This window comes from Felis catus, chromosome B3 (assembly GCF_018350175.1).
Source record: "Felis catus isolate Fca126 chromosome B3, F.catus_Fca126_mat1.0, whole genome shotgun sequence".
In the NCBI taxonomy this organism is placed as follows: Eukaryota; Metazoa; Chordata; class Mammalia; order Carnivora; family Felidae; genus Felis; species Felis catus.
The window spans coordinates 137,476,742-137,547,227 of record NC_058373.1 but is presented as its reverse complement, the minus strand read 5'-3'; the positions used below and the strand labels follow the sequence as shown (position 1 = coordinate 137,547,227).

The 70,486-nt window shown below is 52.5% G+C and overlaps 2 long non-coding RNA genes across 4 annotated transcripts; one reads left to right on the top strand and one right to left on the bottom strand.

Moving 5' to 3' along the window:
* Nucleotides 1–26,063: 26,063 nt before the first annotated feature.
* LOC123386193 lies at nt 26,064–27,807 on the bottom strand. Its single transcript, XR_006599957.1, has 2 exons — nt 27,678–27,807; nt 26,064–27,396 (listed from the first exon to the last, which is right to left on the bottom strand). It is a non-coding gene; the product is annotated as an uncharacterized LOC123386193 (long non-coding RNA).
* Nucleotides 27,808–27,998: 191 nt separating this feature from the next.
* LOC109501204 lies at nt 27,999–37,729 on the top strand. Of its 3 annotated transcripts, none has more exons than XR_006599955.1 (4): nt 27,999–28,157; nt 28,865–28,967; nt 29,424–29,705; nt 36,063–37,729. It is a non-coding gene; the product is annotated as an uncharacterized LOC109501204 (long non-coding RNA). The 3 variants fall into 3 exon arrangements; XR_002159163.3 differs by lacking the exon at nt 36,063–37,729 and adding an exon at nt 30,023–30,304; XR_006599956.1 differs by lacking the exon at nt 36,063–37,729 and adding an exon at nt 30,023–30,304 and having other exon boundaries at nt 27,999–28,303.
* The last annotated feature ends 32,757 nt before the right edge of the window (nt 37,730–70,486 follow it).

Below are 70,486 nucleotides of genomic sequence, written 5' to 3'. Positions count from 1 at the left end.
GGCTTAGATCAGAGCGCGGGCCTTCGTTTTGTTAACAGGAGGAAAAAGCAGAGTGTGTGGATAGAAGCCGACTGGTGGGTTTCACGGAGGGCCGTGTCAAAATCCTCTTCTGAGCGCTTCAGATTCGTTTCAGTGAAAGAAGGTAAACGCAGGGCCATCTGTTGGCAGTTTGAGGAGAGGGAAGGCCTAGCACGGTCTTCTAGGGGAGGGACGGGTAGGAGAAATTGAAAAGGATTCCTGGGTGGACCCCGGAGACCACCAGAGGGGTAGGTCACGAGCTTAATGGGAAGCCTGTCTGTGTGCCTTTCACCAGCCCCCGGTGTGGAGTGGCAGGCGTATCTCATGAGATTTTAGTACGCATTTGTCTCATCAATCCTCGTGACAGACCTGAGAAGCCACTTCATAGCCACTTTGCAGCCCGGCAGGTGGATAGGTGAGCAGGGAGGAGGACTTACCCAAGGTCACATTCAGAAGGGGCACAGCCAGGACTGGAAGCCAGGACTGGCTCCAAAGCTGACACTCTTAACTCCTGTGGTCTGCTCACAGAGCGGCCCCCATGTAATTCCTGAGGGAGCTCTGAGTGATTTTTGACTCTTTCATCAGCCGGAACCTGCCCTATGCAGGGTCCAAGGCGGACTGTCGAGGTCTAGATTCGATTCTGCTGCAAATTCAATGGTAGTTCCAGCCACATGGGCTCCCCTCTGTGGGCTTGATGGTCCTTTCTAAAATGGGGAGGGGGTTGATCTAGGGGCCACCTCTGTTACCTTTCTGCTGTTTATTTATTTATTTTTAAGTGATTTATTTTGAGGGGTGGAGGGGCAGAGGGAGAGAGAATCCCAAACAGGCTCTGCACGGTCAGCACGGAGCCCGACGCGGGGCTCGAACTCACACCCTGTGAGATCCCGGGCCTGAGCCACCCAGGGACCCCTTGAGGTCCTCCCGTTTGATGCGAACGCATCTGGGCACTCTGTCTTTTCCGACCGCAATCTCCACAACCCGGAGCCTCTTGAAAGCAAAGATCGTCTGGAGTGGAAATCAAGCCACGCGGGACAGGGCCGCGGGTCAGGGCACCGCCGCGGGTCTCAGGGCGGCGTTTGCAAGGCCCCGTCAGGTGGGGGCACTTGCCCCAGTCACCGTGCTGCCCCTATAATTGCAATAGGCTCTTTTGTTATTAAGCAGACCCAGCCCAAACAAAAGGGATACTGTTTCTTTTATGAGTAATGTGCTAACTCACCCCTGGAAAAGAAAAAAAAAAAAAAAAGAAAAGAAAAAAAAAAGGAAAGAAAGAAAAAGTTCAAGTCCAGCGTAGGGACTGAGACAGCCTAAGATTTATTACGAAGGTTACAGAAATTATTCCTTCTTCGCAGCACTTAAATTGTCTAATTATTCACAGCTGTTTCCAATTTGCCTCAGGTTGTTAATTAAGGGGCGTGGGTCCTCGCCTCCTTCCCGGGGCGGCCAGCGGAGGCCTCGGGAGGCACCACGCGGACGAGCTGGGGCAAGAGAGGGTCCGGGGACTTGCCGGGCGGGTTCCCCGGCACAGTGGCCGGTTTGCATTGTCCGTTAGCCTCTCGCCGAGACGGAAATAAAGCTTGGGAGGCGCTTGTTTCCCTCCTGCAAGCGAGGGCTGCTGATTTAGGGGGTCGCCTACGGAGGGAGACACCTGAGTTCTTGACCTCCTCTGGAGTCCAGGGGTCCCGGATCACCTCGGGCACCCTCGGGAGCCACGGGAAGAGCGTCCTTGTGGAAGCGGACGGAGGAGTGCGTGGCCCCAGTGCTGGCTAAGCCCAACGCACAGAAATGGTCAAGGTGGACCTTCCACCCGCCTGCCCGCATCCCATCTGCCTACCCCTCCCTCTGAGCCCTTATTCCCTTCTGGACCCCACCTCTGTCCCCCTCCCACGTACACCGCTTGTGTCTCCTTGCTTCAGGTCGCCTTTTCCGCTTTGATTTTGAGCTGGGTGATTACAGTCAACCGATGGGCACCGGTAGCGGTAGGAGGAGAGCACTGGGGTTCTAGAAAGGAATAAGATGTGTCTGATTCCCTTGGGGATCGGAAGCTCTAAGGGACACCTTTCATTTCTTCCTCGTGCCCGCAGGGGGGCTGGTAGACAGCAGGTGCTCAATAAATACATGCTTAATAAATTAACGAATCACAGAATATCCCAGCTGGAAGGGACTTTGGTGATAAATAAGACCATCGCTTTGATTTTTAAAATATTTTATGGGCGCCTGGGTGGCTCAGTCAGTTAAGCATCTGACTTTGGCTCAGCTCACGATCTCACGGCTCGTGAGTTCAAGCCCCACGTCAGGCTCCGTGCTGACCGCTTAGAGCCTGGAGCCCGTTTCAGATTCTGCATCTCCGTCTCTCTGTCCCTCCCCCACTCACTCTCTGTCTCTCTCTCTCAACAATAAAAAGCATTAAAACAATTTATTAAAAAAATTAATATTTTCGGAGCTCCTGGCTGGCTTAGTCAGTCGTACCTGCGACTCTTGATCTGGGGGTCATGAATTCAAGCCCTGTGTTGGCCATAAAGTTTACATTAAAAAATAATAAAAATTAAAATGAAAAATATTTTAAAATCTCTTTTTCTCTGAAACACTCATTTTAGAAAATAGAGACAAGGCTAGAAGTCGCCTACCATCCAATCTCTTAACCATAACAATTGTTACCAGTCTTCCTAAGTACCTTTCCCGTCTCCTTTCAAAGGATGTCATGCATATTTGTAAGTAAAACTGAGATCCCATCATTATAGTTAACTAGAATTTGTTCTATCGTTATAATTTCATTACGGTAATAATACATTAGGGACATCTCCTATGTCATTAACTTCAACCACATCATGCTTAACAAACACACTATGTTTGATTATCTGCTTTTATGATAGTTTCTTTCACCAGCTGTCAGACTGCTTAAAGTTGCTTGCATTTTTTGTTTCCTTTTGCGATCGCACAGGATGCTCCATCGAACACCCACCACTTTTCAGAAGCAAACACCGAGACCAGAGAGGCCATTGATTTACCCGAGGTGGCCGTGCCAGCCATTAGGTCCTTGTCGCACGGCTCAGACCCATCCTTCTAGGTTCTTCTGTGTGGTGCCAGGATGGGGACTCTGGAAACCGTCGTTCTGCTTTTCCATCAGAGAATGAAGAAAAGGACACACAAGGAAATGAAAACGGGGAGTTTCTGAAATGGTTGCTAAGGAATAACTGCGAGTGGGCTAGTTGATGGCTGAGGACGAAGCGAGCCTAGAAACATCTGTTTGTGACTTTGAAATATGAGGGGAGGCTTCAGCTCTCCGCCCTGTCAGTTGTGAATGTCACTTTTTTCTTTTTTTGAAACGGAGCACAATATGAAAGGCAGCTATGTAAAGAGAGCGCTGGAGAGTGAGTAAAAGCAGGCAGAATCTCTAAGGGAATAGACACTTGGAAGGAGGGAACGGCCTGGGGTGAATTTCTTGCTTATAAAGACTTTTAGCCTGAAGGCAAGCCACCGTGGACACCACATGAGGCAGCTAAAGTGCTCATTTCTAAACTACTGGGGCTACGTCAAAATAAGAAGTTTCTGCACCGCAAAGGGAGCAGTCAACAAAAACTAAGAGGCAACCCGCGGAATAGGAGGAGACATTTGCCAACGGCATATCCAATAAAGCGTTCGTATCCAAATATATCCAAATATATAGAGAACTGATAGAATCCAACCCTCCAAAAACAAATACTCCAATTTAAAAATGGGCAGGAGACACGAACAGACATTTCTCCGAAGAAGACATCCAGATGGCCAACAGACACGTGAAAAGATGTCCGACGTCATTCACCTTCAGGGGAATGCAAATCAAAACCACAGTGAGATATCACCTGGCACCTGGCAGAATGGCTAAAATCAAAAACACAGGAAACGACAAGTGTTGGCGAGGATGCGGAGAAAAGGCAACGCTCGTGCACTGTTGGCGGGAATGCACACTGGTGCAGCCACCGTGGAAAACAGTATGGACGTGCCTCAGAATATTAAAAGGAGAGCTACTCTACGATCCAGGGCTCACACTACTAATTCAAAGTACAAAAACACTAATTCAAGGGGATACATGCACCCCTGTGTTTATAGCAGCACTATTTACAATAACCAAATTATGGCAACAGCCCACGTGTCTGTCGATAGATGAATGGATAAAGAAGATATTATGCAACCATGAAAAAGAATGCAATCTTGCCATTTGTAACGATGTGGATGGATCTGGAGAGGATAATGCTAAGCGCACTACATCGGCCAGAGAAAGACAAATCCCACAAGATCTCACTCATGTGTGGAAGTTCAGAAGCAAAACAAACAAGCAAAGCAAAAAGAGAGAGAGAGAGAGAAACCAAGGAACAGATTCTTAACTATAGAGAACAAATTAATGGTTACCAGAGGGGAGGCAGGTGGGGAGATGGGGGAAATAGGGGTGGGGATTAAAAAGGACACATATCATGATGGAAAAAAAATAAAGATGATAAAAAAAATAAAATATAACATATCGAACCAAGAAAAATAAAGTGTTGACTTTTATGGAAATGATAATATCAACATATATTTTCTCACCTGATAACCAAGAGAGCCTTTGAAATAAGTTTATGGCTTCTATTTTGCAGGTAAGATCACTGCGGTTTCCAGAGGGGGGGGAAGGGAATAGCTCCCGTCTCCTGCCAATATCCTGCATGGCAATTACTGAACTTCACTTAGCTTCTTGGTCATCTTGACAATAACCTTATCAAGCAGGTGCGCTTACGGCTGGAGAAACTGAGGCCCAGAGGGCTCCAGGAACTTGCACAAGGTGGCCGTGCCCAGGAAGGCCTGCGGTCAAGCACAGCACTCACATCCACACCAAGCTGTGGGGAAATGCTGTGCACTTCGGGGTTTGGTCTGCATTTACCGCTAAGTAGCTCTGCCATTGGGTGTTCCTTCGGAAGAGGCTGTGCGTGTGTGCGTGTGTGTGTGTGCGTGTGTGTGTGTGTGTGTGAGAGAGAGAGAGAGAGAGAGAGCACGGGCTTGAGAGTGAGCCTGGGCTCAGATCCAGCTACGTGAACTTGGGCCTCGTTTGCCTCAGTTACAAAACTGGAACAGCAGTGAAGACCCACGTCCTAGATTTGTTGTGAGTCAGGACTTCATAGGAAAAAAAGAAAAACATGTCAAAGGCTCAGGATATTGCGTGGAAAACAGTAAGGGCTCAGTAAAAGGAAGCTATTGTCCATGCAGGGAGTAAAAGGAGACAATGTCACTGCCCTGCCCTTATCCCCACCTCCTTACAGCATACACCTGCCCAGCTCCCCACTGTCAGCACCCACTGCTTTGCCCCAGAACTTTCTCTTTGCGCCTGGAATCTGCTCCGCAGGCGAGGGAGATGTGTTGCAAGTGCTGACGAATCACCAACCTACGACCGGCGTCTAAGGGAAGTTGGTACGTCGATCCCCCAGCTCTCTCACCCCTGAGAGGGGAGAATCAGGCACGCATTCTGCGTCATTTCCCGAAACTCCCTAGTGGAGCTGAGCTCTGGTTGTGCAGAGATAATCCACCCTTCCCTGGCTGCCTCCCTTCGCCCGCTCGCTTCTCGGTGGCTCCCGGAATCACCTCCCTAAAATCACTTGTGCTTGAATTCTTGTCTCAGGGTCCGCTTCTGTGGGAACGCCGATGGCGACGAGGGGCCATCATTTAAAATTTTTTTTTTAATTTTTTTTTTTTTAATTTTTAAGGGGCCATCATTTTAAAGCTCCGTCGGTGTGCCGTGAACGGTGCTAGGCACCTGAAACACAGTCTTCCATTTTCCTCTTTTAACGTAATTGTGTTGGGGTGCCTGGGTGGCTCAGTCAGTTAAGCGTCCGACTTCAGCTCAGGTCACGATCTCGCGGTCCGTGAGTTCGAGCCCCGCGTTGGGCTCTGTGCTGACAGCTCGGAGCCTGGAGCCTGTTTCGGATTCTGTGTCTCCCTCTCTCTCTGCCCCTCCCTTGTTCATTCTCTGTCTCTCTCTGTCTCAAAAATAAATAAACATTAAAAAAATTTTTTTAAAAAACATAATTGTGGGGGCCATGATTACTCATTACATTCAGAAGAGAAACTGAGTCAGAGCGGCTGGAGGATGTGCCCCGTCAGCAGGGGGAGGGGACAGATCCCAGCGCAGGTGTCTCTGCGCTTCCCAAACCCGTTTCTCCCACGCCCGCGGTGGAACACGAGAAGTGTCTTAGGAAGAGTGTCCCGTGGGGGTGAGTACGTGTCAGGACAGGGGTTCTCACAGAGAAGCTGCCCACAGTATCTTTCGGAAGCGGGTGGAATGTCTGCCTGAGGTTGTAGGAGCCACGCGAGGGCAAGGTGTCAGTGACAGTTCCTTCCTGTTCCTGCTGCCTCGTCCCATCCTGCCTACTCCGTCCTGTTCGGTCCGGTGTCTCTGCGTTTCTTGACCTTCTCCCAGGCGTGGTCTATGGAGACGAAGGGAAATCCGGCCCTTGAGACCAGGAGGAGGAACCCAGATTCAGGGTGGCCAAGAGGAAGACAGGACCGGGTGTGGGTGGGGGTGTGGGTGGGGTTTGCGGAGACCCAGGATGTCGTCCGGACTTTGGTTCCCATGAAGCTGTAAGACCTTGAACAGACCCCGTCCCGTCTCCGGGTTTCGGGTTTTTTTTTTTTTTTTCAAATGGGAAATGGCCGATTTGGTCAAATTACACACACAAACGACCTGAAGGCTGGTCGTGAACGGGTGAGTTGGCCAAGTGTGAGCCAGCAGTGGGGGTGGAGGATTGTGGCACAGTGGCCTAAAATACAAAGAAAGAAAGAAAGGAAGAAAGAGGGAAAGAAAGAAAGAGGAAAAGGAAAAGGAAAAGAAAGCTGAACATGTTAGACAAAGCATATTTGCCATGAGAGATGGCCTTGGACTTCTTCTTTGACTCGTTTGGACTAAATGTCCTTTATGCCTTGATTTTTTGAGTTCTTTGTGAAATGTGGTAGATGCCAGTCGTTAGATGGAATTGTGCCTCTGTGGATCACGTATTTCCTTTCGATAAAAAATCAACGCTCTGGGCCGCAGCGTGAGGAATGACTTCTAGAAACAGCGCCCTGAGAATCCTTGGTCCATATCACTCCTCTGCTTGAAAATCCTGCCTTTATTCCGTAATTTACTGAGACCCTCCTGTGGGCAGGCACTGTGCTGGGCGCTAGGGACACATCAGTGACCAGGCCAAAGCGGGGCCCGCCTGGCAGAGGAGAGGGATAAGACACAAACCAAACTCACCATATAATGTCAGGTAGTGACGAGCGCCCGGAAGAACACAGGCGCGGGGTGAGGCACAGCGCACGGGGTGGGTTTTTAGGTTCAGGTCCCACGGAGGAGGCAGGAGGGGAGGCGTGAGCTGAGGGGCTCTCCGCGGAAAGAGCGAGAGGACCTGATAACGTCGTGGCCGGTTCCGCCTTTCGGACAAGGCCCGGATTCCTTAACGACGTTCCACGTTGTCGCTCTTCCAATTGGCTCCTCATCCGTGATTCCACCTTCATTTTCTGACGATGCCCAGCTCCACAGCGAGCATCGGCCACGCCAGACTGTGTGAAGCCTGCCCCCAGACGCTCTGTTCTTTCCTCTTCCTTCCATGTTGGCTCCACTCATGCTTTGGGGGGGGGGCAGTGAGCCCACCAAAGGGCGGAAGGGACCGGGACAGGTGAATGGACAGTGGAGACCCTGGCCTACAGAAGTTCAGGGCAGCGTGGCCGCACAAAAAGCCCGGGGGGGTGAGGGAGGGGACACACAACTGAAAGACTGTAGAAGTGTCAAACTCCTGGGGATCTAGAATGTCACCCTGAGGATGTGGTGGCCTGGGGCAGTGGGGGGGGGGGTGTCTCATCTTCACCACGTGTGCTATTTCACCAGCTCAGGGTTTTTAAATCACTTGGAGAAAAGCTGCATCCTGTATGCCCCTATGGAGCATGTTGGCACAATAAATGCTCTGAGAAGTCCTGTAGTAAAGAAATGAGTGGAACTTTCTTGCTTTCTTTCTTCTTTCTTTCTTTCTTCTTTCTTTCTTTCTTCTTTCTTTCTTTCCTTCTTTCTTTCTTTCTTGCTTTCTTTCTTCTTTCTTTCTTCTTTCTTTCTTCTTTCTTTCTTTCCTTCCTTCCTTCCTTCTTTCTTCTTTCTTTCTTTCTTTCTTTCTTTCTTTCTTTCCTTCTTTCTTCTTTCTTTCTTTCTTTCTTTCTTTCTTTCTTTCTTTCTTTCTAAGTTTATTTATTTTGAGAGAGAGAAAGCACATGTCAGGGAGGGGCGGAGAGAAAGAGAAAATCCCAAGCAGGATCCGCACGGTCAGCACAGAGCCCCATGCGAGGCTCGAACCCATGAACTGTGAGATCATGACCTGAGTCGAGGTTGGATGCTTAAACAACTGGGTCACCCCGGTGCCCCCCTCCCCACCCGAGCTTTTTCGAACTAGCATTTTCCAAACCTGTTTCACAGTAGAAGTCTTCCCCCAGGGGCCATCTAGTCCATACCCTCAGGAGTATGTGACGCAGGGCACCAAGCTCACTTACAGGGCTGCCCAGGGCAAGTGTCGATGGTGGTCATTAACATTTGAGCGGGGGTCTGATTGTTGGAACCCGTATATTTGCATTACTTAAAATTTGACCCATGTTAGAATGGCCACCAAAAAAGCCTCTCACGTATCACGTGGTAAACATTTATGCTTAATTAGGATCTATGACCGTATATGGAAAGAAGGCATGAATGATTTGAGACTGTATTCCCCTTTAAAATTTTTCTTGCCTTCTGCCATGGTCACTGCGAAAGGCAGTATGCCAGCCTCGGGGCTAGGGATGACCAATTCGTAACCTCTTCCCTATGGAGTTCACAGGTTAACTCCTTCCGCTTTTCGTGTGACGTGTCCCCTCTAGCCCTGGATTCTTCAACTCTAAGGTCCTATAATTTTATCGTTCTAAAACTCTGTTATTCTAAGATTCCACGATTCCATGACTCTCCTCGTGAGCCCTGGACATCTGCCTTTATTTTGAATCCTCTGTTGGACTAGTTATCTAAACACAGATCTTCTCAGTTCATTTATTTGTGAATGTATATCAAGCGTCGATGAAGAGGTCACCTCTAAGAAATTTGTAGATTCAGTTCAAGGTCAATTGAAGCTAACTGTATTAAAACAAGATCTTATCTCTCGCCGTGAAATATTAGCCGTGCTTTTTGTAAAAAGGAGAATTAGGCCAAAATAGTTCACGTTGAGGGGGGAAGAAAAGGACTTCATTGCTGCATATATTTACGCATATGCTCATTTGGTGGTTTCTTCCCTTAATTACGAACAGAAGGCAGAGATCTAGGGTCACGCAGAGGGTACGTTGCGGATGGACGTCGCCGCCGGCAAAGTTCGCAGAGGGCAGCACCTAAGAGCTGGAAACAGGCAAGGAGGGCACTGAGACGGCTGCCCACTCGCCTGGGGTCCCACAGGAGGCCGAGGGCCGAGAACCGTCCCAAGCTGGCTTCTGCCTCCTGGTCCAGCACTCTCCCTGCATTCTGAGGCTGGACAGGCAGGTGGATGAGAACCAGGGATGGAATTAGGACATCAAAGGCACAGGCTCTCTATCTCCGTGGGCCTTGTCTAACGCTGAGAAGAGAGCCCGTCTCCGCTTGGGGGTGACAGTTGACGCGGTAGAAAGACGCTGGGCTAGAACTCCATCGGGTTTCATGCAAATTCCCCACCTCCTGTGGGCTGGGGCCAGTCACTTGCCTTGTCTGAGCTTGGTTCCTTTAGCTGTGAATGAAGGATGTTAAAGTCAAATGATCTCAAAATTAAATTGCTCTGTATCCCCACTTATAGTCATAGTGGTTATGATGCAAATATTATAATTATACGAATAATACATTGATACATTACATATGACACGACAGATCTAGAAACGTGAATACATTATCGGCAAAGTTGAAGTCCATTTTGGCCCCCGCTCCCAATCCAATCCTGGTCCTTGTTCCACTTTCCAGAAGAAACCGTAATCGGCTTGGTGTGTATCCACGCATTTTTACACCACACGGATGCTGTATGATCTCATCTCCTGTGTGTGTGCGCGCGTGCGTGGGCGCGGGCCTGCCTACGTGGTTTTTGTTGTTGTTTGTGTCTTTGCTTGCACCAGTCCATGCTTAGCTTTTCACGCAACGTGTCTTTGAGCTCTTCCTGCATCGTTATTTTTTTAATCATCTGCCGTATCTTGGCCATTCCCACGTTGGCGGTTGTTGGGGTTGTTTATTTTCTATTTCCCTAAACGATACTGGAATGACCAAGACTGTGCTTGCTCTCGTCCTGGTCTCCTACGATAAGCGAGCACGTACCCCGCGGGTGGAAGGTGATCACCAAGAAACGGTGCTGGGTTTTTACTCCAGCGCTACCCTGAGCAGGTTGAGTGGACCAGGAGTGATCCATTTCCGGCGGCTGGGTTGCTGTTTCCTCCTCCTCCTGCCTCTCTGTCCAGTACTCCTCCTCCTGGATCTCTCTTCTCTGGAGTTCTGCATCAGTCAGGACTCCTGGGGACGCGTGTCAGGAGGCCGACTCACGCTGGCTTCAGCAGAGGGCATTTAGGCGTCTGTGCCTGGATCCCAGAACTGAGGGATGGGTCGCCAGCACTAGAGGCTTACCAGGACCCTGTTTCTGTCTTTATTTTCCTCTTCCCTTCTCTGCCCAGCTTAAAAGATACCTGGCAGCAGCCCCAACATCCCATTCTTCTGGCTCCTGGACTCAAACGGCAAGGCTAGGTCTCTAGCTCAAACTCAGAAATCCTAGGGCAGGACTCTGATTGGTTGCACTTGAGTCACATGCTCTCCCTTGAACCACTCCTTAATCCAGAGGAAGGAGGTACTGTGATTGGCCAGGCCTAGGTCACATGCTCACCCTGCAGTGCCCGTTGTCAGGCAGATGGGAGAGCTCACGGGGCTGACCAAAGCGTTAGCTCCTGGTTGTGTCCAGAACATGGCTCCGGGGGTGCCTGGGTGGCGCAGTTGATTAAGCGTCTGACTTCAGCCAGGTCTCGATCTCACGATCTCGCGGTCCGTGAGTTCGAGCCCCGCGTCAGGCTCTGGGCTGATGGCTCAAGCCCCGCGTCAGGCTCCGGGCTGATGGCTCAGAGCCTGGAGCCAGTTTCCGATTCTGTGTCTCCCTCTCTCTCTGCCCCTCCCCTGTTCATGCTCTGTCTCTCTCTGTCCCAAAAATAAATAAACGTTGAAAAAAAAATTTAAAAAAACAGAACGTGGCTCGGGGTCCTGATAACCTTAGAAGGCTTGGAAAAGCAGCAGTCTTTGTTTCTATTGACCGAATCTTCCTACGAACACAAGGAGGGAGTGATACTAACATTTTCCGAGTAGCTATGCTGCCTGCACTGGGCTAGGTATTTTGTTTTAATTTAATTGTCTCAAATAACGCACGAGCCCGCCATGATGCCTGTTTTACAGGTGAGGAAACTGAGGCTTGGAGGGGTTTATTGGCCGGTCTGAGGTTGCTGGTTAGTAAGTGGTGGACCTGGGATTTGCACGAATGTCTGTTAGAGCGTGGGTCCGGAGCTGAGTTCAGGCTTCCTCTGTTCTGGGTTCCAGATGCACCTGCATAGCGTCGCTCTTTTCCCATCGTGAGCAGACCAAAGTAAACTTGGTATCTCCGTTTGCTTGTGTCCAAATGCGGCCGCCTGCCCTTCCCCCCACCCCTCCAGCTAACGCGGCTCCTCGCATCAAGACCCTCCCCTGGCTCATGCCTCTCTCCTTGCTCCTAGAATCCGCCCCGGACTGCTTTGACCAATAGAACGTGGAGGAGGTGACAGTGTGCCAGGTGTGGGTGTAGCCCTGAACGTCTGCCATGTTCCGGGTGGGGGAGGGGGGTAGCTAAGGAGCCCAAGCTAATTGACTGAATGAGGACAGGCCACCCCATTACGCATGCACACACACACACACACACACACAGAGCACATAGAAGAGCATCCAGGGGCCAGACACATCAGTGACGTCTAGACCGCCTCCTGCCACAGCCAGCCGGCCCAGCGGTCCCTGCCGATGCCCCGTGGAACAGAAGAGCCGCCCGCCTGAGCCCTGCCCGAGTTCCTGACCCACAGAATTATGAGAGATAATAAACCGATATTGTTTTGAGTGCCGTGTTTTGGGGTGGTTGGTTATACAGCAATAGAAAATCAAAACAGGAGTGTTGCTCATGTTGCAGGGGTTTTTTTTTTTTTTCCTGTTACGTGTTTTTTTTTTTAACTTTATTGAGGAACAACTGGGCCTCACTGACGCGTGTGAGTGTATACATTGAGAGTGTACAATGCGCCGACTGGATGGGCACCTCCATTGTGAGATGATGAACAAGGTCAAGATACTGAGCATCACCGCCTCACAGTTACCTTTTCTTTTGGGGGGTGAGAACCGGCTTATTTGAACTGTAGTCACCGTGCGGTGCCTCAGACCTGCCACGTTTCCTCTTTTTCTCCCTGAAAATGCGTTGCCCTTTGACCAACATCTCCCCGGGGCCCCTCCTTTTAAGGTCTTCCCATTCAGTGCCTGTCGAACTGGCCCTTCTGAAGCCTGACTCCCTGGCACTCTTTACAGGGGAACTTTCTCTTACAAAGTAAAGTGTGACTGCCTCTGAGTTATCCTTTGACATTCATAATGCATCAAAGGAAAGATCGGACTTTCTACGGAGGTGAGGAAAGATAGTGCAAAGGGCCCAAGGGGTTCACTTTACGCTTGCTTCTTTGATGCTATTGAACGTTTAAATAGCATTTCTGGATATGAAAGCAATACATACTCCCTGTAGACCATTTGGAAAATGCAGAAAAATATAAATGGGAAAATCGGTAGACAGACAGACAGAGATCGCTTCTTAGTCTACGGTTCTGCTATAAGGAATGTTACCATTGCGGTATTTCCCCTCACCGTGCAACACACACGTGCATGCCCCCGCACGCACGTGCACACGCACTTTTTACACAGTTGAAATCATCAAGGCACAGTGTGTGTGTCCTTTATTCTTTGCATTCTGTCGTAAGTGTTTTTCCTGTCTCATTAAAAATTCTTTACGAATATCAATTTTACTTTATTTTATTATTTTTTTAAACGTTTATTCATTTTGGAGAGAGAGAGAGAGAACTTGAGCAGGGGAGGGGCAGAAAGAGGGAGACACAGAATCCGAAGCAGGCTCCAGGCTCCGCGCTGTCAGCACAGAGCCCGACGCGGGGCTCGAACCCACGGACCGCGAGATCATGACCTGAGCCGACACCGGACGCTTAACCAACTAAGCCCCCCAGGTGCCCCTACAAATATCAATTTTAATAGCTGCCTTGTATTCTCCCCTCCGTGTTACTATGCTTTACCCAACCAATCCCCCAACACACAGAAGGCTTCCAATGTTTTGCTGTTGTGAACTCGGCAATAAACATCCTCACGGGTAAGTGTTTGTAACTCTGGCCGGAAGGGTCCCTCGCCGTGGAAGCACAAGGTCAGATGCAAAACGGCCTTTTCTAAGAGCGATCTGGAGACTGACCTATCTGAGGATTCCTCCTCTGGCAGCTGCCATTCCCATGTTGAAGTTGTGTATTTTCGACTCCCGAATTCTTCCTCACCAGCACGTGGTCCAGGGCTCATGCTTTTTCTGGCTTCTATTGACCCCTTTACCTGCACCTTAGATGGGACCTAATTGTGCAGGCCAGTGGTACCGAATTCTTCCATTAATTCGTTGTGGGTCAGCGGACGTCATGTCTCGCTCTGGGCCTCCGACTTCTGATCCGGACAGCGGCGAAGTTTGACCAGATGACTCTCTGCCCACCCTTAAGTTTGAGCCCCTTCCTCGTGCCGACCACGGAGCGAAGGGCTTTAATATCTCTTCAACCGCACTATTATTATTAACCCATTTTACAGACGAGGAAACGGAGGCCAAGAGAGTGTCGATTGTACCCACGGCTCCTTAGAGGTTTGTCCACTGACCGGCTCTAAGGAAGGGCCCAACTTTGAGTCCGGGGTGACAGAATACTCCACGGGATTCGGATTCCACTCGCACGTACTCATATTCACCAAGGCCCCCCATGTGTCATCGCGGTGCCAAGTGCTCTTCTCATATGTACTTCATAAACCCCCCAACAGTTCCATGACACGATATTATCGTTCCCAGACGAGGAAGCTAACGCTCAGAGAGGTGAGGTGACTGAGCCAAGGCCACGCAGCTTGGAAGACACGGAGCATTTGAGTTCTGCCGTTTTGAAACACCAGACTGCCTCCCAAAGGCCCAGGCCCTGCCAGGAGCGATGGACCGGAGATTCGGGACCTTTTTTTCACCACGGTGCAGCGGGTGAAGGGGAGGGTCCATTCATTCCTCTGGTCTCTGGAATGTCCGGACCACTTCTGGATTTCCGTCCCTGCCTGTCTCTGCGTCTCCTTTGTTCCCACCTTCCCATCTGGCAGCCGATGTCCCTGGGTCTCCACCATATCTGAAGCTTCCTTATGTTATTAAAAACCTACCCCCCTCTCTCGGTCTCCTTCTCGCTCCCCCCCACCCCGCCCCCACGATTTCCTCTCCCCTCTCTTGCAAAATACAAAACCAGAAACGAACCGAACACAGAAGTCTGTAAATGCACCGGCTTGGCTCCTTCTGAGGCCCTGGGCTCCTGGACACAATCTTGAATCCTAATTAAGCCGTTAGAGAAAAGCTTGCTGCTGGCAACAGGGACGGGGAGAAATAGTTTCCATCACGCAGGATCTGGAATTGGAATTGGCTAGAAGGCCCTCGCTAGCCGCTTTCCATACCTAACAGGCAGAATCTCAAATGTTATTAATCCAAGTGAACCGTGCGAGACACGGGGAGGGAGCGGCGAGTCGAGTTATTTGATTTTTTAAGAAAGAAAACCGGGCAAAGAACGTTTTGTATCTGCGGCATCCTGGATCCCCCGCGACGGACGCAGCCGTCGGGTGAGAACTGGGTCTGCGGTACGTGGCGCGGGGTTTAATGCAACCACAAGTTCAGCTCGGACACCCAGGCCAAGGTGAGAATGCGGAATTCCCGACACGCCCCGCTTGGAGCCCCCGTGCCTTCGCGGACCGGCCCCCTCTCGGTGGCCGAAAGGGAGAGAGTGGGACGCAGCCACCGGGCAGCAGGGGCTGCGCGCACAGGCCAGCTCAGCCCTGCGCCCCCGGGGGGACGGTCATCTTGTTGAAGGGCCAGCCGCACCGCTCCCTGGAGTCGGCCCCGGCACACCCCGCCGTGCTCTCCCAGCCTCCGCTCTGCTACGGCACAGTGGACAAGGTTGCTCACTGCCCGCCGGCCCCGCCCCCTTCTGTCTTGCTCTCCGAGCCCTGGTTCCGTTTGGACGGCAATGCCTCCAGCCTTTCGGGTGGAGCTGGCCCAACGCAGACACGGCGACCTCTCCCTGCTGCGTCAGTGATGGGTCTCGCTGTGGCCTGTGGCCTCATCCTGGTCAAGGAGTCATAAGGGGGAGATAGGTTTTCTTTTTTTCTTTCTTTCTTTCTTTCTTTCTTTCTCTTTTTTTCTTTCTTTCTTTAATGCTTATGTATTTTTGAGAGACAGAGAGACAGAGTGTGAGCAGGGCAGGGGCAGAGAGAGGGAGACCCAGAATCCGAAGCAGGCTCCGGACTCCGAGTTGTCAGCACAGCGCCCGACATGGGGCTCGAACCCACAGACTGTGAGATCATGACCTGGGCTGAAGTCGGACGCCCAACCGACGGAGCCACCCAGACACCCCGATGTGTGTGTGTGTGTTTTGTTTTGTTTTGTTTTGTTTTGTTTTGTAACAGACGAGACTGGCACAAGGAGAAAACTCTTTTGCCCTCATCCCTCCTTTCCGATGTCATAGGGGTAGGACGTGATGTCTGGAGCTGTGGCAGTCATGTTGTGCTTGTGAGGTGGTACGTTTAACTTACTTTTGCCCAGTGCAAGCCTATGCCTTGTATTTTTGTACAGCACAAGTGCTACATGTTAACTAATTAAATAATAACTCAATCCATATGCAGTATCTTGAGGATGGCAGAACAGAGGATAGAAAGAATCTGGGTCTTGATGTCATTGTTGAGTCAACAACCCAACTGCGGAACTTGCCCCTCCAGTAAAGACTGGGTGCTAAGTGTTCTGTTTCTTGCAGCCAAAGCCAGGAGCAGGGATTGTCAGATGTCTATCCAATATCCACCCCCACTTTCTTCAGTCATTGACGTCTGGTATACAGCAGGGCAAACTACTACTCAGAACAAAGACTCCATTTTTTTGCAGCTAGAGTGGCTACAGGTCTAAATTCTGGCCAGTGAGATGTAAGTGAAAGTTGTGGGTGGGACTGGGGGAAGCTTCTTTAAAAGGAGCTGACTGTGCTAGGACTGTGTCTCCTTTGTCTTACTTCCATTCATTTGCCCTGCTGCCAGGAAGGCAAATGTGAAGTCTGGAGCCCCAACAGCCATTTTGGACCATGAGGCAAGTATGGGAGCCCCCTACAGAAGTGAGTGGAACAGAAGGAAGGAGGCTGGGTCTCTGCGGACCCGCTCTACCAGTCCTGGACCACCTGCTTCTGGACTTCTTTTCTGGAAGGGAATAAATGCCGGTGTGTTTAATGTTTTGAGTTTTCTATAAATCAGAGATGAGCCTAATCCTACCATTGAGACAAAAGCTAGCCCAAGAGTACTTTGCTTACAACCTTTGTGGACTTCCCACTGCCCACAGGAGAAAGTCCTGGTTTCCAAGGCCTGTGCAATAGATCTCATTCTTCCAACTCACCCTTGAAGACTCAGGTCAAAGATCAACGGAGCCTCTGAGAAGCCTCCCTGATCCCTTCTGGTAGCGGGGGCCCTGGCTCTGGGGTCCCTGGCATCTCGCCCATAGCTCTGCCCTGGAAGGTATTGCATTTCTCTGGGACATTCAAGCTGATGATCCTCGAGCGGGGCCCGTCTCTCTGTTGTCTGTGGAGAAGCCCCGAGAAGGGTCAGCTGGTCAGGCCCACACAGCAATGCGACAGAGACAATCCTGCCAGCGCTGGACTTAGCCCCTGGGCTTCCCCACCTCTCATTTTATCACACTGGAGGGAGGCATCCTGTCTGGCAAACCTCCTTCGGCACTCATTTGAGGAAGGGAGGGGGGCTGGAAGCTGTCAAGTTGGGTTTGTTGGATTCTCAGTAGAATTCTCTTCTTTTTTTTTTTTTAATTTTTTTTTTCAACGTTTTTATTTATTTTTGGGACAGAGAGAGACAGGGCACGAACGGGGGAGGGGCAGAGAGAGAGGGAGACACAGAATCGGAAACAGGCTCCAGGCTCCGAGCCATCAGCCCAGAGCCCGACGCGGGGCTCGAACTCATGGATCGCAAGATCGTGACCTGGCTGAAGTCGGACGCTTAACCGACTGTACCACCCAGGCGCCCCAGAATTCTCTTCTTCTTGGGGGCGCCTGGGTGGCTCGGTCGGTTGAGCGTCCGACTTCGGCTCAGGTCATGATCTCACAGCTCGTGGGTTCGAGCCCCGCGTTGGGCTCTGTGCTGACAGCTCAGAATCTGTTTCAGATTCTGTGTCTCCCTCTCTCTCTCTCTCTCTTGCTTTCTCTGCCATGCTTTCTCTCTCTCTCTCTCTGTCTCAAAAATAAACGTTAAAAAATTAAAAAGAAAAAAAAGAATTCTCTTCCTCTTGGAGAATTCAGCACTGACTACCCCTGAGGGTCATCCCCAGTTGCAATTTCTGGGGCCCCCCGCAGCATCGCTGGTGGGTCCTAGGTGAGCCGATCCCCTGGGGGAGAGGCCAAGCGGAAACCAGGCTGGGGCAGGCTCAGGGAGCTGGGCTCGGGTGATCGCTCAGAAGAAAACAAACAGCTCTGGGTCGTTCTCTGCCTCTTTCCGTGCAGCCTGGGGCCAGTGGGGCAGCACCTGGGCTCTGAAGACGGACTCTTGGCTCCAAGCTTCTATGCCACCACGAGCTGGCCGCGGGACGGTGGTGAGTTACGGACCCTCCTTGTGCTTTATTTTCCCCATTTGGGCAGGCGACAAAGTCATTTTGCCAAAAGTTAGCAAGCACCCAGTACGGGCCAAGCACGGTCCCGGGCACGGGCGGGGGTGTGGAGATGAAGCGGTGAACACCACAGACAAAGGTTCTTCCCTGCGGAGGTTTCGTTCGTGCGAGAGGGGGGTAGAGCCAGGGAGTAAACTTGTACAGAGATGCACGTCGGGTAAAGAATGCTGCAGCAAAAATAAAGCAGGCTTATTCTTTTTTAAGTTTATCTATTTACTTTGAGAGAGACAGAGAGCACAAAAGGGGGAGGGGCAGAGGGAGAGGGAGAGACAGAATCCCAAGCAGGCTCCACACGCTCTGCCCGCAGCCCGACGTGGGGCTCGAACCTATGAGCCGCGAGATCACGACCTGAACCGAAACTCAACTGACTAAACCACTCAGGCGCCCCGAGAAATTTTTGTTGTTGTTGAGTGACGTTGGTTGGCCAAGCACGGAAGGCGTTTGTTGTCTTTGCCCGTCCCCCCGCTCCCCCTAACCACCCAGAGGCGAGCAGCCCAGAACGGGGGCCGGGCGTGATTCATCTCTGAAGCTGGCTCTCGGATGGCCTAGGACCCATTTCCAAAGCGTTTTCCATAGAACCGTCACGAGGTAAAGATTACCAAAAGGGTTCTGGAGTCAAAGTTTGGAAGGGGCAAAGTTAAACAAAATAAAACAGGTGCACGTGTGTGTGTGTGTGTGTGTGTGTGTGTGTATGTGTGTGTGTGTTGCAGGACTTCTCAGAGCCTTTACAAACTAAGATACATCGTGACTCTTCAAGGTGGGCCAGACAGGGGGCGGCTGCCTACAGCAAGTAGCCGCCCCAACCTCGCCGGACCAGAGAACCACTTTGGGGCACTCACTTTAAGAAATGCCGTTTTAGAGGGCGTTGCCCTCCTGGGCCCTGGTCCAGGACCACGCTTAACAGTGGCATCCGGGGAATTAGTGAGGAGAGGTGCCCTGAAGTGTGGCGGAGACTCCTGTCCGCGGTCTAGGTGCTCTCCTTCTTTCTAGAGATCCCACTCTGGGAATGGGATCCTGTCCCTATCGGGGGTCGTGCTGTCTTTGGACTGTCACAGGGAGGTCACCCTAGCCTCGGGTCGGTAGGAATCTCCCCAAGGTGTGGCAGCCACCGTAATGTCCCAACTTCATGAGGTGCCTGGCAGGGAAGGGACAAAGGGGGTTCTCAGGACACTCCCCATGTCCCTGTAGGGCTCCGCAGCCGTCGCATCCCTCCCTCCAGGAGCGTTGTGACCCGGCTCCCTGGCCCTGGAATCCAGCCCGGATCCTTTCCCGCCCTCGCCGGCTCTGCGGTCAATCTTGACCGCAGACCCAGGGCTCTTCTGAGTGATGGTTGCATCCCGCTCTCCGGGAGCTTGGGCCAGATGTCCTGCTTCCAGAGCCAGAAGAGAGATCGCGCAGGCTTGTGAGGGCTTCTGGGGCTGCTCTGAGCTGAACTTGGGGGCTAGGGAGCGGCCCCTCTGCGGAGGAGCTGACCTCACAGCTCTGGGAGGCGTGTTGGGGTCCCTGGCCGGGCCGGATGGGGCGGGGCTCCGAGCTGCAGGAAGGGAGGGGCCCCCTGCAGCTCCTCTGGGCTGGAAGGAAGCTCCTGAGGGTCCCGGGCCCGGGTTCATCCAGCCTCGGGGGCAGGCATCTTGAGTGTCACCCAGGGCCCAGCAGGGCCCCAGGCTTCAGCTCTGCGGCTCAGAGGGAGAGGACCCATTTATACGGCCAGGGCTCTGGGGGCGTGGCCCGTCCCTGAAGCTCCGAGAGCCCAGCAGGGTCTGCTGGGGGAGGCTCTGGGCCTCCAGGAGAGGCCGGGCCCCAAGGGCAGGAGTGTGGGCTCGGCACTCAGTGCTGGTTTTCCTCCCAGCACCGGAGGATTCTGTTTGCAGCCTCCGTTCGGTGAGGTTGGTCGACGGCTGCAATGAATGGACCGGGAACGCGCCTGCTCTAGGCCTAGCTCTTAGAACCATCTTTCGCGGCCCTCCAGCTCGTGTCCTTTTTACTGCGGCCTCGGAAGCCACGTGGCGAGGCCTCTCCTTGAGACCAGCCGCCAGGAAGGGCTCCCCACTCACCAGCCAGCCTGTGGTGTGAACGAGAAATAAGCCTTGGGTCCATCGAGTCTCAGAGATGCGGTGTGTAGTCTTTTTTTTTTTTTTTTTTAAGTTTATTTGTTTATTTTGAGGGAGGGAGAGACAGCATGAACAGGGGAGGGGCAGAGAGACAGGGAGAGAGGCTCTCAGCCCAGAAGAAGCCGTGGGGGCTTTGTGCTCCCACAGCCCCAGGTGCACACCGCGCCGTGATTGCGCTTGTGCTGTGTGTCCTCCGTTGAGTACGTTACCCTCTCTGAGCCTGTTTCCTCCCCGGTAAGGTGGGCACGGAGGTGGCCAGGTGACAGCGTGCCCCACAGAGATGAGTAACGGTCTTCCCTCCCCCCGGGCGCTGCCTTACGAGAGCTTCTCGTTCATTCCTTTGTGGCTACAACAACATTTATGAGGCACCTACTGGGCACCGGCTTCTGCTGCAGGCGCAGGGGATGTCGCAGGGAACGCTGCAGACAGAACTCCCTGCCTTCACGGAGCTGACGTTCTGTCGGAGGCGACGGAAGAACGATGGCCCGTGGGTCTTCACCCGTGGGGTGTGTGCGTGTGCGTGCGCGTGTGTACCCGTGTGAGGAGTGCAATGGTCCCGGGGGACCGGGGCGAGGGGTCCCACCTCTTCCAGTCCTGAGATCCCACTAGCCTTCCGAGCCCCTAGGAGAGAGGAGTCAGGGCCCGGAATCGTGTTCAGGAGAGACTGGCTGGCTCCACGGGGTTCCGGGTGACACAGCGGCCCCGAGGGAGGGAGGGGAGCATTCTCAAGTGGCCAGCGTGAGGCCCAGGGACACTCGGGGACTCTGGTGGCTTGCGGGAAGGCAGAAGCTGCCTAAGTCCCCACTGCTTCCGGGCAGCGTTTTCCCAGACGAGGTGTCACGGAAACCGGAACGTAGGAATAAGGTCTCTGCAGGGGTGCCCCGTCCTTCCAAGATGGAGGGACAGTGGCTTGGCAAGGTGTTCTTCCGGTTGTGTCCAAACCCAGATGGTTGGGAAGAATATCTTTCCACCCCGACTCCCTTTCGGGGACCCCCGACACCAAGAGGCGCACGTAACCTTCAGAGACACATCAGCCCCGTCAGGCGGAAGGGACTGCGCCCGGCTGTCCGCTCCCCGTGGGCCACAGAAGGGAACCTCTGTCTCCCAGGAGCCCAGGGTATTCTGGCTTCAGGTCCTGACAGTTCCTGCAAATGAAGCCGGAAAATGCCGCCGGAGGGGTTCTAAGAACCTCTCTCGGTGCAGCAAAAACACGACGGGCAGACCACGAGGTCGTTGTCCTGTTCACGATCGTACAGCCAGCCCCCAGCGCAGCACAGGTCGGGAGGCACAGGTCGGGAGCTCTCAGGATGTTCAGGTGAGTGAAAGAATGACCTGGCCTTTTCCGTTCCTCCTCACAACCCACGAAGTGGCTACAACTATCCTGATTCTCCGGTTGAAGAAACCCAAGCTCAGTGAAGGGACTCACTCACATTTACACAGTAAGATTATAGATTTGGACCCGGGCTTGATCCCGAGTCTGTGTTTTGTCTGCAGCCATGTGTCACTGAGGGCTCAGGGAAGCAAGAAGTATCTCCCGCTTCAGGGAGCTGGAGAGTCTCATGCCAACCGATGAGTGGCCACAGGACATTGGCTTCACTTACTCTCCATTACTGTTAGAACAGCAGCTAACGTCCAGGGCTAAACACTGTCCTCGGTACTTATATAATCTTCACCGCTCTATGGAGCTGGTGCCATGAGCGTCCTTCTCCCTTTATAAGGAAACTGAATCTCAAAAAGGTCCCATGACCGGTCCGGGGAATGGCGGGTGAGCTGGGGCAGGACTGGACCCTGCGCAGGGGCCCCCTCGCTTCACCCAAGGACGAGGCAGGATGTGCAACAAGGTGACAGTGGAAGGCTAGGTCAGGTTCGCCTGACCAGGGAGAGGGGTCCTGGAGGCGGTGACTGATGCGCGGGGCCTGGAAGGTCCAGCTGTGAGGCTGGAGGAGGGAGGAGACATGGGGTGACCGGGGGGCAGCCGTGGACTTGGGGTCCTGCGGGGTCACGGGTTGAGAGGGAGTCTCCCAGGTTGGGATGGGAGCCCCAGCCTCGCTCTCTGGGGGGACAAGAAGGGGGCAGTGGGGCCTGCTTTCTAGCTGGATTAATTTCTTTTCTGCTACAGAAAGGAAAAGAAAAAGAGGGTAAGTGTGCCAAAGAGCGGTTGGCCTGTTCGTGTCAGGTGGGGCAAAAGTTTCCACGTTCAGAGAGGCAGCTCTCACGTGGTGAGCCAGGAACCACACGGCAGGGTTATACAACGTGAAACTTACACGACGTCCCCAGGGTCCCTGTGTCAACTCCCCCCTGCAAGCCGTCGTCTCCCTTGTCCGCGAGGTGTGGTGGATAAAGCGTGTGTTAGCGTGTGTGTGTGTGTGTGTGTGTTTCTCTTTGAAAAAGCAATGGAAATGAATGAAAAAGCCTTTGCATTGGAAAGGATTGGAAAACATGCTCTTTTGTTCATGCAGGAGCCTGAATCCAGAAGAGACACTGGAACAGCAGCCGTGGCCTGCTTGTTAGAGTTCACCCTCGTCGTTATTTGATGGCTACCGGGCTTGGAATATTTCGGGGGTGCATTGCCTTCTGGGGAAAAATGGGTCTTAGGCGCTGGGCAATTGCATAAAATGATCCTGGTTGTAGAATTAAGGAAGTTGGGGTTTGGCGAGGTCAGGGGACTGGCCGCCTCCTGCTGAGCGATGAGGGCCCAGGCTGCCTGTCTGGGTCTGCCCCCTGCACCGCTCAGGGCAGAGTCGGTTCTGAACAACACGCTGAGTCGGCGGCCAGTTCAGTGCAGGCAGCCGGGGCTGGGAGGGGACCCTCCAGCCGGGAAGTCGTCGGGATCTCTCCCGTTTTCCTCTTCATCTGGCCTGTCTCCCCAGGGACGTAGGTCTCCTCCGCCTTGCAACCATCTCTGCAGGCCAAATGTTTCCAGAAAGACTCCCGTACGTGCCACGGAACCCTTCTCGAAGGTTGCTGAAGTCACCAGAGCTCAGAGCTTCCAGGAGGATCTGAGGAGATGCAGAGAGGGAGGGGGGTGTTTTCCAGCTTTGGGAAGAGCGAAAGCCGGAGGGGATCTCTCTGGGAGATCTCGAGGCCCCCTGTGAGCCCGGGGCACTGCCGGGGGATGTCCCTGCTGCTCCTCGGTGGGGCGGTGACTTGGGGGCCCCAGCCCGTGCTGGCCGCGGATGGGAGGGGATCGCAGTTCTCCGGGTCGCCCTTGCCCCTCCCCGCAGGCGCCCCTCAGCAGCACTTAGAGAAGCCTGCAGTGCATAAGCAGCCACTTCCTACCCCGCTAAGCCTTCTGCCTGTCATCACGGCCCTTCTTGAGACACCTTTGGACATTCGTCTGGGAGGAAGCGCCTCCCTGCCACGGCCCCATTTCCTCGCGCTCAAGTCTGGATCTGATGCTAAATCTCGAGCTGACGTGACACTGTTTATAATACTTCACAGTTACTCCCAGGGTTATCCGGTGATCACCAAACCCACCTCTCGCCTTCACTTCAACTCTCTGAGATATGCACCCGAGGGCGGGTGGGGGGGGGGGTCCTGGTGCGGCCCAGCGGACGTGAGGCCAGCCGGGGTTTGGGGTGACGAGGGGAGAGCCACCCCCCCACCTAGCTTCTGGCCACCACCACCTACCACGCCCTGCCCTGGCCGGTGGGACCCGGGAGGACAGGGGCGGTCAAGAAAGAGCTGAGCTGTGCGGTGACCCAGCGGGGAGGTCCCACCAGGGCGGCAGGGAACTCGGAGGGAAGGGGGAGCAGCGTTCAGAAGACAGAGGGACCCAGGGCAGGGCAGGGGAGCGGAGGCCCTAAGGAGGAAATGGTTCATTCGTTCATACTCGCGCTGTTCAGGCCCGCCTGTGTTCATTCGAAAACCTCATGCCAGACTTTGCATAACACCAGCTCTCCTGCAACTACCCTTGTGTTAGTAGACTTAACAGCGGGCCAGGCCATGCGGTGACTGCTTCCTCTGTGCCAGACCCTGGGCTAATGGATTTCTAGGCATCCGCTCCTTTGATGCCCAGATCAGCATCAGATAGGGAGCATTTTTCTCAGTTTACGCAAAAGGAAACAGAAGCACAGAGAGGTGAACGACTTGCCCAAGGCCGCACAGCAGTGGGAGATCCTAGAATAACCCCCCGCGGGGTCTGTCTGAAACCCCTCTGTCCGCGCCCTCAGCGCCGTGCCATAGACACAGGCAGAGAGCAGAGGAAGCACAAGAAAGGAGGGAAGAAGCGATCGGCACTTGCTTCCCCGGATCTCAGAGGAGGAGGCACCGTGTCCGGTTCCGAGGGCTGCGCACTGCCACGGCTCAGGGTCCGCGGCCATGTCCACTCTCGCCAGAGTTTGGCCACATGCTGCCGAATTGAAGCTTTCAGCTGTTCAGCTGTTCTTGGCACCAAAGATCCAACTGGGTTTGAGTTCTTGTTGGCCATCTGGGCGTGTCTTGGGAGGTTTTCTCTTGAACAAAGAGATTAACGATCGCAGTACGTTACCTGACTTTTCAGGCCGATCCCACGGCCGCTGCTGGAGCCCTTGCCGGGATCCAGAACCACGCTGAGGGGGCCACCCCTGTTTTCTCATTTAACCCCCTGGGCTGCCATATCGTCCCCATTTTAGAGGAATCCAGAGGAGCGAAGAGAATGGTCCCGGGTCACCCTCCTAATAAGTGATGTCGTGGTGGCTACAGTTTTGGGGGGATCTGTGGTGGGGGGGGGCACTGAATCAGGCCCTTTCTGCCCGTTCTCTCTAATTCGTACAGCTCCCCTAGGGCCTTGGGGAGAGTGGGTTGAGAGTGACTTTACGAAGGAGGGGCCAGACAGAGTCAGGGTCCAGTCAGAATTGGGACCCACAATTAAGTTCCAAGAGAACTCCCCGTGGCCAAAACCGGAACAATTTGGGCAATGAAATTAGGAATACACCATTGGATTAAAGCCCAAAGTAGAAAATAAGTATCCGCGAGTCCATATTGATGTAAAGAAATGATTGAGGGGCGCCTGGGTGGCGCAGTCGGTTAAGCGTCTGACTTCAGCCAGGTCACGATCTCACAGTCCGTGAGTTCGAGCCCCGCGTCGGGCTCTGGGCTGATGGCTCAGAGCCTGGAGCCTGTTTCCGATTCTGTGTCTCCCTCTCTCTCTGCCCCTCCCCCGTTCATGCTCTGTCTCTCTCTGTCCCAAAAAAATAATAAAAAACGTTGAAAAAAACATTAAAAAAAAAAAAGACAAAAAAAAAGAAAAGAAATGATTGAAAGGGAAAAACTCCCTCCGCCCCCGGACTGCGGCTGCCTTCTGTTTCCGTATTGCATTCTTTATACACGTGTTTTTTTTTTTTAACGTTTACTTATTTTTGAGAGATAGAGACAGAGCACAAGTGGAGGAGGGGCAGAGAGAGAGGGAGACACAGCATCCCAAGCAGGCTCCAGACTCTGAGCTGTCAGCACAGACCCCGATGCGGGGTTTGAACTCATGAACCGGGCAATCGTGACCTGAGCCGAAGTGTAACCGACTGAGCCACCCAGGTGCCCTTTCGAGTTTTTTGTTTTGTTTTTTTTTTTAACCAAAAAATAGACTTTGAAAAAATGCAGCATCGCCAGCCCGAGAGAAAAGCATCGGTTGGTTAAGTTCTCAGCCAGTGTGCTTTCTGTCACTTTCTATTCCGTCTTCGTTTAATGTGTTTTATAACAGTAGTTTTAGTAATGTATGCGCACGGTTGGGGGCAGGCCAAAACCCCTTTAAAAAGTGATGATTCAGCCACACGAATTGAGCTTGAGTCGCTTTTCTGAGAAAATAAACGTAAATGTAAAAATGCACAAAAATGTTCATTTCAGTCTTGCGTACAATAGCAAAACATAAGACTTAAGTAAGCTATGTTCTATCCACACAGCAGAACATTACCTGGACATTAATGGAAAAGTTAAATGAATAAAAGGGATAAAAAGTATATACGGTTTGATTGCCATTTTATTAGCTTAATTAGTCTTATCGACATTCTAGAGGACGCTTGTTAATATCAGAACTGTATCTTCCTTCGGGAATACCCACGGCAGAGGTGGGATTTGAAGTAACTCACCAAATGTCCCTTTTTAGAGCCAATCCAAAAGAACTCCCAGTGGCCAACCTGGAACAATTTGAGCAACGAAATTAGGAATACACTATTGGATTAAAGCCCAAAGTAGAAAATAAGTATCCGCGAGTCCGTACTGATAGAAAGAAATGATTGAACAAATAGGACAAGAGGAGATAAATCTTCCTTACAGAAGAATTCGCCGATGATAGGGAGGCAATAAATCCAGTCCACACTCAGGGAGGGAGGGATTAAGCTCTTCCCTCCAGGAGATGGGGCTTAACCCCTTCTCCCTTGGGTGTAGGCTGCACTTAATTGCCTTTGCTTTCAAAGTATGGAATATGGAAAAGGGGAAGCAAAGCAGATTTGCGGGGGAGAAGCTTGGCAAACGAGACCTTAACCAAGGGACAAAGGTCAGTATCCTCAGTGATGGGCTGTGTGAACAGCAGGACCCAGTGTAATGGGAAGGGTTACCCCGCCTCTGTGGTAATTCTCCCCAAAATCAAGCACCCCGATTAACTATGAGGAAATCACCAGACAAACCCAGACTGAGACAGACGCATTCTACAAAGCACCTGACCAAATACTCCTTAAAATCGTCAAGGTCATAAGAAGCAAGGAAGCTCTGGGAAACTCTCATGGACTAGAGGAACCTGAGACAGGACCACTAAACGTAATTGGTGTCCTGGGTGGGTTCCTGGGAGAGGAAAAGGACACTGGTGGGAAAACTAGGGACACTGGGATAAAGTCTGGAGTCTCGGTAATAGTCCTGTACCAATATCAATTTCTCCGTTTGGACAAATGCGCCTTGGTGGGTGAGTCATCAGGAGAAAGCGGGTGAAGGGTAGACTCGAACTCTCCCTACGACCTTGGTGACTTTCCTATGCCTCTAACGTGATTCCAAAAGCAAAAGGCGAATCTCAAAGTGAAACAGACTTTGTTAGTAAGCGTGGCATTATGTTAGAAGTGATTGTCCGCGGGGGGGATGAATGATGTTCAAAGGTACAGCTTGCCTGAGGTGTGACCCGGCACCGTCCCCCTTCCCCTCGCCTCAGTAGTCTTCAAGCATCTGGAGACCCGTGTCCTTCAGCCCCCGGCATGCTGTCCCTAGACTTGACATTGTAAATCGGCCCTCTGTCTGGGCACTCCCAGGGGGGCTGGTTATCGGGCTCTGTGGAGGAGCTTCGCCGCGCCCCGCGGCTAGAGTGGCCCCTAAAAAAACACAAGGCCGGACTCCAAGTTCTGGCTCAGCATCTGGCCTTTCCCGCTGGGAAATACGTACCCATGGATAAAATCGGAACCGAAATTTGCATTGATTTTCACACGTGACCTGTTAGCAAGGTTGGAGGAGAAAGCCCCTGACGTGCCAAGGGGACCCAGGGCCACCCTCTCTGCAGGTCAGCCTTCAGAACACGTTTTATCTAAAAACTGTCTGTGACTGGAGGCTCCCATTTGTCAATGGCCAACACCCAGCTCCAACCGTCTCGACTCACAAAAGGAGGGGTATCGGCTCGTGTTTCTGGGAAGTCGCGTGGGCGGTCTCTTCCGGTGTGGATGGATATCACTGGGACTTTTCCCCCATCTCTCAACTCCGTCTTCGCTCTTCCGGCGGCAGGAAAATGGCGCATGGTGGTTCCAGGCCCGTATTGTCCTCGTTGTTCCAAAGCTAGAGACAAGAATGGTCTTGTTTTGAAACTCCACCAGAGTCCCAGGGAAGACGGTGGCCCAGCCCTGAGCCCGTCACAGTCGGTCACCGTGGTTGGTCACTTGCGCTCTCCTGCGTCAGCACCCCTGGAGCGCGCCGATTGTCACAGAGCGGGGCAGAGATGAGCCTCCCACGAGTGGGGACCGAGGAGCCCCGACCGCTGTTGTGTCTCAGGCCGTGACCTCCGCTGGAACCAGAGGCCAGCCTGAGAAAAAGACGAACAGGGAGAGAGCATATCATTGAAATCCGTGGAGGACAGAGCCCCCCGGTGAGGACCCAGAGCCAAAGGTTTGGATTCCAGCTGTCCCCTAACTCGCCGAGTGCCCCTCTGGCCTTCCAGAGAGGCGTTCGGTAAAAACGAGGGCGTTAAGCCAAGCGGTCTCTGCAGCCCCCTTGGGCTAAAAAGCCAGGCTGGTGAGTTTCAGGTCTTAAGAAAAACTGGAGAAAACCTAAAGATGTTAGAAGTAGGAAGGGGAAGAGGAAGGGGAAGGAGGAGGAAAAAGGTTGTTTTCCACAACCGTTCATCAGCAAACCCCAACAGAATCTAAACCTCGCAAGCACTTCCGGGCCTGGGTATTTCACGACTTCCCGTGCCCCTTTGAAAACCACACTGAAAATGAGAGGCAGAGACCACGGGGTAGGAAATCCCAGGCGCCACCAAAACCGCGCTCCGCGGTTCGGTGTTAAGAAAATTGAAACACGGAGGCTTCTGTTTCCAGGCCCTGCTGGGCTGCCCGGGAGCGGCTGCCTCCCCAGTTTGGGCGTTCGTTCTCTGCCCGCGGCGGGGCCCAAACACACACAGCACCAGTGCCCCGTTTCCAACCCCGCTCGCTCAGGGCACCCGGGAAGCCTCCCAGGGCTGCTGGGGGGTTGGGGTGGGGCGGGGGGGGGGGCTCCTGCCTTTCTGCGGGTGACCCCACGAAGAGAACGAAGCAGCCTTTCTCACAGTGACACACAATTCATGCCCCCTTCCAGTTTGAAGGCAAAAGCCAGCAGCTTTCCTCTTGGCCTTTTCATGAATTCAGTCATGCCGGGCCGTCAAAACGTGTTAAGCGCCGACTGTATGCAAGGTAGAAAGGTAAGTCCTAGAACTCTCAACCATAAAAGCCAGAGCGCGGCTGGACACGTTAGCACAGAGCGGGGCCTCCCCAAATGTTACTTCCCTTCCCCCCACTCCACCCCACGTCTGGATACAGAGAGGATCTCCAAACCCCGAAAGCTTTGGGTCATTCATTCCCCGGCACTTATGCTCCAAGAAGGAAATGATGGGGCGGGGGAGGGGGCGCCTGGGTGGCTCAGCTGGTTGAGCGTCCAACTCTTGATTTCGGCTCAGGTCACCATCCCCGGGGTCGTGAGCTCGAGCCCCGCGTCGGGCTCTGTGCTGACAGCCCGGAGCCTGCTTGGGATTCTCTCCCTCCCTCTCTCTGCCCCTCCCCTCCCCTCCCCTCCCTCCAAATAAATAAAAACTTAAAAAAAAAAAAAAAAAAAAAAAGGAAAGGATGGGAAGCTCAGGTCCCATGACTCCGTTTCGCAGAGACAAGTGGGGTGTGCGGAAACAGAACCGCCCGGGGAACGGGGAGTCTGGTGCTGAGAAGACCGGTGTCCCCCAGGTCGTGGGGCAAACAGCCAGCGAGAGACGCGAGAACCCACCCGACGCACCACGGAGGGGACGTGATTCTAGCTGCTTCCTCACGGGGCTGCTGTCCAACAGAGGTGAGATGAGCCTCGGGAAGGCCTCAGCCAGGGCCCTGCACCCCGAGCGCCCCGCAGCGGTTCTCGAGGACAAAACCTCCAATCTGCAGCCCCAGAGCTTCAGGTACACACGGCTGTGAGCTCCCTGGGGGCCCGCGCAGCCTCCCCCCCCCCCCCCCGCAGCCTGGCCAGTAGGGGTGGGTTGAAACTGTCCACACTGCCCCCTCCCCGGCAGGTCGCAGCCCTGCAGGCAGGGACCAGCACCAGAGCCCGTCCCTGACATCCAGTTTGCATGAGCGAACCCCTCCTTGGGGGCCCAGACTCTGCTCTTCTCCGACGGGAGCCCCGATTGTTCTAGATGGTTGTGCCAACACACAAAGCCGGGGAACACGTCTTTCTTTCTTTCTTTCTTTCTTCTTTCTTTTTTCTTTTTATGTCGAGGGGTCATTTTTGCCGGAAATTCGTGACATGGCGCAGAACAAAGTGTGGCGGGACCAGAGTGGAGGTTTGGGGAGCGTCGTGTCACCCACACCCAGGCCTCCTTCAGGGGCAGAGCCAGCCAGTGAGGGGATGCTGATCAGGCAGTCACGTGGGGCCCCTGATCAGGGCCCCCTTCTGCCAGATGACAGCAGAAGTGAGAACCAGGCGGGGTCCCAAAGAGGCCTGTGTTTGTTTATTATTTATTTTGTTTACTTATTTTTTATTAAATATGATTTATCGTCAGATTGGTTTCCAGTGCTCATCCCAACAGGTGCCTTCCTCGAGAATGACCGTGTCCCCACTCACAAGGACACGGACGCTTATAACGCGTCATAACACTCCCTGATGGGTCCAAAGTATGGTCATGCAAGGGCCCTGTGGCAGCTCAGGGACAGTCCGATGCTGCCTCATGAAGCTGCCGGGAGGGTTTACTGCTGGTCCTGGCCGGGGTGCTCACACCTGCCTGTACCCTTCCCCGCCCTTGCTCGCAGACAGCGAGAGGGAGAGGAGGATGCTGGCCCTTGTCTCCCCGCCCAGGGCCCAGGGGACCTGGTGAGCAGGGAGCCCCTGTCCGGAGGTGGGCAGGAGGCATCCCAGAGATCGCCGTGCTCTGTGAGCCGCAGCCGGTTCACGGCACGCCCTGCAAGGCCCTGAGAGTGAGATTAAGGAACCACGGAGAACCCCGGGCGCCGCGTGCTCTCGTGGGTTGCCTCACTGGCTTCGGACGCAGACTGTCAGGGAGGTGCCCTTCTCGTCCTGACCCTGTGGATGAGGAGCTTGAGGCTTAGACGTGTGAAATGCACGAAGGCCCCTTCAGTGGGGAGGAGCCGAATCCCACAAGGCTGAGGGCTGACGCCGGTTGGTGAGACAGAAAACGACAGCCACTGTGGCTCAAAGGAGCAGGTCATGGGGTGGCCACAAGCGGACAGGGAGGAGCTAGAATCTGGAGCAGTGCCAGATGGGTGGACAAAGAGTAACACATGCTGTGCTCCGTGGTGATTCTCCAAGTGGGGTCCGGAGGCCCTCGGGGCATGCCTGGGACCCTCCAGCAGGGGTTCTGCTGGGTCAAGAGTATTTCCGCAGCAAAGCCGAGATGCGATTTGACTTTCGCGCCGAGGATGCAAAGCAGGGGTGTGTGAGACAGGGAGGAGGGCCTTAGCGTGACTCAGGGCAGGGGCACCCACCGTGCCAGCAGTCGCTGTATTCTTTCCAGACACACACCTGAGTCTCCCTTAAGAATATCCTTGATGAGGGGCGCCTGGGTGGCGCAGTCGGTTAAGCGTCCGACTTCAGCCAGGTCACCATCTCGCGGTCCGTGAGTTTGAGCCCCGCGTCGGGCTCTGGGCTGATGGCTCAGAGCCTGGAGCCTGTTTCCGATTCTGTGTCTCCCTCTCTCTCTGCCCCTCCCCCGTTCATACTCTGTCTCTCTCTGTCCCAAAAATAAATAAACGTTGAAAAAAAAAAAAAAAGAATATCCTTGATGAAATTGTAAAAATGATTAATGTTATGAAATTTCCACCCTCGAGTACGTATCGCCTAAACACCCCAAGTGAGTACCTAGGCAGCCAGCCTCGAGAACTCGTGAGACACGGAAGCATATTTGGGTTGTAAGTTGGCCTTAACTCCTTTTTCTGAGTGAACCCCTTTTTGGACTTGAGAGAACAGCTGATAAGCAGACTGTGGGTGTCCAGGCTCGGGCGGCGGGCGAGCCTTTTCTGGACAGCAAACGAAAGGGAGCCTGTCACTTCAAGAGAAATCGGGGCGTCGGGGTGGCTCCGTCGGTTGAGCGTCTGACGCTTGATTTTGGCTCAGGTCGTGATCTCGCGGTCGTGGGACCGAAGCCCCGCGTCGGGCTCCACACTGAGCATGAAGCTTCAGATTCTCTCCCTCCCTCTCTGCCCATCCCCATCCCCCCCTCTCAAAATAAATAAATGTTGTTTTTTAAACGAAAGAAAAGCATTGACAGCAGTTGTTACCGACAATAAACTTTAAATTTTCCAAGGCAAATTTGTATCCATATTTATGTGCCTCCAGATAACAGACTTTTTATTTATTTATTTATTTTTATTTATTTATTTATCTTAAGGTTTTATTATTTATTTTTGACAGAGAGAGACAGAGCATGAACAGGGGAGGGTCAGAGAGAGGGACACACAGAATCCCAAGCAGGCTCCAGGCTCTGAGCTGTCCGCACAGAGCCCGACGCGGGGCTCGAACGCACAGACCGCGAGATCATGACCTGAGCTGAAGTCGGACGCTTAACAGACTGAGCCGCCCAGGTGCCCCTGCTTTTTTTTTTAAATTAAAATGCTACATTAATAGGTAATGGGTTTATGCTTATTTTTTTAAATGAGTTAACAGATATCTTTTAAATGTCTTGGTTTTAATTTCTAAGATGGCAAATATTTATAGTTCTGTTTTTTTTTTTTTAATTTTTTTTTTCAACGTTTATTTATTTTGGGACAGAGAGAGACAGAGCATGAATGGGGGAGGGGCAGAGAGAGAGGGAGACACAGAATCGGAAACAGGCTCCAGGCTCCGAGCCATCAGCCCAGAGCCCGACGCAGGGCTCGAACTCACGGACTGCGAGATCGTGACCTGGCCGAAGTCGGATGCTCAACCGACTGCGCCACTCAGGCGCCCCTATAGTTCTGTTCTACATAAATAAGAACTCACTGGAGTTCTCAATAATTTTTTAATTTCTTTTTTTATTAAGTAATCTCTGTACCTGATGTGGGGCTCACACTTGTGACTGGGAGAGCAAGAGTCACATTTTCTACTGATTGAGCCAACCAGGAGCCCCGGGAGTCCTCAGTGACTTTCAAGAGCGTGTGGGGGTGCCCGGGGGGCTTAGTCGGTTAAGCGTCTGACTTCGGCTCAGGTCATGATCTCACGGTTCGTGCTCTAAGCCTCCATGCTCTAAGCCTCAGTTTGCCCATTTCTGAAGGAGGAGATTGGCCTGGCCAATCCTTGGGGACTGTAGTGGGCTGAACAATGGCCCCCGAAAGATCTGCATCCCAATCCTTTCAACCCATCCACTATGGGAAGTGAAGGCCCTTGATTGGAGAGATGATTCTGGATGATGTGGGTGGGCCTATGGCTGCAGAAGAGAAGGCCCTGTGTCGACGGAAGCAGATTGGGAGCCATGAGCCTTGAAGATGGAGGGGGAAGCCTTGCAGGAGGGCGCCAGAGGCAGAAAGAGTCAAGGGACCAATTTTCCTCCAGCGCCTTCCAGAGGGACCAGCCCTGCCGGCACCTTGGCTGGCTGCTTAGCCCATGGAAACTGACTTTGGACTTCTGGCTTCCAAAACCGTAAGAGAGTAAGTCTGTGTTGTTTGAAGCCACATTTGTTATGGCCACCACCACCGGAGACGAATCCAGAGCTCAACCTTGTTCCCTGGCCCAACCTGACATGCAGACAGAGGACACAGTTGCCCTGGGGATAGCGTTTTAAGGGGGTCACGAAGGCCCCTTCCCCAGACTCCGTGCCCCACCGCCAGTGAATGGCTGAGACTCTTTTCCTGCAGCCCTTCAGCCTGAGGGGTCAGAGCACAGGCTCTTGAACCAGAACGTCTAAGTCTGAACCTTAGCACCGCCCTCTCCCACACCCATGACCTTCTGCCCCTCTTTGTGCCTCAGCGTGTTCATCTGGAAAATGGGGGGTGGGTGGGGATAGTTGTACCTATCTCAGGGCTGTCGATAAAATTAAATGAACTCATGTACACAATGCACCTAGAGCAGTGCCTGGCACGTGACGAGTCTGAAAAAGAGTTTCCTGTTTGGGTGTAAAGTTCGCCACGGGGTGTTTACATGCCCCCTCCTGTCACACGGAGAACTTCTTGGTGGCAGGGGCTCTATGCCAGTCACCTGTCTCCCCAGGGCCAAAGTTGGTGTCAGGCACCTGGGAGGTGCTGAGTGATTTCATGGGTGGCTGGATCTCCAGGATGCCGAGACTTCAGGGGACAGCTTCCGGCCTGGGCACCCGTCCACGTTCGTCCCGGTGCCGCCATTGGCCAGCGGGGCGGTGCTGGGCCAGCCCTGGATCTTGGTTGGTCTATCTCACCCGTTACATGGGGTCCCAGTGCTTACTGACAAAGGCGTGGGGCAGATGCTCAGAGCACGTCAATACCCTTTCATCTTTTTGAGGGACCAAGGGAAGGTGGGTCGGGCGTTGGAAGAGAAGTCCTGGGATAGCTTGGTTGTATCTTGTGGCTCAGGGTACAGTCTAGCCCCAACTCCGTTTCTGGGCGGAAGCCACCGTTTCAAGCCTCCCTGGGAAGAGATCTTGCAGCATTTGTCTGCTTACACACCTCTCGTGATGGGGACCTCACTCCTCACGGTGGTCGAAGCTGATGGCTACCACGTGTCAGTTGCTTTCAAAGGCGGAGTCGGCACATCTGGGTCAGCGTGTTGCCATTCTCTAAACCAGAGTGAGGTTCCTGTGATAAAGCCGCTTGCCAAGGGCCCTCCGCTCCCACGAGGTGGCCTCTGTCCCACTGAGTTTGGTTCTGTATTGTCTCACGCCCAGCCTTTAGAAATGGCCCGGCCCACCTCTAAGGAGACTCAGGCAGCGAAGGCAGATGTCATCGTATGCCCGGCTTCTGAGGGGCTATTCTGTGCTGGGCTCTGGGCTGGATTCTGAATATGGGCGAATCCCAATGTGCTTCCTGCCCTCTCACGGGTGAATGCAGCACTGCTCCCCAGAAATACGATGCGGCCCATTGCTGCGGGCTGAATTGCGTTCCCCCCCAAATTTACGTGTCGACACCCTAACCCCCAGTACCTCCGAATGTGACCTTCTCTGGAGATGCCTTCGCGGAGGTAACCAAGTGAAAATAAGATCGTTAGGATAGACCCCACTCCATTATCAATACGCCTGGTGGCCTTATAAAAAGAGGAAATTTGGGTAAAGACACACACAGAAGGATGTCACGTGAAAATGAAGGCAGAGATGAAGAGGGCTCTTCTACGGGCCGAGCCACGCTAAAGATGGCCGGCACACCACCGAAAGCTAGAGGAAAGGCCTGGAAGAGCTCCTCCCTCCCGGCCTCCGAAGGAACCAGCCCACTGACACCTGATCTCAGACTCCCGGCCTCCAGAGCTGTGCGTCCTTCACCACTCTGTTGTTGAAACCACCCAGTTTGTGGCCCATTTGCTTGCTGCGGCCGCCCTAGCAAACCACTATGGCCACATATAGAAATGTCAGTTTCCTACAGGTGCGTTAACAAAGGAAAAAGGAGACGGTCGAAACTGACTTTTCATGACATGTTTTAACCTGTCGTATCCAAAATACTTGTTTTTAATTTTTTAACTTATTTATTTTGAGATAGAGAGAGTGCGAGTGGGGAAGGGGCAGAGAGAGCGAGAGAGAATCCCAAGAATCCACTCTTAGCGCAGAGCCTGATGCAGGGGTTGAACTCACGAACCGCGAGATCATGGTCTGAGCCGATGTCGGACGCTCAACTGACCCAGGCGCCCCCCCAAATATTATTGCTTCAGCATATTATCCATGTACAAACTATTTAGGAGGTATTTCACATTCTTTTGTTCCTTTTAGTTGTCCGAGTCCTGTGTGTATTTGACCCTCACGGCGTACCTCGGAGGCCAGTCACACTGGGGGTCAGATGTGGGCCCGATGGTCACAGGTGCCCAGTGGCCACGGTCCTGGCTGAGCAGGTCCCGCGGATTCGAACACCTCTGTGCATCGATTCCGCCCCACAGTCTGCGTCCGAGTCTGGGGCCTGAGGGACATTGTCCTCTCTCTCCCCGCATCCGGCTCTGCGAGCACAGAAGGCCGGTGTCCGTCCACCCGACACGCCTCCTCTCGGGGCTGAAAGCCCTCGGTTCCTTGAACTGTGATGTGTGGGTAGACACACCCTCGTCTTGTGCGTCTCCGGGGGGATTCTGTCTGTCAGTAGCCCTCTGGTTGTGGGATTTATAGGTGCACACAGATTTTTTGTTTTACCTCGTGTCTAACTACACCCATATGCTTTCTTTTCAGGGTGAAGATGCTACTGTTTTTAATTTGGCCACAGACGAAGCCTGTTCCTTCTCGTCATCCTCCCCTGAAGGAGTTGGTGGCGACAGATCAGCCTGAAAATCTGCCAGGCAACAGGTTTTTTCCTCTCTGGAAGTACAGGAGGCAGGGGATGGGAAGTCACGGCGCCTGTGTACGAAGGTGACCAACGGCCCCCGCTTGCCTGGAGCCGTCCAGTTGAGCATCGGAAGTCCCACAGCCTGGAAAACCTGGCCAGGCGGGCAGTGGGTCCCTGCACCTTGTATCGCACTAGGTGCCGTCTGCCCCAGATATGGGAGCACCACTCGCCGTCCTGAGTCTCGCCGAAGGAGGAGGGGTTGGAGGAGTCTGACTCAGAGAAGCAGACAAAGTGCGGAGTCCGTGCGATTGGCGAGCCCGGGGGCCTGACGCCTTCAGAGGGGGCAGCCCTTGCTGGGGGCTTTCAGGGCCACGGCTAGATTCCTTCCAACGCGCTGCCCTCCTTCCTTCCCATAAACTTCAGCCATCTCCTAAAACAGGGAGGGGACGGTCATGAAGAGACAGACCCAAGAACTGAGCATCCTTAGGGTAGAAATAAAGCTGGTGATGATATGAACGAAGGGTCTAGGGCTGGGGAAGGGGGACACAGACTTGGCCCCAAATCCTGGGGCCTCAAAGCCAAGGGAGCCCTGCCCAGAAGGAGGAAGCAGCGAGCGTGCTGAGAGAGCCCAGCTGGAATGGGGACGGTCACTCGGCCGGGCTCATCAAATCTGTACCGAGGAAGGTGGACTGACTCACTGGGGCCTGCCCTCCACGCTCGCTCGTGCTGGCTCGGCTGGGACCTTTGTTTTCTGTCCTAGGACTGCAGCAGGGTCCTGACACTGAATGGAGGAACTGGGCTCTACCCAGGAGCGCAGGCTGCCCTGTCCCCAAACCCCGGCTGATGGCGGGCGCGTCCCGGTGGCTCCCCGAGCCTGGGCTGCAGGTCCTGTCTTCCTTGCACACCTGATCCTAAAGGCGCGGAGGCCACCAAGGGTCGTACCTTGCTCCCCGATCTGCCGTGTCTTTCCAGGGGTCCGCAGGTCCTGGGAGGGGCCTTACCTTGAGGACCACAGGCTATGCCTGCTTCATTTTTAAACAACATCAAACAAGCAAGTCGAAACTCAAATTTGACTTTATTCCCTCTCGTCCCACCCTGACTTCTAGAAACGGCACCAAGGGGTGCTCTGTGGCAAGTGTTTGTCCCGCATCTGTTTCCCCCACTGGACGGGGAACTCCCTGGGGGTCCGGTTATCTGCCCTTTGGACCTCCCCCCCACCCAATCATGGTATCGAATGAACAACTCAGGAAACAACAGATGTTGGTGAGGATGTGGAGAAAGGGGAACGCATTTGCCCTGTTGGTGGGAATGCACACTGGTGCAGCCGCTCTGGAAAGCAATCGGGACGTTCCTCAAAAATTAAACGGAGAACTTCCTCATGACTCGGCAATTGCACTACCAGGAATCTATCTAAAGGATACAAAAATATGCCAATTCGAAGGGCACATGCTACCCCAATGATTATAGCAGCCCAAATGTCTGCTGATTGACAAACGGACAAAGAAGATGTCGTATATATATATTACACACACACACACACACACACACACACACACAGTGGAATACTACTCAGCGATGAAAAACAATGAAATCTTGCCATTTGCAACACTGTGGATGGAACCAGAAGCTATTACGCTAAGCGAAATAAGTCAGAGCAAAGACAAATATACGATTTCACTCACGTGTGGAATTTAAGGAACAAAACAGATGACCATAGGGGAGGGGAAGGAAAAATAAGATAAAAACAGAGAGGCAGGCAAACTGTAAGGGACTCTTTTTTTTTTTTTAATTTTTTTTTCAACGTTTATTTATTTTTGGGACAGAGAGAGACAGAGCATGAACGGGGGAGGGGCAGAGAGAGAGGGAGACACAGAATCGGAGACAGCCTCCAGGCTCTGAGCCATCAGCCCAGAGCCCGACGCGGGGCTTGAACTCACGGACCCCGAGATCGTGACCTGGCTGAAGTCGGACGCTTAACCGACTGCGCCACCCAGGCGCCCCCAAGAGACTCTTAAGTACAGAGAACAAACCGAGGGCTGCTGGAAGGAAGGTGGGGGGGGATGGGCTAAATGGGTGGTGGGCATGAAGGAGGGCACTTGCTGGATGAGCACTGGGTGTTACATGTCAGCGATGACTCACGAGATGCTATTCCTGAAACCATTGTTACACTCTATGTTAACTGACTTGGAATTAAAAAGAAAAGGAGGGTCACGTGGGTGGCTCGGTCGGTCGAGCGTCTGCCTCTTGATTTCGGCTCAGGCCGCGATCTCACGGTTTGTGAGTTCCAGCCCCGTGTGGGGCTCTGCACTGTCAGCACGGACCCTGCTTGGGGTTCTCTCTCTCCCTCTTTCTCTCTGCCCCTCTCCCACTCTTGTGCACATGCACAGGCTCTCTCTCTCTTTCTCAAAAGAAATCAAATAAACGTTAAAAAAAAAAAAAAAAGACCCGATATTCAGCAGTGTCTTAACATCCCACAAAGGGTTTATCTGAACGATGCCATCCGACCCAAACCAGGTCAAGGTGTATTTTGCGTCGAGGAGGACATGCGGGTGTGCTGGAAGGGAGACCGCTGTGGGTGAAGAGAGGTGGGTCCCTCCCGGCCGTCGCTACGATCCAGTTCTGGGACCGTGGGCGCGGCACCTGGGCTCTCCAGGTGGGTGCAGACTAGCTCAGCTCTCCGTTTTCCCAAGACCTGAAGCCCCGTGCACCTCCTGGACTTGCGGCTGTGCGGGAACACCCAGCAGATTGACGCCGGGAGACGGACAGCGTGCGGGCCTCCCCGGAAGCCAGCGGAAGGACCACAGTCCCCTCCTCGCCTCTGTCCTCCTGCCTCTTCCCCTCCACGAGCCCTGTCCGCTCCTTCTGTTGGATGGTGGAGCCTTGGGCTGAAATCCTAAGACCGCTTTTGCTCAGATAAAGGATAACCCCCCTCCTGTGTACTATTTGCAGGAGACGGGAATTACTAGAAGAAACACATTTTTTTTAAAAAATATAATTTATTGTCAAGTTGGCTAACATACAGTGTATACAGTGTGCTCTTGGCTTCGGGGGAGATTTCCATGGTTCATCGCCGACATACAACAACCCGGGGCTCATCCCAACGGGTGCCCTCCTCCATGCCCCTCACCCATTTCCCCCTCTCCCCCACCCTCCTATCAACCCTCAGATTGTTCTCTGTATTTAAGAGTCTCTTACGGTTTGCCTCCCTCCCTCTCTGTTCCTACCTGTTTTTTTCCCCTTCCCTTCCCCCACGGTCTTCTGTTAAGTTTCTCAAATTCCACATATGAGTGAAAACATGTATCTGTCTTTCTGTGCGCGACTCATTTTCCTTGGCATAATACCTTCCAGTTCCATCCACGTTGTTATGAATGGCCAGATTTCATTCTTTTTCATCGTTGAGTAGTATTCCATTGTATATACAAACCACATCTTCTTTATCCATTCATCAGTTGATGGACATTTGGGCTCTTGCTATACTTTGGCCACTGGTGAAAGTGCTGCTGTGAACATTGGGGTCCAAGTGCCCCTACGAATCAGCACTCCTGGATCCTTTGGATAAATTCCTACCAGTGTTATTGCTGGGTCGTAGGGTGATTCTCTTTTTAATTTTCTGAGGGACCTCCACACTGCTTTCCAGAGCGGCTGCACCAGCTTGCATTCCCACCGACAGGGCAAGAAGAAACGCGTTTTAACTAAAGCCAGATTGGGGTGGCTTAACAGAGTTAGGAATGGTGTATTATTTTCCACCTTGGACCGTTTAATGGTACTTTGTGAGTGCGAATGTGGAAAGAATTCTTATAAATCTGCATATAATCGGGTGCATTACAGACCAGAAGATAGAATTAATGTAGAAAGTTGCCTGGGGTCTTCAGGTGGAGTAACACTTGGGTCTCCCTGAGCGCACCCTCAGCCCTGGCCCGGGGCTCTGTCACGGGAGCTACGTGGAGAGGAGAAAGTTCAGAGGGAACCAAAGTTTGCCAAGCCTTGGAGAGAAAATGGTAGCTCTCAGAGAGCTCTCGTACTCTTGGGAAAAGGAGAAGAAGAGGGGGCACCGGGGTAGTTAGGTCAGTTGAGCATCTGACTCCTGACTTCGGCTCAGGTCATGATCTCATGATGCGGGAGTTCAAGCCCCGCAGCGGGCTCTGCAAAGACAGTGCGGAGCCTGCTTAGGACTCTCTGTCTCCCCGTCTCTCTGCCCCTCCCCTGCTCGTAGACTCTCTCTTTCAAGATAAACTTTAAGAAAAAATAGAGATTATGAGGCTCAGTAGTTGTCAGAGTGAACCGCTACTTCCTTGTTTATTAAATCATTAGGGACTGGGTTGCTGCACGCCCCTAGGAGGCACCATTTACCGTGTGATCCGTGACAACAGTGCCCCCTGGAGTTGTTCGTCTTGATGACCTTGTGAGCTCACCTCGGAGTCTGGCTCCTAATGGTGGACACTGAATTGTCCCCGGAGGCTACGGATACCTCTGCTTCCTCCACTGTGGGATCCCAATGCTCTTGGGACCTTGACCTTGCAGAGCCTAGGGACGCACCTCGGAGGGGGTGGGGGGGTGGGGGGGGCGTGCTTAGCTCCGGCCTCTTGATTTATGCAGGAAAAACCTAGGATTGACCTGGAGCCGTGCTGAAGGGGGAAAGGAGTGGAGACACCGAGGGTCAGGCAGGCTTCCGTTTCGGGAGAGACAGGGGAAAATATGTGAGGCCAGTGATGTTGCAAAATGCTCATTTACATTGTATTTACCTGTGTCCCCACTTCCCTCCAACTGGTCAACCAAGAGGCAGTTTCTGTGGGTAGGCAGAAACCCTGAGTGGCCTGTGAGGTCTCCTGGCTGGAAGGATCAGACGTGCCGTGCGATGGCCCAGGAAGACCTTTAGACCAGGGGAGGAAATGCTGCGTGGGCCATCTGGGGACCTGGGAGCCACAAGAACGAGGCTGGGTATGGGCATCAAGTATGGCATGTGTGGGAAGGGGATGGAAGGGGCCAGACACAAAGGGGCCACGGGAACAGGACAGCGCCTCTCTCTGTCACCCAGTGCTCCCCTCCCACTACGACCTGACAGACCCGAACACTCAGACTCCTTATATTTTCCCAGAAATACAGACAGAACAGAATGCGGGGAAATAGGAATGAAGGAGGCAAATAGACACGGAATGGGCAAGATCTTTGTTTAAAAAAAAAAAAAAAGGAAAGAAAACTTTCAGGTCCTCCCGGGGGACCCAAAAGAAGACATTGTCACTTTAGTATATATAAAGGCATCCTATGTCTGGGATGGGAAGTTGGGACTTCCCGAAGTTGGGACTTCTTCCAAGTTAATCTCCGAATTTAGTGCGCTCCCAGTAAAAACTATCTACAAGATTCCCCCTCCCCCTAGGTGAGCCGAATCAAAGGTTCACATGGAAAAGTAGCGAAGCAAAATCATCCAAGAAACTCCTGCAAGAGTAGTGAGAGGGAGGGAGTAGTCTTTATCTGAAATTAAAACACACGATAAATAGATGTAAAACACAGAAGTACCTACGATACATACAAACAAAATACGTAAGTTACGTGACATTGCAGAAATGGGGAAAGATCAGCGGCAATCATGCCTCTGCCCAAGAAGAGGCGGCAAAGGCTAGTCAACCCTCGGGCTTATTTATCTTTGTGTAAAGGCTCACACACTCCGGCATGAGACAGAGGTTGACCAGAAAGCTGGCTAACGTCCCACGAATCGCGCTCCCCTCACAGGACTGTCCCCAACAAATACGATTCTGTCCAAAGGTAAATGTCTCCGTCTCGTTGTTCAAGAATGTGAGAGCAGCTGTAACCCTGCCCGTGGGGGCGGGTACAGGAAAAGAGACGTGTCAATCAAAACGAGGTGGTGATAATCCTTCCGTAGATGAGTCTCCTGCCTATTTTTTCTAAGCCAACGACCCTCCACGCTTTCTGGACGAGGCTCCCTCGTCTTTGCTCCAGATACGCGCCCCGGGAAGGAGGCTGAGGGTAAACCTGCTCTCTGGGGACCCCCCAGGCCCCGCCCCCCTGGCATGTCCACTCAGCTTGGAGCTCCAGGCCGAAGCAGGACCGAGAACCCAAGGGACCCCGGGAGGGTCCAGCGCGGCCGGGGTGTCGAGGAGCTGAGCGAGGCCGCCCGGCAGAACCCTCAACATTGTCTCGGCTGCACCTGGATCCCTGGGAAAAAGGTAGGCCAAACGCAGCCAAAGCATCTCTCCCCAGGGAGCCCGGGAAACTTTGCCCTCTTTTCTTGATGAGGTCCCAGGACCTTAGTTTAATGCTAAATAAACCACATTATGAAACTGGATGAGATGAAGTTTGGCAACTGTCACCAGGCCCCACCTCCTCGGATCCCAGGGCCCCTGGGCAGTGCACTGAGGTCAGACTTTTCCCCCAGACTTGATTTGGCCTTTAGTGGGCGGGCAGCCAGGGACCAAGGCCTTGTCTTCCCCGGGGGGCCTCTGAAAGTCAGGGAAGCAGCCTGGCAGAGCAGACGGGGCCCTGGAAACCGCTGGATTTTTGCAGGCCCGTGGGCAGCTCACCTCCTCAGTCTGGCCACCTGCGAGATGAGGGGTTTGAACTATCGCAGGGTGGTTGGGATACTTTTTTTTTTTTTTTAATTCATTGACCCTTTTCCTTCCCCCACTCCCTCTGCCTCCCTGCGCCCCCCCCCCCACCTCGCGCCCCAGGAAAGGAAGACAAAAAGACAGACGAGCAGAGGACAGAAGGAAGGGTGCTGGGCTTTTGAATTTCAGTAAATAAATAAATAAATACACAGAACGCTGGGTGCTTTCCTCTAAATGGATGCAAGACAGTTGTATCGGGCCAGATCTTGCCTCTCTCGGCTCCTGGGACTGAATTCCATAAAACGGCAGGGGAGATCCTGGTTGAAAAAGCTCCCAGCCGTGACCTTGGACACCGACCTAACTTCTCTGTGCCTCAGTGTCCTGAATTACGGAAGGAGGTGAGACATGCGTCCGGCCTCGTGGGGGAGCGAGGCTGTGGCCCACCTGGCCGGGCATCGAATGGGTCCCGGCTGCCACCCTGTTCCCTAGCGTTCCTGTAACCCTTAAGTCAGTGGTTTTTAAACTTTTCTTTTTTTAAAAAAATTTTTTTTTCAACGTTTATTTATTTTTGGGACAGAGAGAGAGACAGAGCATGAACGGGGGAGGGGCAGAGAGAGAGGGAGACACAGAATCGGAAACAGGCTCCAGGCTCCGAGCCATCAGCCCAGAGCCTGACGCGGGGCTCGAACTCACGGACCTGAGCCGAAGTCAGACGCTTAACCGACTGAGCCACACAGGCGCCCCAATTTTCTTTTTTTTTTAATGGCAGAAACTTTTCTTCAGACGGAATTGGATGCATGCAGTGGAATAAAGCAGAGGTACCTGGACAGACGTGGAGAGGCAGAGGCCATGCCCTTAGGTATTCAGAAGTCACCCCCTCCCTGTCCCTGCAGGGGGCTTTCAGGACAAGGGCTTAAAAATCTCTTCGCTGGATATAAAACAAGAAATGTCAGTAGGCTCTGAATAAATTCCTGTGGTTCTTATAGTCCCATCTCACTCGTGCTGTCCGGATTACACTATGGCCGCAGCCCAGAGGGGGCGCCCCTGCTGGTGGGTTTCGATGGGAGATTGGAGGCAGGAAGTTGGATGGGGAGGCCCTGGGGGGTCAGCACCTGTACGAATGGCGGGTGGGGAGTGTGATGCAATCCCATAGAGGCCGTGGTCCTCCTCAGAGAGAGTTCTGAAGCACCGATGGCCCATCAGAGTCTGTCCCCAGTGGGGTGAGTGGCCGAGTCTTTATCTTCCGGGTTGTTCGGCCATTGGGGGCAGATTGTTCTGGAAGGTGGGGAGAGCTGGGTGAGGGAGCCCTCTCAGGCGAAGCAGTCTCCAAACAGGGCAGACAGCTGAGGGGTGCCTGCCGGAGGCACTCCCTGCCTCTGGGCCTCCCAACTCTACCTTCCTGAAGGGGCTTTTTGCACAGCTCACCCCAGCAGCCCAGTCGAGCCCTGGTGATGGAGCGACGGGTCCCCCAGACCCAGTCCTGACTCTCAGGGAGCTTATCGTCTGGGCAGGGTGATGGGCATTCAACAGCAGGCCAATTCAGTCACCTATTGTTGTAAGGGTGATGAGTGCTGGGCGGACAAGAGGCTGGTATGAGAGAGAGTCTTGAGGGGGGCGTCTGAGAGGAGGTGACATTTAAGAGCTGAGGCCTGAGACAGCTCTATTCCATCATCCTGAAAGCCTTGGGACAGCCCCCAAGCAGAAGGAGGCCGGCCTGGGGGAGGAAGGGGACAGCAGGGCCAAGAACCTGGCAGGACACGGGGCCTTTATTCTACAAGCAGTGGGAACAGGCCAAGGAGGCGCCACCCCCAAGGCCCACACTGAGAGGCCCATGCGGATGTTCTCACTGTATTTTTTTGAATCAAAAGAATCCCAATATACTAACGAATCTGGTCCAGTTTATCTTTATACGGATGCGGTTGTAAAAAAGAATTTTAATCGTTTTTGAGAGATGAAGCTTTTGAGAGATAGTTTTTGAGTTTTGGTCACCCTGGTCATGACGCGGCCCAGAACGGGAAGCGGCGGTGGGCACTGAGCAAGGTGGTATATCATGCCCACCTGTGGTAGATGCTGGTGGTGCCCTGCACGGTGTCACCTCAGCGCCCCCCACCCCCACCTAACGGCAGCTGTGGTAAACAGATCCTGCCCTGTGAGGCTTCCTACACAAGCGCTGTCTGTCTCTCAGTTTGCTGCCACAGAACCTTCTAGAAAGCCAAGGGAGCTTGCTCAGTCAACAAGCAGAGATGGCTTCAAAGAGCAGAAGGTTGACACCGCGGAGGATCCTCGCCCAAGGGGGACGAAGTCGCTGGGCACACGTTCCCTCTGAGGGAACGTTCCCTCTAGTACGTTCTATACAGTTCCTCGGCGGCGCCCGACAGAACGGAGTCCGAGTTGCCCACGGCACTTACCAGAGCCGTGTGGTGCCTCTTAGGCTCTCCTTCCTTCCTCACCTCCTCTCTGTCCTGCCTCCTGGGACCACTTCCTATATCATTCACCAGCTCCCAGCTCCCAAGCTCTTTATTCAAGGCTCAGACTCGGGGGTACTCAAACTAAGACGCTCCTTTACAATAGGATGTGGCCCTGGCCAGAGGAGATGGTGAGATGTGGTGTCTCTCCAGAGCTTTCTGAGCTGGAGGGGGCCGTTAATTTCGCACCTTTTTCAGGCGAGGAGAACGGAGATGCCACTGAGGTGAAAAGTGACCTGCTGGGCGCAGGGGACGGGGCTTAAAACCAGACACGGGACACCACGTCACCTCCTTTCAGGCCCTGTGCTGTGGAGAGGAGCCCTCCCTCTCTGGGGTAGGGGTGACAGGAAAGCCCCAGAGACACCCCAATCCCTGCTGAGGGGAAGGCCCCGCTATGGGCTGAGCAGAAATCCTGGCCCTGATGTTCTCCCTTCAAGCAGCCTGTCGCTGCTCCGGGGTCTGCTGTGGGCCCCACGGTGCCGTGGAAACATTCCTGTCTGTAAACCCCATAAACATTTGGTTTTCCTGGTGCCCTCTGCTAGGGGGCTCAAGCCCTCCCAGACCCGCACCTCCAGGATGCATGCCTTTTTTCCAGAAAAACAAACAAGTGGGTGCATAACTGAGCCCGTCCCCCCCCACCCCCCGCCCCCAGGGAGGGTCTGGCCAGATGGTCCTGGATGCTCTTCATGAAGGCTGTGGGGTTGAGGGGCGGAGAGGGGGAGAAACTTCTAGTCGCCACGTGAGGGGTATTTCTGAAGTTTCTCCGTTTCGACACACCATTAACTGGAAGACACAGCGTTGCTTTACCAACAGCATTTCAGGGAAAGAAAAAATGCCCAATGTGTACCTTGACTTAAGATGCGCCCGCGTTTCTATGGAAAGCACAGGTCTCAACTTGGAGAGAATATGGTCCCCATTTTACAGATGGGAAAATGAAGGATCATAAATGATCAGTCATGTGACCCCAACCCCCCCCCCCCATCACACAGCCAGGGAGCTGCAGAGCCACTGGGACCCACGTTGGCTGACCCCGAGCTCTCTCACCCCTTGGCCCCACCTCGAACGGGCTGATGGAAAAGCGACAGGTAGGGCTGGTGGAGACACGTGACAAACCTGACGTGACTCGGGGGCGCGCACCCTGGAGACGCAGGCAGGCGGAGGAGTGTTCACAATGTGTCTGAGGGACCCCGCCTTGAGGAGGGTGCTGTGCTGGGCAGATGGGGCAAAGGCCATAAGCGTGGGAGCAAGGGAGGCGTCAAAGGGCAGAGGGTTCCAGGAGGAGAATAAAATGGAAGCAGGAATGGAACGGGACGCATACCACAGGGGACCCCTCGAAATACCACCCCCAGAAGAACGTCAGATAGGACTGCCGCCCAGATCCAACCTCTCTGACTCACTGTGTTGTTGTCTGGGACGTGACAGGCCCCCCTCTTTGGGTCCAGCCTCCTCACCTGTGGCCTAGATGAGCTACAGGAGCCTTGACTTTCATGCTGGGTCCTCCAACTCGGCTGACTGCTCACATGGTCTGGTCACGCTGTGTCACATTACTCTTGAGGGTTCCAGTCTAGACCGCAAGTCCTGTGGCCACATCACTCAGACCTCCCAAGGCTCCCAAGGGTTGAGCCTACATACTCAACCCTCCGTAGGACAGGGTAAGCAGGTCCAGGCTGACGTCTGGAGGTGCTGACCTTTCTAGAAGGCCTGTTCCTTGCTTCTGGTTCGTCAACACACTCGTATACCCCTCCCCCCCCCCACAAATACACTTGGATACAAACACACGCATTTACACGTACCCAGATACGCATAAACCACTGACACCGACCCTCACACACGCAGTCTCTCTGTCTCTGTCTCTGTCTCTCACACACCCACACACACCCTTACTTAGCCAACCCTGGAGACAAATAATACATAACTTACCGTAGTAAAGTTCGCTAACACGCTCCGCAATGGCCTGGTCCCCTGCTTCGGAGCCAGACCCGGCCTGGGGGCCATTGGTCCCTTCCAGGACACGTATTCCTTTCATAGCCAGATGACCCTTTTAAAGGGGCAATATGCTTTTTTAAATTTTAGGGCCTATCATCAGTTCTCCTCCTCACTCTTTGAAAAGAATCTCTTCCAAGCTTCCAGGGTATGAGAAACGCCCCTTTTATAAAATTTTTATCCTGAGTGGACTTTCACGGGGAGTCCCCCCCCCCCCAGTGGGCCTCTTCCGCAGAAGGTCTGCCCGTTGACCTGGGAGCAGCTGGAGCCCGGGAGGCTGCATTTCACCCCTTGACTTTAACGGGAGGGGGCAAGCAGCCACAGCTGGGAGGGCCCATCCAAGGGGGGACTCCCACACGCAGGCAGCCTCGGGTGCGGGATGGAAGGAAGCCTGGCTAACTCAGCTTTAAAGTCTCGATGCGTGTTTGGGGCAGAGGTGGGAGGAAACTCTTGTGCAGCCTGGTGGCCAGGGCCAAAGGGGGTCTGGGGACCACGGGCGCCTGGAGCAGGGGGCCGGAGGTGCCCGGAGCTGGGTTCCGGGGGGTGCCCGGAGCAGGCGGCCCAGGCCTCACAGGGCCCGAGCAGGCCCGGCGGCCGCAATGGCGGGCTGGACGCTGGCTAGGGCTTCCGGCCTGGGCCCGGGGCCTCCACCCACGCCTGCTCCGAGAGTAAATCAGAGCCGTCAGTGTGGTGGCAGCTTGATTAAAGTTCAGGGGTTTAATAGATCATTAAAAAACAACAACAACAACAAAAAAAACCCCCAACAACCCAAATGACTCCCACCCCCGGCCCAGCCACCTGGCCCGCCGCCCCCGGTGCACGGCGGCCCTCGGCCCGCACCGCCGCGGCCCGGCCGGGCCTGGCCCCGGTTCCTGCCTATTCCCGGAGGACGCCGGCCGCCGAGCGAGCCCGACATTCTCAGCTGCATTTAATCTGCCCTGAGACAGGCTGGCGATGAGAAAGCGCGAGGGGCGGCCGCGCGAGGCGGGACGCGGAACCAGTCGGACAGTTGGCCGGCTTTGTTCGCTTCGTAACCTGGAGCGGGGCCAGCCTCCGAGGGGCTCCCTTGGCAGCAGCAGTCTGTTCCAATTAATCGCGCTTAACCATTCCAATCACACTTTAGCACATTAATCCTATTTTCAATCCAAAACACATCTGAGACGGCGGCATGTGGGCCTTTTTATGGGAACCGCAAATCAGATGTAACGGACAGACACAGGACCCTCGTTTGCTTTGCACTCTCACTGAACTTAAACTTAATAAAACACGGGACCGGCTTGTGGTTGGATTTACTGCACGATGCTGATGCTTTCACATATAAATAGATCCCTTAAGCGACTTAAAAACCTGTCAGAGAGCGCAGTGAAAATTTGATTATAAGGTGACCAGCGCGGAGCTTTCGGCCCCTCCTCCCGACGGTGACATGGTGGGTCTGATCGGTGGGTGGGTGGCGGGGGGCTGCCCGGCTCCCCGAAGCCCCCGTGGCGCCTGCCGGAGGCGGCGGGCGATGCGCGGGGAGGCTCCGCAGGCCGGGGCCGCGCGGCCTTGTAAAGGGGTTTATGGAGGTGTAATCTTGAAAAGTTGATAAACCTCAAGCGCCTCATCTCCGACGTCCCTGTCGAGTTTCTCCAGCGGGTCGACGCGAAGCAAGGACTCCTGTGCAGCGGGCCGGCGGGCGGGAGGGCGTTCAGAGCCCGCTCGCCTGCAAATGGCCAGGCGGAGGGACGAGAAGATTCGCTGAACTGCCCGGGAGCCAACAACGCAGAGTCTGATGCCTTCGTCTGATCGGTGGGAGATGCTGTCCCCCAAAGAGGAAGGGGTTCGCCTGGGGTCAGAGCTGCGAGGTGCGGACGGCGTCAGGTTGGGGCCGGGCCCCCGCCGGCTCCCTCGGGTCTGGCCAGCACCCTTCCTCTCCACCGAGTGGTCCCTGAAACCCACGGCAAAAGTGAGTTCACGCAGCCTGAGCCCCTGTCTCTTGTCCCAGCCACGCCTGCTCTAGAGGCCATTTATCTCTGCACCGATATCCACCTCGAGTATCCTAAGCCGGGTCCGTGGTCCGTAAGCAGCCGGGTCACTGCCGTTAAGGGAAACAAGTCACTTGCATCTGAACGAAAATATTACTACATCGATGTTGTCGCATGGCCCCCCCGAATCGTACTGGGTGCGCTGGCTTGGGAGGTGGGAGTCTGGGTTCAAATCCCCTGTCTGCCACTTTCCAGCTGTGTGCCCTGCAGTGAATTACTTAACTGCCAAGTCTGTTTCTTGTTTTTATTATATTTTTTAAATGTTTGTTTATTTTTGAGAGAGAGACAGAGCGTGAACAGGGGAGGGGCAGAGAGAGAAAGAGACACAGGATCCGAAGCGGGCTCCAGACTCTGAGCTGTCAGCACGGAGCCCGACGCGGGGCTCGAACTCACAAACCCAGCGAGATCATGACCGGAGCCGAAGTCAGACGTTCAACCCACGGAGCCACCCCAGGCGCCCCGAAGTCTCAGTTTCTTAATCCACAAAATGGAGGCCAGAATAGCTACCTCGTGAAATTCTTTTTTGAGGATTACATCAAACGATTAGCATGGCACGTAGCATATAGCAAGCACTATAAAAACGTTAGCTGCTACTCTCCCCACCCTCCAAAGACCAAGGACAAAAATACTTGGGTGTCCTCCTCTATTAAATAGAACACGGACTCCTGACACCTGGGGATGGTGAGCAGATTACATCAGGTAACATCTGGAAGAATATGTGCTCAGTGGATGTCAGCTCAGACAGAAAGACATTATCTTTAGTATTTTATATCAAGACAGTTATAGGGGTGCCTCGCGGCTCATCCGACTCTTGATTTCGGCTCAGGCCATGATCCCAGGATCGTGGGATCGAGCCCCGTGACAGGCTTCTCGCTGAGCATGGGAGCCTGCTTGGGATTCTCTCTCTCCCTCTGCCCCTTTCTCCTTCTCTCTCTCTCTATATATATATGTATATGAAAAGAATATAATAAAATTGTTTAAATAGAATTCTTAAATGTTTAACAAGAAAGAGGAAAAGCAATTATATCTAATATCCGGGCTAAGATAGTTCATTGTATCTGAGCATAAAGTCTGGCACCAGATTTACTGGAAAAAGGCAAATAGGGAAATAAAGCGAAGTAAATCATCCTCATTATTCACTTGTTCACTTAATCAGTTCAGCAAGTCCTCACTGAAAGGTATATAACGTGCCAGAAACTGCTTTTGGCAAGGGTCGGAGGAAAGATGACTGATTCTTCAGATCCGGCAACCTCCGAGAACGAAACTCCAAGCTGCGTTTAGCATGTTGGCTCTTCTGAAAGATCCAGTCTTCTAGAATGATTCCGCAGGGGGCACAGCAGCATTCCTGTATGCAGCTTCTTGAATGGACCCTTGATAATCCCGGAGAGCGTCGACCAGAAGCCAGGCGAGGCCTTCTTGCACAGGGCCCGGCTTGAAAATCAATTTCCAAATTGCACCTTTGACTTCCTTTCCGTCCCAAACAGTATAGGTTTCAGGGGTGTGATAGAAAAAAAACACGTGCAGAGATGTGAATTCAGTGCCCGATTCTTAATTTGGATCTGGGGTGGGAGTGATCAATTCACGCTAAATGAAATAAGCGATGGTTCATAACACGGTAGGAAATGTAAAAAAAAAAAAAAAAAAAAAAGATGTTGCAAAGAACTTGGACGGGAACCAGGATTAGGGTCTGATGTTTGGCTTTCTAAGTAAACACGTCTAGCTTTTTACTTTACAAATAACAATCTGGAAAGATGCATTAGGGAATCTAAATGCAAAATAGAAATGAGTTTATCCAGGTAAGTAAGGTTTTATTAAACAATTTAATTCATTCCAGTTCCTTTGGAAGAAACTGTGGGTTATGGTTAATGTATTGAGCCAGACAGAAAGTGCATTCATGAAGCCACCTGCATTTAATATACAACTGTCAGAAAACTGCTCACCAGCCCTTTCCCGGAGAGGAGTGAGCTGAAGTCGGTTTTATTTTGGTAAATGCAACAACAGAAATGGCCAATGAATATTCAAGGCAAGGAAAAGCTCAAACTCGAATGTCGGCAGCTGAAAACACCAACAGAATTTTGGAGCACCAAGAGTCTGTTACGATCCTAGCCACTTTCCAATGAGCTGTGCCGGAAAGAGGTTTTTCAGATGTGATATGGGCGGGAAAGGAAAACAAAACAAAACAAAACAAAACACAAAAGCCAACTGGAATTAAAACACAGTTCCCTGCAGATACCGTTAAACAAATAAATCAACTTATGAAATAGGTCTGTAACAGTCATGCTCAAACCAGGAAATTCTCGGAACAAGTATAATCATTTTATGAGCATGTAAAAAAAATCCTCTGTTCCTATAATGGTCTTTACTGGGAAAGCTAGACAGGTTTGCATGGGTGCTTTGGCCTCTGCCTGGTATCCCTGGTATTCACAGTTTCAGAAGAGGTATTTCCCAAGCCCTTTGGCAAAAGAAAAATCATTGCTTTCTATATTGAGGGGTTTGCCGGGCATCTGGTAAGAAGTAATAAAATTATCCATGATTACAAGTACACTCGAAGGCTCAGGAAGGCAGCAAGTTCCGCACTTTGGCAGGGAGCTGTGCTCAGAGTTATTTCCTCGAACACCTCCTGACGGCTTCTCCTCTGCTTTCCGAAAGCCCCGGGTCGCTCTTCAACCTGGTTTTTTGTATTTTCAAATGCTACCTTGTATCTGGGCTCCTAACATAGGTTACGCTGGCCGCGGACCCCGGCGCTCGGTGCACAGGCTGAAGGAAGCTGGTCAAGTGTAACACTGAACAGCGCGAAGAGGTACAGCCACTGACGGTTCCTAAAAAAAATTAAACATAGAATTACCCTAGGATCTGGCAATTCCACCCCTGGGTATATACACGTGTCCAAAAGAAGGGAAGGCAGGGACTTCAGCAGATATTTGCACACCCACGTTTAAAGCGACATTATTCACGGGGCGCCTGGGTGGCTCAGTCGGTGAAGCGACCGACTTTGGCTCAGGTCATGATGTCGAGGTCCGTGAGTTCGAGCCCCGCGTCGGGCTCTGTGCTGACAGCTCAGAGCCTGGAGCCTGTTTCAGATTCTGTGTCTCCCTCTCTCTGACCCTCCCCCGTTCATGCTCTGTCTCTCTCTGTCTCAAAAATAAATCAACGTTAAAAAAAAAAAAGCGACATTATTCACCACATCTAAAAGGTGGAAACAACGCGACTGTCCACGGATGGGACAGATGGATGATGGAGATACGGCACGTGCGCACAATGGAACGTTGTTCAGCTTCGAAGGGGATCAGGAATCTTCAGTGAGCTCCAACGTGGATGACCCTCGAGGACGTGTATGCTAAGCCAAAGCGTCTAGTTCCAAAAAGCAAATGCTACATGATTCCGCTTATATGGGGTCCCTCGAGTAGTCCAATCCATAGGGACAGCGAGCAGGATGGTGGGTGCCGGGGAGGTGGGGGGAGGGGCTAGGGGAGCTAGGGTCTCGCGGGGCCGGGGTTTCCGTTTTAGGAGACGGAAAGAGTTCTGGAGTTGGATGGGTGGTGATGGCACAACCGTGCAAGGTACTAAATGCTACTGAGCTGTAGGCTTAAAAATGGTTAACGTGGTCAGTTTTATGTCGCGTATGTTTCACCGTACACAAGAGGTAACCTCAAGAGCCTTTACGGCAGCCCTGTTGGAAGGGTCGAGAAGGACGGCAGAGGGGACAGAACTCAGGACGGTGTGAACAGAAGGGGCACAGAGACCTGGGCTCAGACCCGGCTTCTCAGGGGCCACGCCCAGGTGGGTGCCCAGGGCGGAGAGTTTTGTGCAAGGAAGCGAAGCCGGACCTGGGGGTGGAGATAAGAGCAACTGACATCTGCGGGACACTTGATAGTTTACAGAGCAATTCATTTCATTTCCATTATTTCGTGATTGCCTTGGCCCCATCCCGTGAGGTTAGTCGTAACATTACCCCCCTTTCCTGGCGAGAAAGCCAGTGGAGGCTTGGGTGCAGGGACTACGCCCTGAGAGGGAGAGAAGAAGGAAACAGTGCCAGGGGACCCTCTACAGAGAATGTTCCTCCCTGACGCATCAGTGTCTCCAGGAGGAAGAATGAAGAACCCCTATTGCCTCTCAACAAACCTCCTCCTCCAGGAAGCCTTCCCAGAATGCACAGTGCCCACACGCACCACGCACCATGCACCCCCGAGCTGGGTGGGATCAAGTCCGTGGGCAGTTCACAGGGCTGACGCAGAGGGCCAGGGCGTGTTCCCCAACGGTATCTGCGTGGCGCTGCCTTCCCTAGCAGGCTGCAAGCTCTCAGGAGCAGAGAGCGGGCCTTCCCTTGGGTCCTCTACTGCGCCCAGCACGGAGCTGGGAACGCACCGAGAGTTCAAAAGTGCTTGTAAATGGGGGCCTGACTGCTGGGGGTGACTCTGGAGGGGACTGCAGTGGTGATCGCTCTTACAGGCGGAGGCCGAGGCGTGCTCCGGAGCGCCCCCCGGGCAGCAGCACTGAGAAATGACAATGCCGCCTGCTCGCCCTCAGTGGATCTCAGGGTGGACGATGCTTCTGTTGTTTCGAATAAAAGAAACCTGCGTGCCTACCCTTTCACATGTCCCCCCGCATATGCCTCCTAGCCCAGGCCCTAGGACCTGTTTCCCATTGTGCAGAGGAGCACGGGGAGGTCAAGGTCAAGGTCCAGCCAAGTGCAGCTGGGACTAGAGACTGGGCCTCCCTGCTTCAAGGCTCTTCCTGCCACACATCATGGCGGTGCAGCTAGAGTGAGTACGGGGCACAGGGTCAGAGGTAACGGCCGAGTCTGGGGCTGGGTTGGGGGGGCGGGTACCAGGCTGGAAGTGGCTGATGGAAAGGCCTTCCTGGAATCCCTTCCCAGGGCCAGACCGGGCGGCGGGGGGGGGGTGGGGGGGTGGGGGTGGGGCGCCTGGTAGATCCTAAAGGGGCCTCAGTATTCAAAGGACAACTGGGTGCAGAGTCAGAGATGTGTTCAAGTCTCAGAGGGCCCTCAGTTAGACAAGTGACTTTGAGTTCAACGTAACCGAGCCTCAGTTTCCTCATTTGCAAAAATGGAATTGATAATAACTATCTGCATCCCCTGGAAGACTAAAAACAAACAAAAAAAGGATGTATGTGGGCACCTGGGTGTCTCAGTCAGTTAAGCATCTGACTTTGGCTCAGGTCGTGATCTTGCACTTCGTGGGTTCGAGCCCCGCGTCGGGCTCTGTGCCGACAGCCCAGAGTCTGGAGACTGCTTCGGATTCTGTGTCTCCCTCTCTCTGCCCCTCCTCGGCTCGCTCACGACCTGTCTCTGTCTCTGTCTCTCTCTGTCTTTCAAAAATAAATAAACATTAGGGGCGCCTGGGTGGCGCAGTCGGTTAAGCGTCCGACTTCAGCCAGGTCACGATCTCGCGCTCCGTGAGTTCGAGCCCCGCGTCAGGCTCTGGGCTGATGGCTCAGAGCCTGGAGCCTGTTTCCGATTCTGTGTGTCTCCCTCTCTCTCTGCCCCTCCCCCGTTCATGCTCTGTCTCTCTCTGTCCCAAAAATAAATGTTGAAAAAAAAAATTAAAAAAAAAAAAATAAATAAAAATAAATAAACATTAAAAAAAAAAAGATGTATGAAAATGCTGAATAAGCTTGAAGAGGCCACAGATGTCGCAGGGTGTGGCACACAGTGGTTCTCGGCAAATGTTTGCTGAATGACTATTAAACAGCCACACAGCTGCACAGAAATCACTCTGGGGCCCCAGATATACGGTATGATCACCTCGTAAGACCACCCCTCACATGCATATGGACTTTATAAGCACTTAGCTTATTTGCTTTGTAGGAGCCTGGGGGGGTGTGAGTGAAGATAGCTTTCCACTCGCAGGGGAGGAAATCGAGGCCCTGAAGGTGACCTGACTTGTGCAAGGTCTCAGGGCTGGCTGGGGGAGGAGCTACACATCTGGCTTTGGAGAGAGGCCTCCTTGCACCCCTTCCTGGTTAGAGAGAAGAGAACTCCCTGCCTCCTTCCCCTGCAAGGTCACAGGCCACAGAGGTCACACAGCTAGAATAGAGAGGAGGGAGGAGTTACCCCTCACTGCTAACAGCCATGTTCCCACTGCTCTGTGCTGTGAGTCCTGTGAAGTCCCCTCGCTGTAATTATCTCTCTACTTACCTAGGTCCTCATGAGTCCTTGGACACAGGACTCTGATGTTGTTCTTGATGTTCTTATCTCGATCCTGAATGCCCAGTCCAGTGCCTGGCACACAGGGACTCAATACATGCTCAGCAAATGAATGAATGGATGAATGGATGATGGATGGATAGATGGATGGATAGATAGATGGAAGGATGGATGGACGGATGGATGGATGGATGGATAGATGGATGGATGGATGGGTGGATGGATAGATGGATGGATGGATGGGTGGATGGATAGATGGATGGATAGATGGATGGACGGATGGATGGATGGATGGATAGATGGATGGATGGATAATGGATGGATGATGGATAGATGGATAGATAATGGATGGATGGATGGATAGATAGATGGATGGATGGATGGATGGATAGATGGATGGACGGACGGATGGATGGATGGATGGATGGATAGATGGATGGATGGATAGATGGATGGATGGATGGATGGATGGATAGATAATGGATGGATGGATGGATGGATGGATAGATGGATGAATGAATGAGTGAATGGGCAGACAGACGGATGGATGTATGGATGCACAGATGGATGGATGGAAGAAAATACGGATGGATGGATGGATGGATGGATGAATGAATGAACGAATCACCATAGAAGCAAATAGTCCTACTCTCAAGATGTTTTTTATCTGGAGAGGAAGGCACAGACACCCACTCTCTGCTCAGCATCCCGCTTTGTTCAGAGGAGCTGCAGGCCGGATGTCTTGCAGGGGTGTGGGGAGGTCTGGTCAGACAGGAGCCACACCGGCAGCGCTGAGCTGCAGACATGGGGCAGCTGATAGAGAGAGAAAGGCAAACCCAACTGTGAGGCAAGAGGAGGTCTGAGGGGGCCAGACAGGACCACCTTTGGCAGTGGTGAGAGCAGAGCCAGCATCAAGGGCCCCAGGCTCTGAAGGACCCTGCACTTGATTTAAGGGTCTGCTGCTGCCATCTTGAAATTCTTCCTTTTTGAACTAGAGTCCTGCATTTTTGTTTTGCACACAGTCCTGCGAAGCATAAAGCCATTTGTAGATGAGAAGAGGGGCACGGTGACCGGGCCTGCCGACTTCTCCTTCTACGCACTTGTGGAGGGGTGGGTGTGTAAAGCCCATCTCCCCAAGTGGACATTCACTTCTCTTTGGAGGGAGGTCATGTCCAAGTTTCTTGGCAGCTCCTGGGGCAGGGCCAGAATTAGGCTGAGGAGAGTGAGGCCCTCCCTCAAGAACAAAAATTAAGGGCCCACAAAATTCAGTAATCCACATAAATAACGCTGTAATATAGACTTTTTAAATCAAAATTAATGCCAAAATTCCATGAGCAAAATATCAAAATTTTACATTTATAGGATCAGTAATACAGCTGTGCTGAGCAATTATCAGAGCCCAAGGTAGAAGAAAAAAAAATGTGTGCCCCAATATACACTTTTTTACTTACTTTTCAATTGTTATTTTTTTTCCCCAGAACCTTAAAAGTAGTTGAGATCATTACTGAAAAATTGAAAAGCAGGCGTGTGAAAACTCACAAGATTATTTTAAATTGGAACATTTTATTATTATCCCAAGCAGAATTTATTATGATTTTACTCCTCTGCCTTTAATGCAAGCACGCTTCCCAAGAATCTTTTCAAAAATCTACTTTTTGCTAATCTCATTTGCAATGGAGAGAATCGCCCATGCTTGGCAATTGCCTCTAGCAAGTGACATCTTTAAAGAATGTTTAAGGGGCGCCTGGGTGGCTCAGTCGGTTAAGTGTCCGATTTCAGCTCAGGTCATGATCTCACAGTCTGTGAGTTCGAGCCCTGCGTTGGGTTCTGTGCTGAGGGCTCAGAGCCTGGAGTCTGCTTCGGATTCTGTGTCTCCCTCTCTCTCTGCCCCTCCCCTGCTCATGCTCTGTCTCTCTGTCTCAAAAATAAATAAAAACATTAAAAAAATTTTTTAAAAAAAGAATGTTTAATTCACTTCAGTTCTCTAGTCCTGCCTTTACTTAAAATGTTGGTATTTTCTTCATCATGGATTTTTTTTGCATTAATTTTGATTTTTAAAAATATTGCATTAAAACATTCCGTCTCGGGAGTTTATTGTGCAATGGGTATTGCTTACTGTTACGTTTCATGGAAATGGACGGCATTCCATGGCCGTCCTACCTTGTGAATGTACTTGATGTCACTGAGTTGCAGCCTTCAAAATGGGTAAGCTGGTAAAGTTTACCTTACGGATGTTTAACGCAATAAAAAATATTTCCCTTCCTTATTGAGTTTTTCAGATCCTCCTTAAATTTTGTGCCTGAGCTGAGTACCTCGCTCATTCACCCTAGCCTCAGCCGTAACCAAGATGCAGAGGTCCCGGTGGGAAGGCTGACACCCACTACGTTCGTACCACTTACTTTGTCGGAGGTAGAAAAAGATTTTGAATTTGAGCTGGAAGGTGGGTAACGCTCTAAGAAAGATCGAGAGAAGACGGGTTAAAAGTAATCACTGTCCGTGTTTCACAGGACAAAGAGAAAATATAGAAGATGAGTCCCATTTTCACAGAGAAGAAACAAAGTTTATGGCAGGCGTGGTTTCCAATTTCCAAAATAATGTCCGTTTAATAGCAAGTGTTTCTTGAGCATTTACGATGTGCCAGGAATTGTATTAATGCTTTACTCGCCTTCTCTCATTTAATCCTTACAACAATGCAACGGGGAGGCTCAGTCATCATTATCCTCATTTGCAGACAGGTGAACTGAACACAGGAGACGAAGGAGATTGCCTAAGGTCACACTGCTTGTGAGTGGGAAGCCGGGTCCCTGCCATTCTGGCTTTTCACCTCCACCCTATCTCATCTCTCAGACCATCCCTGGCTTCGATAAGAAGTGCCCTGCCCACTTTCCAATCGAATGCTGTTCTCCTCCTTCTTCCAATCACTTATGCCTTCATTCATCCATTCCGTGCATGTCGGCTCGGAGTCGGGCGCTACAGGAAACATGAAGGCGATCTGCCAGGATCTTGACCTTGGAGGTCTTGGAGCCCAAGGATAAAGCCACAAAGACTCGGGGCGCTGCTGAAAGGATGCTACACCAAGGTAGGTGTGGAGGAAGCACACAGTGCAAACCCAGATCTATCTGAGTTTGTTGGTGGCCCTGTTGCTGAGACCGTCCAGAGGGGCTTCCAGGAGGTGGTGGCCTCCCAGCAGTTCTGGAAGCCTGAGCAGGCTCGCAATGCCCAGGTTCCATGAGGGCATGTGGCCTTGAGATAAAGAGGATGGTGTGGGATGCGGGCAGGAGCAGCAGATCGGGAGTTCTGGACCCCGGTTCTGGTCTTTTCTGTGCCTCTAACCTCCTGAGATCTCCGCAACGCACCTACTGGTCCTGTGGGGCGTTGGCTTTCTCATCTGAAAAAAAAAAAAAAAAAAAGACCAGACCAGACTCCACCTTACTGGCTTTCCATGAAAAAGACAAAGGAGAAAACATCCATCAAATGCCCAACAGATGTGTCAGAGAGTAAAATATTTTGATTCTGGAGACGAAAACAATAACAATCAATGATAAAAAGGTACGCAAAATTGTCTGGTGAGGGTGAACGCGTACGCTTGAGCGGGAAAGGATGCAAGCTGGTTGCTTTGCCCTTTTACTCCCCCACCGCTCAGTGTAGCTTAAATATCCGTCCAATATTTATTTTGAATAAATTCCTTTAACATATTAGTGGGCGCTTTTGACTATAAAAATAACAAACTAAGTAACTGCATAATCAAGAGAGATCTTCGAATATTTCGAGGGCCTCATGCCTCTCCCCTCTTGCTTTGACAAGCCAGAGAGGGGGGCTTATACATCATAAACCTTCAGCACTCAGGAGCTGCAAATGGGCTGTGGCCAGCGCCTCGCGCTTGCCCGCCACGCATGCCGATATTGACAAGGTGTCTGAGAAGAGTCTGGCAATTCTTGTCGCAGCAGACAGGGACAAGCTCGGCTAAGAGGGGGATTATTGTAAGAGGGGGCGGAGAGCGAGGGGGCAGGAAACGCTCTGCGCTGCCCCACCAGCCCCGGAAGGAGCCGGAGAAGTGCAGTGTTTGGAATAGAGCAGTGGCTCTGCGTCTCCAGCGCCATCTCCGGCCTTTCAAGAGTTGGACGTCTGCTGACCCTTCTCTACTCCACCACCTTCGTGGTGCCCCGGCTCCCCACCAGCACCGCTCCTCTCGCTCCCCGACCTACCCACCGAGGCCTCCTTCGAGCAGCTTACCTGCAAACCCTCAGAGAGCGGATGACGTTGGCCAATCACTAGCCGGCGCCTGCCTAAGTGCCCGCCCTTGGCCCACTCAGCTTTGCCCACCAGGGTGAGGCACCTGCCCTTGGCCCAATCAGCTTTGCCCACGAGAATGAGGCGCCCACCCTTGGTCCAATCAGCTAAGGCCGGGATGGAAGGCTCGGGAGGCTTGCAGACCTGGGCTGCTGTGGGCCAGCCCTCCCCAACAGCCCAAAGAGGAAGTTGTTTCTGGTAGTTTCCCCCTGCTGGAGACTGAGAACTGGTGAGAGGAAAGTCAGGAAAGACTGTGCTTTACTTTCTCTAAATAATAGTAATAATAATAGTGGGAGAGGAAAAGTTGCCAACCCATTTATTGAATTCTTGGAATGTACCAGGTGCTGGTCTTACATACTTCATCTTACTGGATTTATACGGAATAATGCTGATTCATCCAAATCCTCCTCCAAATGCCCTGGCTGCTGGGGAGGATGACCCCCGTGGACCCTGTGGGCAGGGCCCCCTGGCCTTGGGCTTCCTGTGGTTCAACCGGTGGGAGGCATCAGTAGGAGGCAGGGGGGCCTCTGTTCCCCAGCCCCTGCCCTGCAGAGCTGAGTCTGGTCCTAAACCCCAGCTACTCCTCTCTCCAGGTGTCTGACTCTCTAGGACTCTGTCCTTCTGGGTTCTAGTAAGTGCCCCCCAATACCCCCAGCCCACTGCCCCTATTGCTTAGGGCCTGGGGTAGTTACAGCTGGCTGCAACCCATCACTTTGCAAATAGGTCCTTTGTATGTAAACGCTCCTTGAATAATCCTAGAATTATCTTATTTCAAAACCACCCCTGTTTCCTGCTGGAACCTAATTGATCTCTCACCCCCACGAGGTAGTCAGTCGCTACGCTGCCTCCCTTTGCCCACACGAGGAAGTCAACCCTTAAGTGGGTTAAGGGATTTACCCAATGTCACACAGCAGAAGTGACAGTGAGGTTCCAAGTCCTGGCCTGTCTGATGCCACAGCCAAGCTCTCTCCATCAGTAAATTTGGCTCTGCCCGACTGACCTTGCAGGATTCGCCCCCCGGGGCTTCCGGGGACCACAGCCCAGGTCCCATCCGCACCAGGCGACACGTGTCACAAGAGGACCGGAAGTGACGGAGCAAACACTGGGTGGGACGAGCCAAGTTCGAGAGGGAGCACTGCCCTTCTGAGCCTCAGCGGGGGGATCTCCAGGAGCCGAAGAACAGGGAATAACAGTGGAACAAAGGAAGAGGGCAGGGAGCCAGCCAAGATAAGAGGGGAGAAGGAAAAGGGAAGCAGTGAAGAAATACAGCTTTGGCCGCAGACACTCAAGAATGTTCCAGGAGATGGTTGAACGGGGAGCCGAGATCCAGTCGGACAAGTTAAGACCGGACTTTGCCTGGATTATCTCGGAGAGAAAGGAGAAGACAAGAGGTTGTAGGAGGCTGCGGGGTTACCTCTAAGATGCTATTATTGACAGCAGGGGGGAAATTGAGGATTTGGAGGCCCAGTGAGATGGTCCCAGAGGTGGGGCCAGCAAGGCTCAGCATCAAAGGACTGTACTTGGAGCAGATGGCCAGGGGGCTGCCCTGAGGACGGCAGAGAAAAGCACTGACAGGTGTGCTGTGACCACTGGGCTGTAGGGACAAGGTGGGGGGGGTGGGTGGAGGACAGAGGAAAGCTTGGCGGTACTCCAGGGAAACCAGGGATGAATCCCGCAAACTCTCCAGGGTGGCCAGAGGGGATCACGCGGGCTGGGAAGGGAGGGGGGGGGGATGATGCAAAAGACTCAAGACTTGGGGGAAAAGGAAGAGAAATTCTAAGGGCTTAGAGGCAGGATGGGAAACTTAGGGAAAAGGAAAGAAAGGATAAGAAGGGGCCGTCCTTCAACCTTGACAATTGTCTCCTTCAACCTTGACAATTGTCGTGGGTTGAATTGTGTTCCCCGTAAAAGATCTGTTAGAGTCCTGACGCCCAGTCCCTCAGCATGTGCCTTTATTCGGAGATAAGGTGAGGGTTTTCTTCTGTCAAGTTATAATTGACATATAACATTGTATTCGTTGTGGATGATCCAACGTAATGGTTCCATAGATGTGTCTATCGTGAAGTGATTACTCCAATAAGTTTCGTTACCATCCGTCACCACATAGAGTTGCACATTTTCTCTTGTGATGGGAACTTTATTTATGCTTTATTTTTTTAATGTTTATTTTTCATTTTTTTTTTTCAAGAGAGGGAGGGCAAGTGGGGGAGGGGCGGAGGAGGACAGAGGATCCGAAGCGGGCTCTGTGCTGTAAGATGCAGGGCTCGAACTCCTAAACTGTGAGACCGTGACCTGAGCTGACGTCAGACTCTTAATAGACTGAGCCCCCCGGGTGCCCCTGAGAACTTTAACTATCTACTCTCTTTTCGCAGCTTGCAAATGTGCAATGCAGGACGGTTAACCAGAGTCACTGTGTTGCGCATTATATCCCCAGAACTTGATCGTGTGGCTGGAAGTTTCTACTTTTTGATCACCTTCACCCGGTTCCCCCACCTCCCATCCCTGCGTCTGGTAACCACAAATCTGTTCTCTTTAATCTATAAGTTTGGTGTGTTTTTGTTGGTTGGCTGTTGGTTTTTAGATTCCGCGTGTAAGTGAGATCATACAACATTTGTCTGAGTTCTTTTACTCCGACATGTTTTACTTAGTATAAGGCCCTTAGGTTCCATCTATGTTGTTGCAGATGGCAGGATTTCCTTCTTTCCTATGGCCGGATCATATCCCATTGTGTACGTATATACCACATCTCCTTCGTCCATTCATCCGATGATGGACACTTAGGTTGTTTCCATGTCTTGGCTATCCTCGTGGCGATAGAGCCTTTACCGAGGAGATCAAGTCACGATGAGGTCATTAGGGTGGGCCATAGTTCAACATGACTGTGTCCTTATAAGAAGGGGAAAATTGGGGGCGCCTGGGTGGCTCAGTTGGTTAAGCATCCGACTCTTAATTTCAGCCAGGTCTTGATCTCATGGTTTGTGAGTTCGAGTCCCTGCATCGGGCTCTATACTGACAGCAGGGAGCCTGCTTGGGTTTCTCTCTCTCCCTCTGCCTCTCCCCTGCTTATGTGCTCCCTCTCTCTCTCTCTCTCTCTCTCTCAAAATAAACATTAAAAAGTAAAAACAGGTGTTTGCAAGTCCATGAATTTCCAGGTGTTCTACCATTTAAAAAAAAAGGTGGGGGGCTGGACTCAGACACAGGTGCACCGAGGGAAGACCATGGGAAGAGGGAGGGGTGGGGCAGAGTAGATAATCTGCAAGCCAGGGAACACCAAAGATCACCAGCAACACCAAAAGCTAGGAAGGGGCAGGACAGAAAGATTCTTCTTCAGGTTTCTGAGGGTCTATGGCCCTGCCAACATCTTGAGTTCAGACTTTTGGTCTCCGGAGCTGTGAGAGAATAAATACCCATTTGTGGCACTTTGTTATGGCTGCCCTAGGACACGAAGGCAGCCATTAGGACAGCAGAGGTCAACAGGAAGGGGCGGCAAATGCCCGGTGTGGCCAGCTGGCGTGGGCCCTGGGAGTACAGTGGCCACGAGGGGCTCTCAAGCCATGGAAGGAAAGCAGCAGGAAGTATTCCAACAGCATCGCTTCATCTGCCGCTGCTGCTGTTCACACTGGTCCCTCTGCCAGAACATTCTCCCCGCGACTTTACCTCGGGAGCAATCCTCCCCCTCTGGGAAGACGGGGCCCCAAGGCTCTCTCCTTTCTGGGACGTTTCCTCCTTCTGGCCTCTCTGAGACTTGTCCTCTTGTTGCCCACCTGCGGTGGACGCCACCTGGGGAAGGTGCCACAGCTGCCCGCCTCACCTGACACCCGGACACCAATTTGCTCACCTGCCCTCCTCCTGCCTACCTGTTGGCCTCCCCCTCGCTTTCTGCTCCCAGGGTCTGACACCAGCACCGGCTCCCGGGAGGAAGGACCCTAACATGCCCTCGATGCTTCCTCCCTCGCTCCCGTAACATCGGGAGCAGGACGCCCAGACAATGATGTTTTTATACTTCTCAAAACCGTTTTGAATGACTCGTTAGGCCATCACATGCTTAATATTGCCGGGAAATGGTCCCTAAATGCCAGAGTGGGAGAAAGCAGTTTTCAGAGTACAGGAAATGATACAGTTTTTGTTCAAGTCTCCAGTTCACTTCTAAATGGAGAAACAGAATATTCCCAAATCCATAAAAAAAAAAAAAAATTGATAGATAATACAGATGTTCCTTGCTTTACAAAATAGATTGTCCCCGCAATATTGGGTGTAAATCAAATTTCTTAAAATCGAATTACATTGGCAATGCACCATGGGAGCGTGCTTTTAAAAGGAATCCTGCAATGAATTCTTTTGTAAATCAAAGAGACGCTCATTCATTTGGTCATTCAGTCATTTATTTATTCCAGCAGTTCTCAGTCCTGGCCAAACATCAGAATCACCTGGGGAGCTTTTAAAAAATAGACCATATTGAGGCCCCACCCCTAGAGAGTTCCTTTTAATTGGTCTGGGGTGGGGCCCAGGCCTCAGTATTTTTAAAAACTCCCAGAAGATTCTGATGTGCAGCCAGGCTGGAGAACCACTGGTTTATTCAATAAACATTTATTAAGAAGCCTCTAAGTCAGGCCTGGACGAAGAGCTGGGAGTTGAGTGCTGGTAATAAGACACAACTTGTTTCCTCCCAGGAGCTTAGAGTCTAGAGGCCAGTGCAGGTACATTAAGCAGACAATTTCCCTTGCAGGGCGAAGGCTGGGACTAATACATTGGCGTTTGTCTCCTTTATAAATTTAGACCCTTCCTATAGCTGATTGGGCTTTTCGTATCAACGGAGACACCGTTAAACAACATCTTCAAGACTGGTTTATGCGATACATTGCAACACAGGTTTCTTTTGCTCAGTGCTTCTTTGTCGTGCGTCCCTCTCTCTCTCTCTTTCAGCGTTTCTGGGACCTCGTGTTTTCGACAGGTCTCTTCAACATCGTAGAATTCCGTCTTACAAAATTCACTCGGGAAAATCTCAGTCTTTTAGCAGATGAGTTTGATGCATTTACATTTGCTGCCTGTGTGTGAGCTGACTTCTGCCCCCTGGGCCTGTGTTCTCGACTTCTGTGCTTCCCACTGCTTCTCCCGGGTCTCTTTTCCTGCTTTGCAAGTGTGGTCAAGCCTTCGTTAGTTTCTTTGCCCCTTTTAATTATTTGCAAGTTATTCCTTTTGTCATCTTCGGGCCTGACCTCACGTGTTTCAACTGACGGGCTTAACTTCTAAATTAAAAAATACTTCTCTTGGGGCACCTGGGTGGCTCAGTCAGTTACGTTTCGTCACTCTTGATCTCAGCTCAGGTGCTGATCTCGGGGTCATGAGTTCAAGCCCTGTGCCGGGCTCTGCAATGGGGGTGAAGCCCGCTTTAAAAAAAAAAAATCCTTCAGGACAATATAATGATGTGAGAATGTCTGAACTCTGATCTCTCACTGCTCAGTTTTCATCTCTTTATTTTTTTGTCCAGTATCTTTCTTCCTTCTTGTGTTTAAAACTCACCTACGGCCGCCTAGGTGGCTCAGACTGTTGAGCGTCCAACTTTGGCTCGGGTCATGATCTCACGGTTTGTAAGTTTGAGCCTCACGTCAGGCTCTGTGTTCTCAGCACAGAGCCCCCTTCGGATCTTCTGTCCCCTCCTCTGTCCCTCTGCTGCTCGCTCCCCTGCTCATGCTCTCTCTTTCTCTCGAAAATAAACAATAAAAAAAATTCCCTGAAACCATTTTTTTTTCATTTTATACAATGTTTATATAGATTTAGCAACACATTTGCTAATTTTGTTCCTTGCCATTGCTTCTTGAATCCCATTCCTTTCTTTCTTTTTTTTTAAATTCTTTTTTTTTTAACGTTTATTTATTTTTGAGACAGAGAGAGAGACAGAGCATGAACGGGGGAGGCGCAGAGAGAAGGAGACACAGAATCGGAAACAGGCTCCAGGCTCTGAGCCATCAGCCCAGAGCCCAACGCGGGGCTCGAACTCATGGACCGCGAGATTGTGACCTGGCTGAAGTCGGACGCTTAACCGACTGAGCCACCCAGGCGCCCCCCCACTCCTTTCTTTATTGGATCTAATGTTTCTCTCTTTGCGGTAGATTTTTACTGAGGTCCACAATCGCTGATACGCATTTCTGAGGTTGAAGCTCTAATAATCAAAAATTATTCAAAACATTTTCTACAGAAATATTAATGTTATTTGGTTAGGAGAATCTTCCCCCAGACTGCACTGCAGTATTATATGTGACCTGTTGCTAAAGTGTGACCTGGGGCGCTCAGTTGGTGAAGCGGTTGACTCTTGATCTCTGCTCAGGTCATGATCTCACGGTTCGTGGGTTCGAGCCCCCCATCAGGCTCTGTGCCGACTCAGCACTCACAGCACGGGGCCTGCTTAGGATTCTCTCTCTCTCTCCCTCTTTGTCCCTACCCTGCCCTCGCTCTCTCTCTCTCTCTCTCTCTCTCTCTCTCTCAAAAATAAATAATTAAAGTTGTTTAACGTGAACAATTTCAGGCTGCCTTCTGCGACAACTCAGCACTCCGGGTCATGAAGGAGACCAAAGTCTGGCTGGGTGTTGGGAAGACTTAGGGATGGGAGGCCTTTTCATCCATAGTCTCTTTTCTTTTTCTTTTTTTTAAATTGTTCTTTAACGCTTACTCATTTTTTGAGAGAGAGACAGAGACAGAGCGTGAGCAGGGGAGGGGCAGAGGGAGAGGGAGACACAGAATCCAAAGCAGGCTCTGATCTGTCAGCACAGAGCCCGACGCGGGGCTCGAACTCATGAACTTCGAGATCATGACCTGAGCCGAAGTCGGACGCTTAACCGGCTGAGCCACTGGGATGCCCCGGTAGTTTCCTTATATATTGTCAATTTGAAAAACAAACAGAATGCTAAGTGGTACGTATGATCTACTTCCAAATGTATGAAAAAACACGTGTGTGTGTGTGTGTGTGTGTGTGTGCAAGGAAACACAAAAACTGGTAGTAGCATTTACCTCTGGGGGTGGAAAGGAGGCAGTTCTGGTGACAACCCTTTTGTGCGGCTCACCTTTCTTCTCCCACATGCATCCCCCCTCTTCAACTTACAAAAGCGAATTAATAGGAAATGAACAGCAACATCAACAAAATATCTCTTTGCTCCGTCTCGTACCATTCCCCTCTGGCTTTCAACAAAAACCACCGTCCTGCCCTTGTTGCGGAAAGGAGGCTACGGATGATGCTGTCTGGGTTTTCCCAATTGCCTTCAAAAGGACTTCGGTTTAAAACCCAAGGCTTTTAAACGCCCTTTGAAGAGATGCTCTCGTCGGTGCCCCAGCCTTTGGACAGGGACCCGCAGGCCCCAAGAACTCTGACGGGGTCACATACTCCCCTCGGGAGGTGAGGCACTTGGGTCCGTGCTCTTTGGTACTGGACCCACCAAGAGGTGGAGGGGGGGGGGGGTTGGCCTTCCAGGGACACGAGGGCACTCAGTGACCCGGGTAGGGGGTGGTGAAGCAGTGAGCAGGTTGCTGTGGGCTCCCACGGGCTCCAACAGCACACGCACCGCAGGGCAGGGAGCGTGGGTGACCCCGGAGAAGGCGGACCCTCTACATCCTGCGTCTGGTAGGAAGAACCGAGTTATGTCAGACCTGCTCTTTGGAAGGAGCCGTCGGGGGTGGAGGGGGCCGGTGCGGGAGGCCTGGCAGGGTACTGGGGGGGGACCGCCTCCCTGCAAGCCAGGCTGAGTCCCCACGAGGCTGCCCGGAAAAGTCGGGGAGAGCACGTGCATCAAATAGTGTTGCCTATTGCGTTCCGGTCTTTGATCACATTTCCCGTCCTTATCTCTAGGTCTTGTTTGCCAGAACCTTCCTCTGCTCTCTTCCTCGGATGGATTTCACCACCTCCTCACCCTCTTTTTAACAAGCCTTCCTCTTTTTCAAAAAGTCTTTCATTTAGGAGATGTAACGGGGTGTGGGGTGAAGAGGCATTAGAAAATTATGCCGGCAGCTTTTATGTGCGTGAGGGAGGCATGGATCACCTCGGGAAAGACGTTTCTTCTCCTGGTTTCCCTCTTTGTAAATGTTGCTACTTTTTAGTCCTCAAGGGACGCACTGCATGCATATATTTTCAGTATAAAAAAATTGTTTTTAATTGCAGGTAAAGCGAAAGTCCTTCTGATCCCCCCCCCGCGCCCACAATCCTGTTCTCTTCCTTGGGGGGAACTCAAGGAAAGGATTTGACGAGTCTGATTTTCTCGATCTGTCTGAATATATTTCGTAGGTAGATAAGATCCCACAGGAGTGTCGAACATTGTTTTGTGTTCGTGCGTGTGTTTGTTTTTCGTAAGGTGCCTATCCTTCACGACTCATCTTTGCAACTTGCCCTTTTGGTCAACATTTTTGTCTTGAGCAGATCTCCACACCAGCCCTTGGAGACGGGCCCCCTCGTTCTCAGTGCTCTTGGGTTAACCGCATGGTTCTGAGCAGTCGACATGACTGCCACCCGTCCACTATCTGCTTTGCTCCCAGAACCCGATTATGTTGGGGTCTTAGTGGGCTCAGACTGCCATAACAAAGTACCACAGACCGGGAGGCTTAAACTGCAGAAATGTATTTCCTCCCAGCTCTGGAGGCTGGAAGTCTGAGATCAGGCGGCCGGCAAATCCAGTTTCTGGTGATAGCTTGCATCCTGGTTTGGAGAGGTGGCTGGGCTCGCCCTGTGTCCACCTGTGGCTTCTTCTTTGCGTGCCTTGGGGTGGAGAAGGAGGGAGAGACAGATCTCTTTTTCTGTTCTAATAAGGCCACCAGGCAAATCCGAGTAGGGCCCTGTGCTTATGACTTCATTCAACCTTCATTACCTTCTAAAACCCTACTTCCAGGGGCGCCGGGGTGGCTCAGTCGTTTGAGTGTCCGACTTCGGCTCAGGTCATGATCTCGTGGTCTGTGAGTTCGAGCCCCACGTCGGGCTCTGTGCCGACGGCTCAGAGCCTGGAGCCTGCTTGGGATTCTGTGTGTCCCTTTCTCTCTGCCCCTCCCCTGCTTGTGCTCTGTCTCTATCTCTCAGAAAAACGAATAAACAAATATCTTAAACCCTACTTCCAACCACAGTCACATGGGGGCTGAGGACTTCAACACAGGAATTTGGGGGGCAGACAGTCCCTCCCAGTTGGAGTGGCCAGGGAATGCCTCTAGAAAGGATTCCCCCTTGTATCTCATACCCCTGGCTGTCACACTGGCTGGTCTACAGCTCAGTCATGGCTTGTGAGGTTTATTATTTATTTATTTGGCAAGTCCCTACTGATCAGCCGGGTGACCTCGGGCAGATCACGGAGACAATGCTAGTGAGCACTGAGCATTCACCACCTGACAGGCACTGCTCGAGCACTTTCCGTGCATCTTTATCTCATGAACTCGTCCCAAGCCCCAGGGGTAGGTACAACTCTTAGCCCATTTTCCGGGTCGGGGAACCGACGCACAGGGAGGTGAAACAGATCACCATGGGTGACGCTGCTAGAGCGCAGTCGTCCTGAGGTTACTCCTCCCTTGTTACCCGCTGAACGGGCGGCCCGGGCGCACCCAAATGAGAAAATGGGCGGATGGGCTTAGCGCACGCTGGCTGCTCCATCAACTGGGGCTGTCGCCGTTGCCTGCCCCCCCGCCCCCTCCCCAACTCATGGTTACCGTCCTCACCCCGGGATGTGCAGGGAAGCTTCCCCTGACACGCACCGGCAGTGCTCCCAGGAGACCAGCCCTGTGCTCGGGAGTCTGAAGTTTCCAGCCCTGCCCTCTTCTTGTGTGACCGTCAACCACCCTGTCCTGGCGTTTGCTCCTCTTTCAAACAAAACTGATGGCACCTAATGCCTGGGATGACAGGGCAGATTCAATGAAATAAAACACACGTTGATCGAAATGTATTTCCCCGCTGCAAAACATGCAGAAAATTTGGGTCTCCAGTGGCAAGGAATTAGAAGACCCTTGTCCTTTCAGTGGTGAAATGCTAATTCCCAGCCGCAACGGTGACCTTCCACTTGCCAGGCACCGTGCTGGCGACTTGACATGCACTAGTTGCCCCGAAAGGGTCCCCCCCCTTTTTTTTTTAAAGGTTTATTTATTTTTGAGAGACAGAGAGAGAGAGAGAGAGCGTGAGCAGGGGAGGGGCAGGGAGAGATGGGGGGTGCAGAGGCTCCAAAGCAGGTTCCGTTGCCGACAGCCGCAAGCCTGATTCGGAGCTCGAACTCACGAACCGCGAGATCATGACCTGAGCCGAAGTCAGGAGGCCCAACCGGCTGAGCCACCCGGGCGCCCCAAAGGTCCCCCTTTTAAGAAGTGAGGAATCTGAACTTCCAAGAGTTTAAACGAATATCCCGCGTAGGTCCCCCCGTAGGAAAGCAGACGGGGGCTCCGCCTCCAACTCTGGCCCCGGGCGGCTCCAAAGCTTCCGTGTTTTATCTTGAAAAGAGAAATTCAACTCGGATGTGCTGTTTCCCCTCCATTATCCACTCCAGGCCACCAGAGGAAGCAGAACATGAGGGATTCTTGCTCCTTTTCGGTTCCTCTAGAAAGGAACCTGGGAGTCCCAGCTGCCGCCCATATGAGCCTCTGTGCAGAAGCTGTCCGCGGTGTTTGCGTAAATGCGCACCGCCTGCGTGCCTGGGCAGGGGTGGGGAGAGCGCTGGCGAGCCGGGGGGGGGGGGGGGTTGGGGGGGGTTGTGTCCCGAAGCAAAGGGAACGTGCTGGGGAAACAGAGACAGCAGGACGAGCCCCTCCCTCTGGAGGGCTCTGAAAGTTTGCCTCGCCTCCCGGGACCCCCTGTTTTGAAGCCTGGGGAGGACAAGACGAGGCACCAGCAGGCCT